The sequence below is a fragment of the Anabrus simplex genome, chromosome 13 (assembly GCF_040414725.1).
Source record: "Anabrus simplex isolate iqAnaSimp1 chromosome 13, ASM4041472v1, whole genome shotgun sequence".
NCBI lineage: Eukaryota > Metazoa > Arthropoda > Insecta > Orthoptera > Tettigoniidae > Anabrus > Anabrus simplex.
The window spans coordinates 33092231-33158384 of NC_090277.1; the positions used below are offsets into that span (position 1 = coordinate 33092231).

The following is a 66154-nucleotide window of genomic DNA, read 5'->3' on the forward strand; positions in this document are numbered from 1 at the left end:
TTGACGGATGGCGAAAGCTTCAGCCGTGAAGATAGAAGTCTCCGACGGGAGGGAGAATTGTTTACCTAGGACAAGATCTGGGGAGAAAAAGGCCGCCCCCACACCGGGGGGGGGGGGGTACAAATTTTGGACCCATCCGTATAGAAGACTGGTGCTAATGTGTGAACATCCTGTGCCAAAATGTGATGGACATATTTCCGAGCACTTTGTGTCCGGGCAAAACTACAGGCTTGACTACAAAACAGCAATAATAGTGTTTGTTGCTCATGTTTCAGTGCAAGGTCTGTGGAAGTAATCTGCATTCCAAAACCGTATATACCTTCACACAGTATTTAAAATGGATCCAGAAATAAAGATCAAAGAGGAACCAATCTGCTTTGGGGAAACATCAAATACTTCAGGTGTAAGTATCTTTCCAGATATCTTTATAGTGATTACAATTAAACCCTCAACAGTCGTCTGAGTTTGACTGGTTACATAACTCTACTTTTGTTTGTTGTTCAGGAAATATATGAGTATCTTGCTATCTATTCTTAAGGCACATATATATTTGCATACTAATCTCAAATTGACTAAATATTTTTTAAATGATTACATAAATGCAGAATTTACAAGTCTGCATTTTTATTTTGCATCATGTTCCAAAGCTGAATTCATTCATGACATTTTGAAGAAGTGGGTTTCTCTTTACCTCTCTTTGCTTTGTAGCTGTTGTCAGGAAAAATGACAGTCTGAGTAGCTCAGGTTGTGGAGGGCTTCCCTTCTGGATTCAAGTTGGCATATTGAATCCTTTATCACCCTGTTGGTATTAAAGGTGCTGAAATACATCAGCTTCTTGCGTGATCAATTTCTAGCATGTTAGTGTTTCAAAATCCATAAAGCTAGTTTGCACAACATAGAATAAAAATTTATAACAACGTATAAGTTACGAATTTCGTTATGGTCGGTATTGGCAATTGATCACTATCAAAGGGTAGAGAAAGGTCCACCTATTCAGTACCATTAGATTAATAATATTGAACTAACTACGCCACTGCTCCCTCTTGGCAACCAGTCTGGTGTTGGTGTTTGTGCTGAGTGCACATAAATTACGAGGAACATGGAGTATTCACTTTGCACTGAATTAAAACAATAGATCATTAAATCTGATGGAAAGGCCACCTATTCAAGTTGTAAAAGTCCCCCTCAAAGTTATCTATAAACTGTTTACTGGGCGAGTTGGGGATGCGGTTAGGGGCACACAGCTGTGAGTTTTCATCCTTGAGATAGTGGAATGGAACCCCACTGTCAGCAGCCCTGAAGATGATATTTTTGTGGTTTTCCATTTTCACACCAGGCAAATGCTTTGGCTGTACCCTAATTAAGCCCACAGCCACTTCCTTCCCACTCCTAGGCCTTTCCTATAGCATCGTCGCCATAAAACCTATCTGTGTCTGTACAGTGTAAAGCAAGTTCTAAAAAAAATTACAAAATATATAAAATGTTACACATATATTCTATTAAAGAAAGCATAATTTGTAGATCAAATGGGTCCACTATATGGACTATGAATATCAGCTCCTAGATCAAATGAAGAATACTTAGTTATTATAATAAGGGCGTTTTCATAGTCCCACATCAGTCACATGTTATTTTAGTTTCAATATTAAATATATTTCCAATTTGATCATGGCTGAAGATGACCTAAAATAGCAAGGTCAAAACAAGTACCAGTTAAGTAAGATATGATATTAACTTAATGGTATTGAATAGGTGGACCTTTCTTTGCCCTTTGATTATTAAAACAACTTGACAGTGAATTGTTTTCCAGAAATCATGACCTGCTGTATAGTAAATGTGATGTTGCTAAAAGTTAAATATTGTAATAATGTTGAGAAGCAAAACATTACTTGGATCTTTTTTTACTATTTAATTTAGTAGATGAAAAGTTCATTCCACCAACATTAAAAACAAACCCTCATGGAGCAGTCAAAACAGGCTAGAGACTGCCAGGAACTGAATTCAGGCCTCTTAAACTAAGGAATAGCAGTAAAAAAGGGCACACAACAGAGAACATTTAGAAGGATAAAGTAAGGTTTATTGACATAACTTGGTAAATAGAAGAAAAAAGAACACAAGAAACAAAGAGGGGAATACAAAGGGAGAAAGCATACTCACATTCATAATCTTTTAGGGTATTCTGAACACAGTCAATTCATTAGAACCATGAAATCCAATCTTATGAACTTCAGTATACATGTCACAGGAGCGTAGTGAAAAGTGACTAGAGTAATATTTAGTTCTTTCCTTTCTTGACAGAAATAACTAAGATTTCATGCCAAGAAATTCTTTCCTCAGAACAGAATGTTAATGATACATGAAGGAAACAACGTTTCACATCAAAAGAAAACTATCATAGCATCGGAATGGACAATACTAGAAATCTATTAATTCCTATTTAAAAAATAGCAACACTCTCCAGGGAGACTGTATCTCCCAGAAAAAAGTCAGAAAAGTGAACCTGATTGAAAAGAAATAAACAAAGAACACAAGGAAATTAAGGGAGTTGCCATAGTTACGAAGGTAAATATACACGTCTTAAATGAAACAAATAGAATTGAGAGAAAAATCCCAAAAATGTGCAAATAGATAGATACAGCCAAGAACGATTGTAAGATAAATGATCAAATAATAGAAATTAAGCAACATCTGTAAGACATGAAAAATAACATGGATCCAGCAATCATAGGACATCAACACACACACAGGTTGAGACTAAAATAAACAAGGTAGAATAAATGATATAGTGTCAAGGCACATTACTACGAGACTTGTAACAGCATGAAAAAGAAATCATAGGCTCGTGAGCTTGATCCAAATGCATAGATCAGAATCCTGGGTTGCAAAAGTAGAGGCAAGGCTCACCCAGTCATCAACATAACCAAATCTCAGCATACACACTATGTAACACATTAATATCATCTGAAAAGGTGAACATGAAATGCACAGCATCAGTGTTAAACCATATAGACAGAACATAAGCTCCAGCCAGACATAGAAACTGAAGAGAATGATAAAAGGTCCCTATCATGAACCTGCTACACAGGTGTAGCAGTGGGAGAGGTGATACTCCCACGTGGCGCATCCGAGGTGGCGGATAGGGGGGTCCTAACCAGCTTGCCGGCGGACTTGAGGGGAATCAAATACCTCTCGCATACCAAACACACACCCTCTGTTGGTGGGGGAGGCAGACGAATAATACACCCACGGTATCCCCTGCCTGTCATGAGAGGCAATTAAAAGGGGCGATCAAGGGTGATTGTATTAGAACTATGAAACTACTAGTGATTAGTACCACCACGTGGAGAACACCAAGGGTTGCACGTAGTACCACTATATTAGGTACAAAATAAGTTTGTGATTAGTAGCACACAGGAGCACCGTGCGGTCGGCTTTTGCAGTACCTGTGATTACTACCACCATATGAGCAGGACCATGGGATGATAGCTACCATGGTTCTGCCTTGCCTATGATTAGTACCCACTATATGAGGAACACCACGGGATAGGGGAAGGTCCTGTGGTTAGTACTCTTATGTGATGAACACCATAAGGTTGCGTTGCCTGTAAATGGCGCCGCAATGTGAGAAAACCCATAGGTCTGTATTATATGTCGAATTTCATAACCTGTGAGTAGTACCATAATGTGTGGAATACCGCGAGTCTCTGCTACTTTCGATTAGTACCGCAACATGACAAATACTATGGTTCTACTTTCCTAACGGTAAGTACCGTTATGAGGGGCCGATAACAATGATTTTGGACTCCCTTTAGACTGCAAGCATCCTTGATTCAGTATTATGCTCTAGCAGCAGTCCCTTGGTCAGTAATCCTATTGTTTTTCTGTCAGTTTCTATGAATGTAAGGTATTGCGGGTGGCATCCACTGAGTGTTTTAAATTCATATCCATCCATTCATTCTTCGTCCTCATGTTTTGAATTCTAGTCAGTGAAGAATTTTGGGTTTTTAAGTTGTCATTCCATTTCGTCTCATTTCGTACCATTAGGGGCCGATGACCTCAATGTTAGGCCCCTTAAACAATAAGCATCATCATCATCATCATCATCATCATCATCAAAAGGTCCCTAATGAAATACATGCAAACATATCATCCACATGGATCACATGGACCAGTGTTATCTCCTGTCCCTATGTAGGGATAAATACACAGCAAGCAGATGAGAAGAAGATGAAGGACATAAAAGTCTGCAACATATTAAAAAAATCAATGTACAGAACAAAAATCTCTAAGCATGTAAGACGAACATAATTATGGCAACCCAAGGCAGGAAAAAGAGATAAATACATGAAGTCCTGAGAAATAGAATCTGTAGATTCTATTTAATCATAAACATTGATTCAGAACAGAGAATAATATAGGGCAAATAAGGAATCTTTATAAAATACCAGTAGAAACCTATTAAAATCATCTCATAGTCCAATGCCTCCATCTTTTCAACCCATTTCATTCTTGCCTCTCTCTCTCAGAGTAAAAGAAGTAAAGAATAGTAAGAAAGAAATGCTTCGTCAATCTTTCATTACAATAGCTGCCATCTATCAAATAGAGGTAAATTACTGTCAAGTTCGGGATTACTAAAGCAGTCAGCTTAATCTATGGCATCAAAAAGTACACGATGTCAGAAGGTGCAACATAAGGGTAACTTGGTGTGGCAGAAATGATACCATGTGCTGATATACCAGTGGTATTTACAACGTTGTGCATTAAAATGCAGTCATGTTATTTTTGAATCATATGGAAATTGATCAAGCTTGGAATGCGAGGAGTTTTAATTTGATGTTTGTTCTTGAGGTAGGCAAAGAGACTATGATACAGTATGATATTCCCCTGCAAGGAGGGTATATTCTTTCATGATCTGGTAAGCCATTTGCTTTGTTTTCTTTGGGCTGTCACACAGTGGTGAAGTAATTATGTTTATTCTGTGGAGGGGTGATCTAATGCAGCCTTGGTTCCTAAAGAATTTCATGTGGATATAATTAGGCACAAAATTTACAGAATATCTATTGGAAATATTTGGAATGAGTTCTGTGAGTTGATATATCTTTCTGTCCAGATTTTGGTGTAACATTTCTTTAAGTAAAATTCTCCATAATTCGAGCAGGTCAAATCCACTGAAGATTTTTACTGGACAAATTAGACGCTGTACAAGCTCTTCTCTCAGTACTCTGGTCTTCCCTGTAATCTTTCACTCCAATATCATATCATATCATTAATAATTGCCCCAGAGAATGGCACCAGACTTTGGCAGCCAACACAGTTCCTATCCTCGCTGCTAGATTGTGACTTCATTCATTTCATTAATGACTTGGTTGAATGACTGGCAAATGGCAATGGATTTTTATAGGTTCAGTAATGTCCTGCATCCCCTTGTCATTGGTATTGAACTATAGGAAATTATGTATAGATAGTTGGTGCAGTTTAGGCTTTGAGGTCCGCTCTTTCATTCCCTCAAAGTCTCTTTTGCCCTTTCAGCTATTTAAGGTGGTTAGGTTATTTACATGAATGGTTCTACTTCTGATTGCAAGAGCAAGCAGATGCATTCTGTATCTGCTTGAGATGACAGTTAATGCTGCTGCGGATTCTACAGCGATAGCGGGAGCAGTCACTTGATGCTTTGTTTTGAATCTAACCCATGGCAATCAAAAGATGGAGGAATAGGCATTTGAAAGAAACAAACAATTATCAAATCAGCTCATACAGAGAGAGATTGAGAGGAATGCATGATAGGAGAGTTTATCGATCCCAGTTCCTCTACATCCATCTCTCCTCAGTCCCCGATGAGTTCTCCTCCCAGTGTAAGCATGAAGGTGGGCATTAACACTCATTGAGGGGCATCTCGACAGATCTTCAGTCTTAAAACAGGAAGCAGGATAAATAAGGAAGAAATGTAAGATAAAGATAAAATACAGTAGGTAAAAGGTTTTGGAACTAGGGGCATACACAAAAAATGCAAAAGTGTCATGGAAAAATGAACACATAATAGGATGAACATAATTACAGTTCAGTGTATGAAGAAAGAGGGGATGAGGACGAACACGAAAACACAAAACGACGACGACAATCTCCATATCATCATACATTGTCACAGACTTTCTCCTCACCAATCCCAGTTCTACAGCTTCCCACAAGCTGATTTCTGCTTCTCAGCTTCATGAACCCACGAACCTGCTACGCCAGCGTAGCAGGGGGAGAGGTGATACTCCCACGTGGCGCGTCCCAGGTGGCGGATAGGGGGGTCCTAACCGGCTTGCCGGCGGACTTGAGGGAAATAAAATACCTCTCGCGGACCAAACACACTACCCCCTGCGGGTGGGGGACGCACATGTAGAATACACCCGCGGTACCCCCTGCCTGTCGTAAGAGGCGACAAAAAGGGGCGACCTTGGCGCGGACATGGATTGTGGTTTGGTATAATGTGTTGGACCTCCTGTGGATGGGAGAGGCTGAATACATCCATAGGTAATCCCTGCCTGTCGTAGAAGGCGACTTAAAGTGTTATGTGGCCATGGTCCCCTCTTTATTTTTTCTTATTTTTCCGAGGGTCAGATGTAGACCATTCCAAATTTTGATGTGCGTGCTGCCCGGAGATGGGCCTCTTACGTGTGCGATTACGCCCAAAAGCCCGCAACTGTCCACCCAGGACCATTGCGTGGTGGGAGCGCCATGTACCTTGGCAGTGGTATCCGCTTGACAACACAGGTCCCTGCACAGCCGAATGCCAGAAGGACATATTATTATTAATTATTTTTAATTTTTTTCTCTATATTTAGTGCTCTGTAAACGTTATGGGGTACATGCTATTGCGGGTGACTGGAGGAAGGGAGCCCTAGTGCTCATTGCCTCAGTCATCCCGTATTAGGCATCGTCCAACCAAGGGCAGTACCTGCTACGACCAGGTGGGTATTGCCTTGGCTGCTTGGTTCGGCTACAGAGACCCCTGATCGGAGTGGGTGGCATTCGGGGAGGATGCTATCGGGAATGGCTTCCAAACGAAGTCGTCCTTCTCAAGGTGGTCCCCCACCTAAGTCTTTAACTTTTGCTTCCCTGAGAGGTTCAACTCCCTGGGAACATGCGCAGCGTGAAGGAATGGGATCCAGCTTCCCTAGGTTTCTGGTCGCTACCAGAACCGATGGGCATGATTTTAAGCTGGTGAAGTCGATCCTTTTTAGTCGACACATCGAAGGCGTTTACGGCGAACTTGAGGACCTTAAGAAAATGCGCAACGGTAGTTTGCTTATGAAGACTCGTACAGCACTGCAAGCTGATCAGCTGCTTAAGTGCGACCACTTTGGCGAAATCCCCGTCAAAGTGGAGGAGCATAAGTCCTTGAACCTGGTTCGCGGAGTCATCTTTCACCGCGACCTGATTTTGAACACTGATGACGAGTTGATGGAAGACATGAAGAACCGTGGCGTGACACACGTCCGGCGCATTACGCGCAAGGTCAACGGTGAAGACGTTGCCACTGGTGCCTTCATTGTCTCTTTCAAGTTGTCAGTGTTACCAGAGAAAGTCAAGGTAACAACTTATCGTTGCGATGTGAGGCCGTACATCCCGCCTCCTATGCGATGCTATCAATGCCAGCGATTCGGACATATGGTCTCTCGCTGTTCGAATCAGGCTGTATGTGGTACATGTGGACGAGTAGCTCACGGCGCGGAGGAGTGCACAACTCCGTACAAGTGCACTAACTGCTCCGGTTTTCATTCTCCTCGGGATCGGAACTGTCCGACATACCTGAGTGAGAAGAAGATCCAGGAGATCAAGACCCTGGATGGTCTTTCCTACCAGGAAGTGCGCCGTAAGTTTAATTCCACGAATACACCTGCCCGTACACTCGACTACAGCATGATAGCTCAGAGTCTTCCAGGTTCGTCATTTTCAACATCGTCACCTTTGCTGATCGCTGCGCCCAAGGCGACTGTTGCTGCTCCCAGCGACGTCGCAAAGAGTAAAAGCTCGAAGGGGGGGACCACCCCACCTTCGACCAACCAGAAGTCTGTGCAGGCTGGCAGTTCCCAGCCGGCACAGCAAGGGGGGAAGACTAAGTCTCCCCCCCCCCCCTAGGAGGTCGACGAAAGTTGTGCCCCTGCCGGCGGAGGCGGCATCGTCGACCAGGGCTGGGAAACCACCTCCCAGCCCGTCTAAACTCGAAAAAAAGAAGGGGAAGAAGAGCGCCCGTTCTGAGCGCTCTCGGACTTCCCCTGCGAAGGAGAAGTCATGCCCCCCACCCGAGGGGTATGAGTCTGCGCCGGGCGGTACTCCTGCTCCGAAACCTGCGCGCTCTCCTCGTAGGGGACCCCTTCGCCCCCGAAAAACGTCGAAGTTCTGGGCGGCATCCCCGCCGTCTGTTGACGACGAGATGGATGTCGCGCTGTCCACTACATCTACGGATGTAGATGTTGATAGTCTTTAGGTTTGTGAGCATTTTATTGCTCATAACCTAACACTACTTATATCGTCCACACAATGGCACTGTTACAGTGGAATTGTAATGGTTATGACAGGCATCTTGCTGAGTTACGTCAGCTCATTAGTGAGTACGCAGCGAGTATAGTCTGTATTCAGGAGACCAACTTCAGACCTGATCATCGTACGGTCTTGAGAAATTTTAAGCTATACTCTACAGAACGATACTATGCACACCGGGCTTCCGGTGGCGTTGGCATTTTTGTACGTTCTGATAGCTACAGCGAAGAGGTGCCAATAAGAACCCCGCTCGAGGCTGTAGCTGTTCGCGTTTCACTGCCTGTCATAGCAACAGTGTGTAATGTTTATTTTCCACCAGGCCAGCATCTTAATATAACTGATGTCGTTGATCTCATAGATCAGCTTCCACCTCCCTTCCTTTTATTGGGAGATTTTAACGCCCATCACCCCATGTGGGGCTCTGAGGCGCCTTGCCCCCGGGGAAGAGAGCTGGAAATATTAGCAACTGAGCTGGATTTATGTATTTTGAACACAGGGGAACCAACTCACTTTAGTGTTCGTTATGGCACGTATTCTCGGATCGACCTAAGTCTATGCAGCCGAACGTTGGTTCCACTGTTTCGGTGGAATACACACGATGATCTCTGTGACAGTGACCATTTTCCTATTATCCTTACTTTGTTGAAGCATAAATCCGTCGAGGCTTCCCCTCGATGGATTCTTAAACGTGCTGATTGGGCAAAGTTCTCATCCCTAGCTGTCTTTAATGACGATATCAGGTGGACCGTCGGCGAGGAAATAACTTACGTCACCCAAGTTATTCTTGCTGCTGCTGAGGAGTCCATTCCGTTTTTCTTGGGGGCTCCTCGCCTAAAACTCGTTCCTTGGTGGAACGATGAAATAGCAGCAGCCATCAAAGAACGCCGTCGCGCTCATAAACGTTACCGTCGACAGCCTACTGTGGCCAACTTGGTAACATTTAAGAAACTCCGCGCTAAGGCGCGAGTTCTTATTCGACAAAGTAAGAAGGCTTCATGGGAGAGATATGTGTCGTCCATGACGTCACATACACCATCATCTCAAGTGTGGACGAAACTTCGACGAATTTCGGGTATTCAAGGATCATCTGCTGTACCGGGAATTTCCATTGCAGGCAGTGTCGCCACTGATCCCCTCGCGATTGCTAATCATCTCGCTCGTCATTTCGCGGATGTCTCTGGCTCCGGGAATTACCATCCTGATTTCCTCCCTCTGAAGCGGGAGGCAGAACGTCATCACCTTAGTTTTGCCACCCAAGCTTCAGAGGACTATAACGTGCCCTTTACGGAGTGGGAACTCCGCAGCGCCTTAGCGCTTTGCAAGGACACGTCTCCTGGACCGGACAACATCCATAACCAGATGTTGAAACACGTTAGTGATGATAGTTTACTATATCTCCTTCGTGTGTTCAACCGAATCTGGACAGAGGGTGATTTTCCGTCTCAGTGGCGAGAGGGCATAGTCATTCCTGTCCTCAAGCCTGACAAAGATCCTAAGTATGCAGGAAGTTACAGACCGATTTGTCTTACAAATTGCCTGTGTAAGCTATTTGAGAGGATGGTAAATCGCAGACTCGTGTGGTGTCTGGAGAAACAAGGACTCTTGTCCGAGTACCAATGTGGATTTCAAGCCGCTCGATCCACCACAGACCACTTGGTACGCCTGGAGAGCTCTATCCAGGATGCGTTTCTCCGCAACCAGCACTTGGTAGCTGTCTTCTTTGACTTGGAGAAGGCTTACGACACCACCTGGCGATATGGCACCCTTTCCGTCCTGCATCAGTGGAGATTCCGAGGTAACTTGCCGGTATTTATTGCGAATTTTTTGTCCCTCCGTCTATTCCGTGTCCGAGTAGGGAGGACATATTCGCAATACCACGTTCAAGAAAATGGAGTACCACAGGGATCGGTTCTTAGTGTCACTCTGTTCGCGATTGCCATAAACGGTATTGTCGCTGCTGCCGGTCCAGCCGTAATACCGTCCCTATATGTGGATGATTTTGCTCTGCACTATAGCTCGTGCAGTATGGCAGTCGCAGAGCGACAGTTACAGCAAGCTGTTAGGAGGGTGGAGAAGTGGACCTTAGAACATGGCTTTCGGTTTTCTGCCGCAAAGACCTCCGTTGTCCACTTTTGTCGTCAACGTACCTTTCACCCCCATCCTGAGCTTTATTTAGACAATGTCGTTCTTCCAGTAGTTGACACTTACCGATTTCTTGGGCTCCTTTTTGACAGTAAATTATCGTGGGAGCCACACGTGCGGCAGTTAAAAGTGCAATGCACTAGGAAGCTTAATATCCTTAAGTTTCTTAGCAGCACTTCTTGGGGGGCTGACTGCACGGTGCTCCTGCGATTCTATTGGGCACACATTTTATCCCGGTTAGACTACGGCAGTGCAGCATATGGCTCCGCAAGACCAAGCGTTCTTGCGAAGCTGAACAGTATCCACCACAGCGGGGTTAGGTTGGCGACGGGAGCTTTTCGTACAAGCCCCATCGCTAGCCTGCTCGCTGAGTCTGGTGTGCCGCCTTTACACCTGAGGCGCCAGCAACTTCTCCTTACATATGCTGCCAATTTGCGACAGATGCCACTTCATCCAAGCTATCCTTGCGTGTTCAACAATGGCAACCGTTTGCTGTACGCTGCTCGTCCTCGAGCGACGCGGCCGGTTGGGATACGCTTGGATAGCATTTCCGAATTGTTTGACGTACCTTTGGTTCCTTGCCTTGTCAGACAACCAAGTGGGGTACCTCCGTGGGTCGTACGACGACCTGAAGTAATCCTGGATCTGCATACTGGCCCAAAGGAAAACACGGACCCTTCGATTTATCGGAGGCTCTTCCTGTCCGTTATTGGCCGCTATCCAGGTTCAGTCGTCGTCTACACGGATGGTTCAAGGACAGATACGAAGGTGGGCTGTGCGTTCGTTGTTAACAATGATAGGTTCCTTTTTGCTCTTCCGGCAACCTGTAGTGTGTACACAGCAGAGCGCTATGCTATCTATGAGGCTCTGCGGTACGCACTGTACAATGAGGGCCAACACTTTCTTCTGTGTACCGACTCCTTGAGTTCGCTCCAGTCTATAGATACCTGTTTCCCTCGGCACCCTCTGGTGCAGCGGATCCAGGACCTGCTGGCCGGGTGTTGGGATGCTGGCACCAGAATCACGTTTCTGTGGCTCCCAAGCCACATGGGCATAGAGGGAAACGAGTTAGTAGATCAGGCTGCCAAGGAGGCAGTTACACTGCCCCCGTTGCCTTTCAAGGTTCCAGTAAGTGATATTCGCTCCCAGCTGCGACATCTTGTTATGTCCCATTGGGAGATGGAGTGGCAGGCCATTCCACTTCCCAATAAGCTGAGAGCGATAAAAGGAACAACGAAGGTATGGAGGACTTCCCTTCGGGCTTCGCGGAGGGAAGCCGTGGTATTATGTCGTCTTCGGATCAGCCGCGGTATCTTGACTCTCTCGCATCTTTTGAAAGGAGAACTCCCTCCGGTGTGTACCTGCTGAGACCATCTTACCGTGGTGCACATCCTTACGGAGTGTGTGGACCTGGTCGATCTGCGCCGTAGTCTTAACCTTCCGAGTACTATCTCCCTTATCTTGCGTGATGACGAGCAGTCAGCAGACCTCGTCGTCCGCTTTATGAGGCATAGTGGACTGTTTTCTCATGTGTGATGCTGTCCTTTGTCCTAGTGTGTTTTGTGTCACTTTCGCTTTTATCCTATTGACTTAATTTTAGTTTGTGTTGCGTATTTTAATGTGTTATTTTAACGTCTCTCGTAAATTATGTACTGCCAGGCAATGCCTTATTCTTTTGTTTCCTGTAGATTCTCTTATTTTATTAGAAAATGAGGCATTGCGTATTAGATCCACTGATTGTTTTAATCTCACCCTCATTCTTCTCCATAATTTTTTTAAATTCTAGTCAGTGGATATGTTTTTAACATTTTAACATCATCTCTCATGTCGTTTATCTTGTTCCATTAGGGGCCGATGACCTTCGATGTTAGGCCCCTTTAAACAACAAGCATCATCATCATCATCATCATCATCAGCTTCATGAAGTGTGCAGGCACCAGCACGCATTGAGGGGCCACCTTCACAGTTCTTCACTCTTGATGTGGGAAATGTAGGATAAAAAGAAAGGCAGAAAAACACAAGAAAAGGGAATAAATGTAAGGTAAAGATAAAATATAGTTGGTTAAAAATAAGGAGCACTAGGAAGCATTTGAGAAGTAATCACTTGTTGAACAGGGTCATCCGGAAGTTGTGTATTTATTTCATTATATTGTCATCAACATCAGCTGGTGCAGAATTGTATAATGCCTTTATTATATCCTCTACCTCATGTTTTGTTAAATTATTTCCACCTGTGTAGCTCAAGTTCAGTTTCCTGATATTAATTTTCTTGTGATCTATTGTTGTTCGTCCTGGGCTGATTGACTCAGTTTTGATTCTGGCTCGGTCCGTTCGTATTTGAAAGTGTCGGCCTCATGTCAGTAGATTTACTACATTTTTTATGTAGGTGTACTGACCTGTTTTCCCAAGATATCTGTTTCTGGCAACCACCCACTAGTGGTACTAAAGGAAGAAAACAGGCATGGTTGATTTTATCTATTTCACGGTAAGAAGTTATAATTGATTTATCATGTTCCTCTTTCATTTATTAGTTTGTCATCCCATATGCGGAAGAATTATTTTGCACCACACCAGCACTACAGGCTATGTTACACTGTAATGCTCCTGTGTGTGAACAGCATATTTAGATGCATTATGAGGCTGGACAAGCAAAACAGAGCCCATCACAACATAAAAAATTCATCACCACATGATAAACAAGAAGACTCATAAGTACAAGGAACATCATGTAATAACTCCAAAAATACCCAACTGAAGTGATTGTGATAACAGGCCCATCCCCTGGAGAACTATAAAGAGGGTATGAACCAGAAAGCAAAATGTATTGTAATAAATTCTGTACCTTTGCCTGAATGGATGGTATGAGAACACCCATTACCATTAACAATAGATTTTATAAATTAAGATAAATTGTATAGCACATTTGAAATGGTAAGACACGACATAATTCATGATAAGTTGACAAGTAGGATGAAAATAATGAAATTCCTGTAAATAAAGTAATGATTATGGATCCCTTAATAAAATATAGTATAAGGCAGTTGTTTTTAAACATAATTCACAATTCATGGTTAAAATCCAAAGAATATTAAGATTGAGAATCCTTATTAAGATCCCGGTTCATTGAAACCAAGAATAAGTCACAAATAAATAAAAATTGTTATTTAGAAGAAAAGTATTTATAATTGAATAATATTACCGAGGGAAGGTCACAAAACCTAAATCCTCAAAAAAAATATTTTCCCACAATTAAGGAAATAAAGACCAATAAAATGCCATTTTGATGGGAACAATATATTAGCAGCATTTTCTTATAATTATCTGTTTCAGGTGTAAACATGATATGTGCATATCTTTTAGCTTTTGAAGTCTTGTATGTCCTTTTTCTTTGTTTTTGTGTTCTTATAGATGAAAACTACAGGATATATTTGGATCCACCCTCAGAATCCTCTTATGCATGCATAGCCTTAGGTTCAATATCATTTTGTCATCGATGAATTGACTGGGGGTTTATTGGAAGACTTAAACTGTGATTTAACTCTCCAACAAAATATACATGGCCAACCTTATTTGAAAGTTACCAACCTTACTGGAAATCTATATCTGAAATTTTCTTCTCATGTACTGTACACTATTTTGATAATAGGATTAATAGGGGAGATATCTTTAACAGAATGTCTAATGGTCTTTATTCCTTGAACTCGTAGCCTGTGGGGAACATTCTTTCTGCTTGAAAGGAACTTCCCATTTATATTGAATACAGGGAATATTCGATGGCCGAACACCTAGAGGATGTGCACCATTACGATGGGTGGACCAGATCAAGAGCTTGACAAGGATGAGCTTACAGCCAGCAAATCATCATACCCAAAGCAGAGATTCCTAGAGGAAGATCACCAAAAGGATTGTTGCATGATGCTACTACACCTTTATGAAGGGTTGGACTAAAAGAGAGATATTGAATCAGTTTTTATTTTCACACGAAACAGTAGACCTGTTGTCATAAAATCAAGGAATACACACTCATGGTGTGTAAACTCATTAATAGTACTTCAAAGGAGAAAACAAAATAGAATATTTGCAACATATTGTTCTTCACATCCTTCCCTGTTTGGAAGGAGTGGCACAAATCAAAATTAAGCACCATAGGCATCAAAATATCTATCTGGTAATTTCAGTCACTCACCGAAAATAATCTCCAAAACTAAAGTTTAACATTGAAGGAATTCACAAATTTAAGTTACTGGGCAATTGCACTTGTTGACCACTCTGGGTTACCACTACTCCCTTTGAGGAGTCTAATGAGTCAGGCTGTTCATGAGAGTGAAAGCTACTAGGGCAGTCGTCAGCATTCTCCTTCGCAGTTTCAGAAGTCACGTATGTGGTCTAGTCATCCCACCTGACAATGTTTTCATCCTCACAATTTTTCCAACTCTTTCCTATGGCATATTTCCAGCACCTGTGCTAATGGCCAGTTGATCCAATTCTTCCCATCAGCTCCAACCAGCACAACATCCCCTTATGCATTGTTTGTAGACATCTTGTTCTGCCTCTGGATCAACTACCTTAGGTACCCTTCTCTAAATCTTGCTGCAACTGTAGTAGAAATAAAAATCTCCTGGATAAGTTCACAGTATCCAGTTGATCTAGATCTAGTATTCCCATGCAGACATCGTCTTGCAAAATACATGAAGCTGAAAGGCTTTTCAGGCAGGTAGGTAAGTAGACAGGAATTAACCACGGCTGTACACTCACACAGTAGTGTTGTCATGTCCTCATGACACATCTCAAAATTGTCTTTATTACCCAAGTCACGCATTGCCACCAACCACCCCACTAGCCTGCTGTGGGAGGGGTAATCTTCCACTGTATTCGCTGCATTATGAACTTTCTTTCATTTTTGTATTTAGTTCGAAACAAATTATCTGAATAACATATGAGTAGCAACACAGTAAAGGTTTCCACCTATTCAATACAAATATATTCACAGTATTTTAAAATTACATGGTACTAGTTTTGACCCATCTAGGGGTCATCATCAGCCATATCATAGCAAAGATCACTCTTGATGAAATCCTACGAACATGTAAATTTTTAACAGTAAGATTATTATGGAATAACATCTCAGTTCATTTAACATTACTAGAATTTACTTTGGAAAATAACTATTTTGTTTTTGACAACAAAATTTACAAACAGTCTAAAGGCCTAGCAATGGGTTCGCCGGCTTCAGGTATTTTAGCTACCATATTCATGGATTACATGGAATATAATAACATAGTGGATAAAATAGATGGATTGATTACATGGTTGACGTAAATTATTTAGATTTGGCAGTTACTAGAAATTCTGGTCATTTTTATTTTCAAATTTTCAGAAAAGCTACTCAAACAGATACTATTATCAGAAATGACTCCAATCATCCAGGTCAACATAAAAAGGCAACATTTTACAGTTTAATTAATAGAGCTATGAACATTAGCAATGGATATTCCAACAGATTTATTAATAGAATGATAAATAAAGTGAAAAATGAACCTAAAACAACTTTAAATAAAGAGCGAAAAGAGAAAAAGAAATTCGTAGTTCTAACTTTTCAAAATAAGCACTCTTATCAACTGGCTAAAATTTTCAGGAAAAAGAACATCAATGTAACATACGAAACTAATAAGATAATTTCCAATTCAGATAAAATAGAGAATAAATGTATATTTAAATAATCAGGAATTTACAAATTAACATGCCAAACATGTAAACAACGATACATAGGACAGTCCGGAAGAAGTTTGGCTATAAGGTACAAAGAACACGTTAATGCGGACAAACATAAAAGATATTCGGCAATGGGAGAACATATGGTTGAAATGAATCATAAATTTACAGACATTTCCAATGACATGAAATTATTACATTCGACCAAAAAGGGAAAACTGATGAATGTTTTGGAAAATTTAGAAATTTACCTTACACAAAAATGTAATTCTGAATCAAGTTTAAATGAGAAAAATACAGAAGATAACACACTGTTTAGGCTAGCATATAATCATTTAAGGAACAAAAAGAAGAAGAAAAGAAGAAAATCTTGAAGATCCTAAATTTGTATAGTGTTCTCATTCAGTTCAACCAAAATTGAATTTATTGTTCATTTTTATAATATTTCATAAGTTCTCTTTACTCTTTGATATGATGTACTGGGACACGGTACTCCTTCAAATGGTAAAACAAAAGATTGTGTCATATTGTGTTATTCTTTGATCTAACCACTGATAAAGGGAATGGTTGAGATTTCCCGAAACATGTATGGTTTAATTAATGTTTCTTTCATTTAATGAGTGTATTGATCAAGGCGGATTTAAATAAACTATTATAAATAGTTATATTATACATATCCCATATTCTCCGATGTCCAATTTTCTTCGCATTGGGGATCTTCTGCCTGATCTATCTACGGCTAATAATGTTTGTACGACTTGGTATGAAGCTAATAAGAAATTGGCTGTGTCATATGAGAAGGTCAAGAATATGTATAACAAAGGTAGGAAACCTACTAAATTGAAAGTTGGAGATCAAGTCTTTGTCAAGTGTTACCCCATCCGTAAGGCCATCAGTAAGTCTTCAGCCAAGCTTGCTCGTAGCTGTCAAGGCCCCTGTAATGTGTCGCAGTTTCTGACTCCAGTATCTGCGTTGGTAAATGATCCCATTACCAAACGGATTAGGAGATTCCATTTATCCTAATTTAAACCTCGTTAATATGGGTCGTCGCCGGGCTGAGTGGCTTAGACGGTTAAGGCGCTGGCCTTCTAACCCCAGCTTGGCAGGTTCGATCCTGGCTCAGTCCGGTGGTATTTGAAGGTGCTCAAATACGACAGCCTCGTGTTGGTAGATTTACTGGCACGTAAAAGAACTGCGGAACTAAATTCCGGCACCTCGGCGTCTCTGAAGACCGTAAAAGTAATTAGTGGGACGTAAAGCAAATAATATTAAATTAATATGGGTCGTCTGGTATGTTCAAAGTAGTCTTTTCTTAATGGAGGATGGTTTTGGTCATTAAAGTCTAAAATTGTAGGGTGGGTTTAATCCTTATGTTAATGTTGCAAGTTGGTGTCGGACTTGTGCATGTCCTTAGACCTGGGTATGCGGACTACCATGCTGGATATCTAATAAGCCTTGTGTTGCTAAGTGTTGCTATTCTATCCTTCCTTATGTACTGGGTTCATTTAATAAACATTATCATTTGTGATACCATAAGTTATGTGAATTTTCTATGTAATTATTTGTCCTGGTGAAAATGTATCAGTTCCTTTACTTTTAATATGTATTCTCAAGTATTGTGCTTCGGTAGTGTGTAAGCTAATTTACTTTTGGATTATCTTCCTTGTGTATTATTTAATTGTTATTCACTCTGTTTAATAGGTTTCTGGATTAAGTTTGAAAAATCTACTCGTTACTCCGAGTTTCTGTAAGTTTATCGAACCTTTAGGTCTCATCTATTAGTGATTTCTTGTAATTTATGCCTCATGACCGATGGACTAGCCTGGTTGCTACCATGCAGTTGTGTACCGTGCTAGTTGCGGAATGGCGTATGCTCATTGCATGAATAGGTTTCCATTTTTGATCCATTTTAATAGATAATGTTTGTTTGGTGGTGATCTGTACTATTTCCTCTGTATCATTCCTTAGTGAGCTGTTTTCGTTCTAAGTTATGTGCCTCAATTAACCTGGATATTTGGTCTTATGTACTACTATAAGCAATTGCTGGTGGATCATTTTCGTAAAATTTGATTGTCTACTCATGAAACAAATTGGTCTATTTGAGTTTTGGTTCGCATGTAGTATTAAGTGTATAGAACCTTATCTACCTTGGTGTTGGGTGGTGTAGTATAGTAAATGATCTTTTACCCAAAAAGTTTTGCTTCTTTCAACATTGTGGTTGGTATTCTGAATCTGTGTTTGGGTTTGGCTATTGCTGGTCTGTGGAATCAATTTGGGAGTTAAATGAGAATGCATTGTGGCTTCATGGCATGTGTTGAGAATGGTATCATTCTTTTATTCCTTTGGGTTGAACACATGTATCTTGGTTTCCATTTTGGTGGTTATCGTTTGAGTTGTATTTATTGTATAGTTACGATCCGTAGGGAGGGCAATACTTTTGCCTTTGTGATTTCCTCTGTGTCCCGGTAGACTTGGCTGTTAATTATTTAGATGTGTCTGGAAGTCATATGGAATGATATCATTTGGTAAGGAAAACTTCTGGTGTTCCTAAGTGTTCAGTTCATGTCCTCATATTTTCCCGCATAACTGCCTACATATGGCCCTTTTTCCTCAGTGGAACGTTGGTGTCTGTTATTGTTGATTTGTCATCTTACTGCTCTGTGAATTTCCCATATAAGTATGGGATTGCCTTGGCAATTCCCAGTCGGTACTGAAGTCGTCCTGCTATTTGATTGTGATCTTTTATTAGTGTTCCTGCCATCGTCATTCTACTGTTGTGTGTTTTATATCAATCTATCTCGTTATCTAATGTTCACATTTCATTTACCTGTTCTCCTGGATGACAGGAGGTATCTGTCTTCTGGTGTGAGAGAGTGGATCTGCTGATGTCAGTTATCTTTAGTCCGGGTTGCTCTGAGGGCCTGATGGTCAACCGGTAGTGTATGGGTAAGATGTTGCTCCTGTGATTCCTGCTGTTCGTCTAACCTGAGGTATGTATTAACCTTTTCATTTGGTTAGATGTCCCTTGTGAACTGTATCTTGTGTGTTTTGATGAAGTTGGTTTGTTATTTGGCTTCAGATCATTGTCCCTCCTGAGTTTCTCCCCTAAACCTTTCCTGTCCTGTTATTTCCATGGTGGTTAAGTTGGTCATGTAAAGTATAAAATTCCTTCCATCTATGTGTGATTTGTGGCTTGGTGTCGATTGACACACCTGTTGTTGATGACAGACTGATCGTGAACCCACTATCTTGAAAATATAAGAGGCCTCCAACTGTTGTTCTCACAGTCACCCTTGCACAAATAACTAGTTAAACTTAAATAATGGATTTTGATTATTCTCTTAAACCTTGCTATTCTGTGATTAGGTTATCAATTGCTGCAATTGTTCACTGTCTTCATTCTTCTTCTGTCAAGTTATGTAGTGATTGTGCATGTATAGTGTTAATCCATACTGGTTTGAAATTGTTTTTATAAAGGATTGGAAACTTGGGTTGCGTGTATGTGAAATTTTGAAGGTTGATGGAAATCTGATGTGTTAGTCTTGCATCTCCTATATTCATTATTGGTATTTCAAGGTGTTTTCTTGTTTAATCAACTGTGCCAGGATATTTCTTCTGAATTGAGTACTTGCTTAGTCTATATCCTGTCATCTTGACTTACTGTACTTCCAGTAAGTTGAATTCTGTAAGGGTTTGAATCTCTGAGATAATTTTGGTTTGATGAATTATGCATGTATTTGAATGGTACCACTTAGGTGACAGTAATTTCTTGTTTAGGTGTTGACATAGGGTTTTGGGTGTGTGTTAATCTTCTGGGATTTCTACTGTAACTAGAAAACTGATCTGAGGGGATGTCTAACTTTAATTCCCTAGTTGTCTGTTTCCTTAGTGTATTCTAAGCAAAACCTGTCTGCTGACATGTGGTTATGTTTTCTTCTCTATGGCTACATGGCTAAATGGTTAGCGTGCTGGCCTTTGATCACAAGGGTCCCGGGTTCGATTCCCGGCAGGGTCCGGAATTTTAACCATCATTGGTTAATTTTGCTGGCACGGGGGCTGGGCGTAAGTGTCGTCTTCATCATCATTTCATCCTCATAGCGACGCGCAGGTCGCCTACGGGAGTCAAATCAAGACCTGCACCTTGCGAGCCGAACTTCTCCTCGGACATTCCAGGCACTAAGAGCTATACGCCATTTCATTTTTTCATGGAGGTTGGATGGATCCTTATTTATGCCTTGCCGTGAAACTATCTGAACTGATGGATCTGGGTTGAAGTTCAATGATTTTATGGGGTCTATAGCCCGAGGAGTTTCTTCAAGCTCTTTTGGCCTTTGTAGTTCAGAAACACCTTCATATACCTTTTTAATTTAAGTGATATTCTTCGAGCTTGATCGTCGTAAATAAGGGCGTGTGCCTTGGAATTCCTACTACATCTCCAAGACTGTAAGCTTTGATTAGCCTAAAATAAGTTCTGGAGCATCTCTGTTATACTGCGATTAAATTTTTGACAATGTATTATCAAGCACTTAAAATGTGTCAGGCAAGTGATATATCACAATCTTAAAACTGTGCATTGTACGTTCTAGGAACTTGGGTTCGTGAATTATTATTATTATTATTATTATTATTGGGTGTAAGAAAATCTTTGTAAATCAGTTCCAATTGGTAAAAATGATTGTCTGGCAAATTATTATTCAAAATTGTTATCATAAATCATTATTTTTATTATTATTAATTGCTAAATCCTCGAACTCTTCTTTGAGGGCTGTATTTGGGTAATTGGAAGGTTACTAAGCAAGGCAGTTTTCATAAGATGTACAGTATGTGTTTGAAGTTTCAGTTACATTTTAAATTTTATCCTGTTTATTAATTAATTTGATCTTTTCTTTTAATTTATGGGGACTCACTTTTCTGATTTTAATTTGTCCCTAACCCTTCCTATGGTGGGCGCATTTTGTTGTGTTTGCCGTGGTATTGATTATTAATTTTGGTGTTTGGTAATTTTTTGGTAGTGGTTGATGATCTTGCCAATTTAATTACATGTAGATTATTTGAGTAAGATTGTGTTATTACCATCCTATCCCAGTATTGCTTTCTGGGTAGTTTTCTACTATCCTATGTTTTAATTCTTTTTGCATAATTTATTTATTTGTTTGACTTCATTCTATGTGGGAGTTTGTGTTAAGTTTTCTTGTGAGAGCTCCTCGCATAACACTCTATCTAGGCTTTTAAAATTTGAATTAAAGGAATTTCTTAAGGATAGGAAATTATTTAGCAAGAAAATTTCAAACAAATTGTATCAAAAACTGGTGTTAAGACTAATTCATTATAATCTATGGCACTGAGATTGTAAGCTGTGTGTTTCTTAAATTTTGCCAAATTAGATTAATTGGTTGAGCAAGTGAATTAATAGTAATTGATACCAATCTCATTAATTTGGATGGATCCATCATTTTTCTTTAAGGGGTTAGTTTGCTCAATATTTTATTTATTTTTCTTGAAGGTGTTTTGCATTTACTTGTCCTAATAATATTTTTTGTTTAGATTAAATCTTGCCTAATTTTCTTAAAAGAAACTTGGTGTTGTCTTTCTTGTCGATTACTTAAAATTCTATACACTGACACGTTATTTTCTTTCTTTCATGGTTTGTAGTCACCTGAATAGATTAGGGTAAGTTCTCTGTTTTTCTTGTGTAGTTGTGCCTTTTTTCTCTAGTTGATGTTTGCTTCCACTTGTTTCCTTTTTTTTTGTTTTTGTTTTGTTTGTAAGGTTGGTTTCTCTTACTGGCAGTATGGGCAATTGGGAGATGTTGTCTGACTGTTGCAATAATGAATATCTGAAACTCAGACTGACTCATTTACTAGGAAATTATGAATTGTTTATCCCACTCATATATAACTAAATTTCCAGATATGTCTGTAAAATGTGCCTAATGTATTAACTTTTCCACAGGATAGTTATAAAATTACATCAGAGGAGATGCATTTTAAAGAAGAACCCAAATCAGAGTTGGCAGAACCAAGAGAATCACAGGTGAACACATTATTGATGGAATCTAATATTTTTATGCATTTTTCTTATAATATTAATTGTAGGAAACTGCTGAATAGATTTCATTGAGCAACTCCTCATTTTAAAGCAGACATTTTGAAGGTCCTCAGAAAGATTCATAGTGAGATTTCCAATATTTTGAAATGATTGTCATATTTTCTTCATGTAGTTAAAAATTGTATGCCTGTTTACATATAGCAGTCATTATTGTTGGAATTCCCTCCATTGCATGGCAGCCAATAGCTGGTTTCATCACTGTTACTGCTGTCTTATCCTAACCAGATATAGGCTATGAGCATGGCTATCTTCCCTTTGTTGTGTGTCAAAGAGCTCCAACCCATTTCTTCAAATAGTGATGCAAGACGGCCATCTTCTGCTCAGTCCTTTTTTACCTAAATGTCTTCCTCAAATTATTACTTGTAACAGACTGTTTTCTTTTGGTGCCCTCATAATGTTATACATAGAATTTAGGCTCTTCTGTTTAATTGTCTTGATGAGCTGAGGTTGGCAGCTCATTGTGTGGGGTACTTCCCTGTTCTTGTTATGCTCCAACCAAAAGTTCAGTGGGTTTGAACACCACTGTCGGCAGCCCTGAAGATGGTTTCTGTGATTTCCCATTTTCATACCAGTAATATGCTGGGACTGTACCTTAATTAAGACCATGGCTGCTTCCTTTCCACTCCTAGTCTTTTCCTATCCTGTCTTTGCCAGAAGACCTATCTCTGTTGGTGCAAAATAAAAACAACCAACAAGATTTATACTGTTTGCTGTTATATCCACATTTTGAAAGTTTGGATTCTTTTTTACTCTGTGTAATGAAATATATAGGGCTTTGCAGTATTTAGTAGGGTGGGGAGGACACAACACCTTGTTATTCTCTTTTTGAACTTTATTCTGAGGTCATTTCAGGATAGGAGTGCCACATGCTAATGAAGATGGGCTCTGCTTTCTCTATCCAGCATTTGATTTTTGCAGAATGGTCCTGTTACTATCTAAATATACCATTTTTTTTTGCCCTGTCTGCCTGTATATTGTACACCAGAATGATTTGTGGTGGTGTAGGTTTCTTTTTTTCTCTTTTTGTTGTGCTGAGGACTAAGTCGCAGTCCTTGCATTACAGCTTGTGCAATTGTGGAGAATACTCATTTATGTGCAGGATAGGAATAGCATGGCACGAAAGTGCGCTTTAGTGGAAGGCGACAAAGACTAAGTATGAGCATAAATAGGAGAGAATAAGGGAGGATATTTTACAGTCCAGGCTTTATGAAACGTACAAACTTATCATAAATTGTAGCATTCCTAATAAGAAGACTTTCACAGATCTGTCAATAATTACACAACTGCACATTACACATAACACAGTATGATCACTTGCAGATGACTATGGAGCATTCACTATTTCCAGACATAGGAAATGTCTTATATAATGTCCTTCCCACAGTTTCATCATATTCTGTATCCATGTCTATTCCACTTCCACTGGCAGAATCGGTCACTTTATGATCACCTTCTCCTGTGGTTTCAGTATTGCTTCCATCACTGTCACTATTTCTGACCATTTCACTTCGTTCATTTATGTTTACCATGGTCCAATAAACCTTGACTTGAAATGTACTGGTCTTTAATTTCATTTATGTGCTCACAAATTATTCTTCCAGTACTCATTTGTAAATGAAGCAATTTGTTCATCCATAAATTTTAGTAATGCTTCCATTCTGAACATCGCATTATGTTCAGAAATGCCATTCTTGACACTTGCCCATGTCAGCTTAATGGGATTCAATTCTCTGTGATATGGAGAAAGGTGTAATACAATATGACCATGTTTTGCTTAAATACAGTCTATTTTATAAGTGCACTGGTATGGCTTTTTCATTTTGATTAATGTATTTAACCAGTTTCTGAGCATGTCCTTTTGAAAAGTAATTCCAGTCTCTGTTAACCAGGGCAAAATTTTATACTTTTTATTGTTTGAATTATCAGTCCAAAGTCTGGTTTGAGGCAGCTCATCATGCGACCCTCTCCTGTGGTATCCCTTTCAGTTCTTGATAACTTCTACATCCTACATCTGCTTGTCATATTCATATATTGGCCTACCTCTACTGTTCTTACCAACAACATTTCCTTCAAAAGCCAACTGAACCAGCCCTGGGTGTCTTAAGATATATCCTGTCATTCTCTCTCATCTTGTCAAATTTGCCCAAATTGATCTTACTCGTCAGTTCAAATGACACACATGGGTTGAGATGAAAATGACAACCTCATTAATGAAAAGAAAGAAGCATAGGGTGGGGGGGGGGGTAAAAAATACTGTGAAAAGCAGTTTTGCAAAATAAATAACATCAAAGTACAGGAACTTACTCTAAAGTATAACATAGAACCTGAAATTCTATGTAGTGAAACCAAAGGTGCCCTCAAACATCAGAAAAACAAGAAGTCCATTGATATTGATAATATTTTAGGAGAAATTCTGAAAGTGAAGGGAAGCAAAGTAATATGAGTCTTTTATTCAATATGTAATAAAGTTTGAATAACAAATTGAATAACCTAATGACTGGACAATATTCATATTTATCCTTCTTTACAGAGCAAGTGTAGCTCGTGCCAAAGTCCCATTTTAATTCCATGGCTGTGACGATATGGAGAACGTAACTCCAACATTCAGTTTATATTATTCTTTCTCTGTTCAATCTCTAAGCACCTGCATTATATGAACATTCATCACATGTACCAATTATTAACACAATTTACAATAGTTATTTAAAGTTACTCCTTCTAATTTTGTATACTGCATGTATCACAAATTATGAAATTATGAAATGATTACAATAAATAATTCCCTCTCCCTGATCTATGGTTTTCGAGATTAAGGGAGACGGGTATCTTGAATCTTGAATCTTGATATGGAAGCTGCAAGGGTATGAGTGGTGCTGAGTAATGACATTCCTAGCACAACTAGAATATGACAAAGTCCCAACACGACACCTTGAGAAAATAACGAAGTTCTAACACTTGGATTTCGAAGACTTTTCAGCTATAAGTTCGGCACACACAATGCTCCTCCCGTCACCTGTGTCGCAGAAATGGTGGAGCAACAGATACTGAATTCGTAGGTCGTGTGGAAGTGTCTAGAACCCGGGTATTATCTACCCTTATATCTCCTAAAGTATTCGGTGGATTTCTTGACAGATTGCGTCCATAGTAATGGTTTTTATGATGGCAGTGTCAAAATAGCGAGAGTTTAGCGCAAAATAGACTTTTGCGGGTAAGCTAGGACATTAACATATATGGTCACATATAGTGTGCTCAAGGAGGTCACGTCACTCGCTGCGTACGTCATTTGGGTTTGGCTTGCTGCATACCTTCCACCTCACGCAAAATTCAATAAACATACTTCGGACTTCTGTCGTAGCGGCGTTCCCGGTACAATATATATGTGTACTTGTGCACGCCCATATGAAACATATATTCTGAAAACTAGAAGAAGTAAAACCAGAGGCGGTGTCTGACACTAAATATTTTCGGAGGGCCAAAAATTGTCAAAATGTGCTTATACAGATAGTGATATTGGAGTTAATTTCCAGACAAGAAAAAGCCAAATGAATTTTGAGAAAGTATCGAAGACAGATTGCATACCAGTATTCCCGTCCTGGGATGAGTCAAAGAAATCAATAAATAATTTCACCCCAGGAGAGTTTACAATGTCGGCGGAGTGGAAAAGGGAATTGACTATTTCAAACAGGTTTATAGTTTTGACAAATGTCACAACTTCTGACATATTCAAGGACATCCATCTTTAAATTAGGGCAATAATAATTTTGAGCAATTTTTGAAAAGTTTTAAGGACCAATGGGAGTAACGGAGTCACTCTTCCATTTGACAGGTGAGGGACTCCTTGGAAACACCTTGGTGAACGAAATGGAATTCTATGGGATGCTACCAATATTAATGGGACTTAAGGAAGAAAGAAAGTAGAACTGGCTGAATCAGCAAAGAGGATGCATCTGGATGTGCTAGGAGTAAGTGATATTTGGGTAAGGGGAGATAACGAAGAAGAGATAGGAGATTATAAAGTGTACTTGACGGGTGTTAGAAAGGGAAGGGCAGAGTTTGGGGTAGGGCTGCTTATCAGGAAAACATTGCGCGGTCCGGCTCCATGGCTAAATGGTTAACGTGTTGGCCTGTGGTCACAGGGGTCCCGGGTTCGATTTCTGGCAGGGTCAGGAATTTTAACCTTAATTGGTTAATTTCACTAGCCCAGGGGCTGGGTGTATGTGTCATCATCATCATTTCATCATCATCACGATGTGCAGGTCACCTACAGGTGTCAAATCAAAAGACCTGTTTCTGGCGAGCCAAACTTGTACTCGGACACTCCCGGCACTAAAAGCCTTACGCCATTTCATACCATTGCATGCAACATACTTTCTGTTAAGCACGTAAATAAGCGAATCATGTGGGTAGATTTGTCTGATGGAGGAATTAGGATGAGAATTTGTCTCAGTGTATTCACCATGTGAGGGTCCAGATGAGGATGAAGTTGAGAAGTTTTATGAAACATTGAGTGACATCGTGGTCAGGGTCAACAACAAGGATAGAATAGTGCTAATGGGTAATTTCAATGCGAGAGTTGGAAATAGAACTGAATGATACGAAAGGGTGATTGGTAGATGTGGAGAAGATATGGATGCTAATGGGAATGGGAAGCGTTTGGTGGACTTTTGTGGTAGAATGTGTTTAGCTGTTATGAATACATTCTTCAAGCATAAGGTTATTAACCGCTACACATGGGAGGCTAAAGGTACCATATCCATAATAGACTATACTGTATCTTAACTAACTTCCAATTCAGGAAATCTGTTAGGAATGTATGAGTTTTCTGGGGATTTTTCGATTATACAGACCACTATCTCATCTGTAGTGAACTAAATATCTCTATGCCTATGGTAGAGAAAGTAAAATCTGTCTGAAAACTAATAAGGGTAGAAAATCTCCAGGACGAGGAAATTAGACAGAAGTACATGGATATGATTAGTGAGAAGTTTCGAACAGTAGACATTAGGCAGGTTCAAGATATCGAAAGAGAATGGGTGGCATTCAGGGATGCGGTAGTAGAAACAGCAAGTAAATGCCTAGGAACCACTGTGTGTAAAGATTGGAAAAGGCAAACATCTTGGTGGAATGATGAAGTGAGAGCAGCTTGTAAACGTAAAAAGAAGGCTTATCAGAAATGGCCCCACACAACGGCCAAGGCAGACAGGGATTTGTACATAGATGAAAAAAAACAGAGTGAAACAAATAGTTGTTGAATCCAAAAAGAAGTCTTGGGCAGATTTTGGTAATAACCTGGAATGGCTGGGTCAAGGGGAGAAAAAGGAAATGAGCAGTGTTTTGAGTAATTCGGGTGAACTCATAATAGATCCCAGGGAATCACTGAAGAGTTGGAGGGAATATTTTGAATATCTTCTCAACGTAAAAGGAAATCTTTCTGGTGGTGTTGCAAACAGTGAAGCTCATGGGGAGGAGGAAAGTGATGTTGGTGAAATGCGCTTGAGGAAGTGGAAAGGCTAGTAAATAAACTCCATTGTCATAAGGCAGCAGGAATAGATGAAATTAGACCTGAAATGGTGAAGTATAGTAGGAAGGCAGGGATGAAATGGCTTCATGGAGTAGTAAAATTACCATGGAGTGTTGGTAAGGTACCTTCAGATTGGACAAAAGCAGTAATTGCACCTATGTATAAGCAGGGAACAGGAATGATTGCACAACTATCGAGGTATCTCATTGATTAGTATACCAGGCAAAGAATTTACTTACATCTTGGAAGGGAGGGTGCGATCAATCGTTGAGAGGAAGTTGGATGAAAAGCAGTGTGGTTTAAGACCACAGAGAGGCTGTCAGGATCAGATTTTCAGTATGTGCTAGGTAATTGAAAAATGCTACGAGGGGAATAGGCAGTTGAGTTTATGTTTAATAGATCTAGAGAAAGCATATGTTTGGGTACCAAGGAAAATATGTTTGCCATACTGGGGAACTATGGAATTAAAGGTAGATTATTAAAATCAATCAAAGGCATTTATGTTGACAATTGAGCTTCAGTGAGAATTGATGGTAGAATGAGTTCTTGGCTCAGGGTACATACAGGTGTTGACAAGGCTGTAACAGAATTGAATGTCAGATTGGTGATACAACGCTAGAACAGGTCAATAATTTCAAGTATTTAGGTTGCGTGTTTTTCCAGGATGGTAATATAGTAAGTGAGATTGAATCAAGGTGTAGTAAGGCTAATGCAGTGAGCTTGCAGTTGCGATCAACAGTATTCTGTAAGAATGAAGTCAGCTCCCAGACGAAACTATCTTTACATCGGTCTGTTTTCAGACCAAATTTGCTTTGCAGGAGTGAAAGCTGGGTGGACTCAGGATATCTTATTCATCAGTTAGAAGTAACAGACATGAAAGGAGAAAGAATGATTGCTGGTACAAAAGGTGGGTACAATGGCAGGAGTGTACTCGGAATGAGGAGATAAGGGCTAATTTATGAATGAACTTGATTGATGAAGCTGTACACATAAAGCGGCTTTGGTGATGCGGCCATGTGAGGAGGATAGGTTACCTAGGAGAATAATGGACTCTGTTATGGAAGGTAAGAGGAGTAGAGGTAGGCCAAGACTGCAATGGTTAGACTCAGTTTCTAATGATTTAAAGATAAGAGGTGTAGAACTAAATGAGGCCACAGCACTAGTTGCAAATAGAGGATTGTGACGACGTTTAGTAACTTGACAGAGGCTTACAGACTAAACGCTGAAAGGCATAACTGTCTATAATGATAATGTGTGTATGTGTGTATGTTAAATATGCCAAGGAGGGCACATAAGCATGAGTCATGATAGTAATTTAAAATCATAGGCCTCAAATCATGGGGAACGAAGACTTTTTTAGACTTGTTTCAGGGACACGTACGACGGAAGAGTCCACCCTTTATTTTGGACACCAGGCTGGGGTCATTATTAGAAATTCCATCCATTATCCTAACATATTCATCGGCTTTTGTTCTGAAATTCAACCGTATCAGTAAAGCTCCAGGGGTAATTTTGAGGAACATTGGCCGAAAAATTGCAATCAGGACTACATTCATTGCTATCGTCCGGTATGTCCACACCATCAAATATGCATGACAGACAGTCAGCCACAATGTTGTCCTTTCCTCTCACGTCAACCATGGTGAATTTATAGCCAGACAAGCGACAAATCAATCGAGTCATTCTTCCCAACTTTTTTATATTAGCACTCATCCACGATAACACCTGATTATCAGTATGGATCAAGAAATGACGATTTTCAAGGTAGGAATGGAACTTTTCGATGTGGAGAACAACAGCTAAAGACTCCTTCTTGTACATAGAATACCTAAGTTCCGCCCCGTGAAGCATCTCTCTGAAATATGCGATACGGTCTAAGTTTGCGTGTACAATAGAAGTCAAAGTCGGCTATGATACCAAAGTCTATAAGTACTCATAAATAACTGTTCTTCCAGAAAGCACATGAGCTATAGAGATGGCCAGGACATGACACACTTGCCCTTCTTAATTCAGTCCTCTAGGATCAGACGTAAAGTCAGGATTGCTTCACGTGTTCTTAGATTTCTTCCGAAGCCAAATTGACATCCTCCAACTCGGTTTAAAATTGTCTTTCCATACTAAACTAATGGTGCAATAGGTTTCACCCTTGTCAGTACCGGCTTTCGTGGGAATTGGTATAACATCATTCTGCCAAAAATCAGATGGCACTTCTGCATCATGTATCTTGCACACTATACAGAATAATCTTTCCGTGGTGGTTTCTCTTAAGGCATTCAGTAATTCTGAGGGTATGTATCAATTCCTAGTGCCTTGTTCGTGCAAAGGTCGCTGAAAACTTTGTCACATTCTTACGTCAAAATTGGGACTCCCCTTTTATCAACATCGGCAGCCTCTTGTTCCAGAACCCTACCCCTATCATCTACTTCTTTATGTTGATACTGAACGGGAATGCTGTGCCGACATTCTCCGCTCGAAGTATTTCTGAGACAGCGCAAGCTAACACCTGTCTAGGTGATTAGAAACTACCACTGTATGTACAGGCAACGGATATGGTGGCGAGTCATGCGGTTGCTCGCTGCTCTCAGCGTACCAAGGAGAAATGACGTCACATTAGAACCTTCTATACATTCTATGTCACTACCTCTTGAATGAAACATGATATGAAATTTCTGACTACACCCTAATGTATCCCAGTATTAAATATGGTGGTGTTCCAAGTTTCAAGAGGATAGGCAGCAAGATAGCTGAGTAATTAGAAGTTAGACTTATATGAATTTAGAAGCCCATGATCCGACCTTCACGTATAAAAGAGGGGCACGAGGTCGGTAGTAAATCAGTACCTTCACGTCATCCCAGCCGTCTCATACGTGGATCAGCTGTGGGACATTGATTCTACGTCATCACACTGCCTGGCGTAACGCTCATGTTCTACGCAAGAAGTACGAATGCTCAGTAAATTTTCTAAGTCTGAGGTGCGAACATCGAACTTTAAATTTCGAGTGTGAGAAGAGGTGTTTAAAATATTACAAGTCATTGATAGTGATTGACTAACATTTAACTGACACGAGTGTGATAGGATTTATCTCGTAAACTTAACACTCATTCTACGACCAAATATTTGTGAAGTGACTCGTGGGAACTAATTTCTTCTTCTTCTTCTGAAAGGCTATGCTTCAAAAAAACCCTTAGTCATTCTCTTAATGACTGTGCATTCAAACTATTTTGTTTCAATAACGCTCCGAATGTGCATTTACAAAACTATGCTTTTTTCCTAAAAGACTGTGCCTTATCATATATGAATTGATAATGCCTCATTGCTGGAACTTCGCCTCTTGTGTTAGACTATGCCTTAACGTATCTTCATGACTATGCTCACTAAAAAACTTTGTTTATTTCCATAGTAACTGTGCTCTTTCAGACTGTGTTTCCTTATAGGAACTTAATTTCTTTTCATACTTCTAAAGACTGTGCCAAGTAAGAGGACTGTGTTAATTTTGAATGAGTATTCACAATGAAAGAACTGTGTTTTAATTTCATGACATTGTGCTTTGAAAGACTGTGTGCTTTAGGAAACTTCGAAAGATCGTGTAATGAGAAAGGACTTTGCTTTCTTTCATTCGATCTTGTCTTAGCGATCGTTCCCATTTCTCGAACAGTGCTGTAGTATGTTAATGTTACTGTACTTCATTACAACGCTTGTCATACTTTCAGGTCTCAGTGACATTCTTTGATTTTCATTAGACTTTGCTTAAAAAAGTGTTAAATTCATTGCATTAACCTTAGTGATGGAGAAGGTTATGAACTGTGTTTTCACACTACTCCATTAATTGCTATTTTTCCGACAATTGAATCGGACAATTATTATTTCACTTTTGAACTATGGTGTGTTAATTTACGTTTTGTCATGGGTTGTAATACAGATTTAATCTCTTCGATAAAAGCATCACTTGAAACTTATTTATGTGTGCTAAATTTTACAAACAGTGGAACTCGTAACTTGTATGAACAGCGGTACGCAATTATCTCCAGTGCAGTGCTGTAAGGAAGTGTCGTTCAGATTTTATTGACAATCTGTTCAGTTAATTAAAAGATAAAAATGTCATTGTTCCATATTGAAAGTATTAACGTTAAAACTTAAATAATTGAAAAAGAGGTTCAACCTATTCAATACATAAAAGAAAGAAATGTAGTGATTATATTCTTATTTAATAGTAACTATAAATGAGACCGGTTTTGACCCTAGTCCAGGTCATCGTCAGCCGTAAAATCATGTAAAACAATGCATATGAAAAAGAAAAAGATGAAGTGAACTCTGGATCGGTATAAGATGAAACATAAATTAACAATTTCTACCCCCTTTGTTAATTTATGTTTCATTATATACCGATCCAGAGTTCACTTAATCTTTTTCTTTTAATTGTTAATTTATGTTTCATCTTATACCGATCCAGAGTTCACTTAATCTTTTTTCTTTTTCATATGCATTGTTTTACATCTTTTTACGGCTGACGATGACCTGGACTAGGGTCGAAACCGGTCCCATTTATAGTTACTATTAAATAAGAATGTAATCACTACATTTCTTTCTTTTATGTATTGAATAGGTTGAACCTCTTTTTCAATTATTTAATTTTTAACGTTAATCTGTTCAGTGTTACACACTTCATTAATCCCATCTTGGGACTTAAGTGGAATCCAATAATTATCTATACATTCCACGATGCACTTCACATGTCATGAGACTCCTTGGTTCGAGCCTCTTTAGCAGAACTTCCAGGGCCGTTGACCACCAAGGGATAAAGCGGTTCCAGGGTGCAGTGAGGTGTTAAATGGTCAGGGAAAGGAGCTCGTCATCACTGGACATCCTTGATGCCAACGCCGGCATCCTAATTTTCAACCTTGGCTCTGTAAATTCAGCTGTTCACTTATGACAGTGTGATATGATTTGCTTGTTTCTTTTGAATAAACAAAAAGTTCAAACCTATAAGAACTTATTTTTCCACCCTTTCTCTGATATTTCCTAAGCATGGACCGTGCATGCCCTGGTGTCAAATCCATGCTCGCTACTAAATTAAGTATGGGCGCCATCGATTCTGTTACAACACTATTGTTGGTTATGTTCCTGCCATATTTCTCCTTTTTCTTCTTGCCCTAAAAAGTCATTTTTCTTTTGAGCTATTGTTGAGGGGATTTGCTTCAATACAATGGGAAGGATGCACATATGAAATGAGCCCGATCCTCAGACTGCAGTTTCATAGGATTATCAGCAAGCTGATGACTATGTTCCTCCATATCTAATCCATCAGCACGGTCGTGACACCAATCTCTTCTCCTTCTTACCTAGTTTTCCATTCTTTGAAGGCTTCCTTGGTTTTCCTGTATGCAGTTCCTACCCTTCCTAGGACCCTAAAGCCTTGAACATCCTTGTACTTCCAGCTGTCCCTCATAAGATGGTTTTCTGTGGTTTCCCACTTTTAAACCAGACAGATACCTTAATTAATGCCAAGGCTGCTTCCTTCCCACGCCTAGCCCTTCCTTATGCCATCTAAGACCTATCTCTACTGGTGTGCCATGAAGCAAGTTGTAAATAGGAAGTTATAAGATGTATACGAGGGTTGGAACTTTAATAGTAGCAACTATTTAATTACAACTAAAACAAAAGAGATGAATGTTATACCAGGATTTACTGTCCTTCAGAATAGTCACCATTATTGTGTACATCCTCTTACCAGTGATGCAGAAGTCATAGGATATCTATTGCAGCACCTGTTTTGTTAATAATTTTAATGGAGTGATTTACTGCCTGCAAATCTCTGAAACAATTCTGGAGTAGAAGCCCCGAAGTGGTCCTTTCATCTTGTGAATTACGTCAAAGTCATAAGGGCTTAAACTTGTTTATTATAGTGTACGGTAGAACGATTCCCAGCCCCATCGACCAAACAAGTCAGACACGGTTTGCACTGTATGCGGCCGAGCATTGTCAAGGAAAATGATGGGTAATACGCATTGACGATATGCTGTGTAGCAACATAGTGCGTTAGGGTAAAACCATCACAGTCGTACATGAGAATAACAATAACTTTCACATGGTTGGGGTTCTCCTGAAATCTCAATCATTGTGGTTTTCTGTAATGATGCCATTGGCCCGATTGGTATTTCAGTTGTGGCTCATACAGTTTAGCCCATGCCTCATCCACCGTAATGGTATGGCATAAGAAATCCCGCTCTTCAAACTTATATTACACCGAATGGTTACGAACAGCATTGTATTGTATTAATTTCTGTATTTCTGTTGAATCATGCGGAGCCCATTATGATGAAATTTTTCTCATACCCAGGTGTTCCTTCAAATATGAAGCACAGTCGTATTCGCTGATCTGGTGAGTCATGCCAGCTTACATATAATATGTCCTTTACCAATGTCCATTAACATGCACTTCTCCTTCACTGACACTAGGTTGACGTGGCTGATGCACGTCTGCCACATTTTGATGTTCTTCGTTGAAGGCTTATACCCACTGCGCCACTGTCCTGCAAGGCAATGCAGGTTCCCTGCAGGCTCCTTGAAGAACTTGGTGACATTGTCATGCTGAACGACCGCTGGCACATTGTATGTTGATCCAGTTCCATTGTTCCTGTTTCAATAACATCCTGACAACACTACCTTAGATAGCCAACTAACCCAAGGCTGTGTTCCTTATGCCAGTTCGCATGCGCATGATGTGAGAAGGGAGCGTCCATATGCTCTGCGGTATGGTACTTATATAACTAACGTGTGTGGTCAGTGACATTATTAGATTCCATTGCATGGCGTCTCTGCAGCGGTGTTGTCACTATTAAAGTTCCAACAGTCTTATCTCTCATTCTTCAGTTTGCCTTCATTTTCTAACGCTAATTAAACATCATTTTTGTTTTCATCCACCTGTGACCTACTTAATCTTCACATGTGCGCATATTTTATGGATATATCTAGAGAATCGCCTGTTTCAAGCATGTGTTTTCTCTTGAAGTTTTTATAGATTGTTGGTAGAAGCTTTGTTGTTGTAAACAAATGGGGTTGCCTTTCCAGTATAAAATTTTACATTAAAGTCAGTATAATTCTACATGAGCTACGTGGCGTATCCATAGATGCAACCGATCCTGAAGAGACTCATCTGAGGAGAGTGGATCCTTGAGAGATTCCACGGTAATGTCACCCATGTCCCTTGATCCTTGATTTCATTTTGTGGCATTTGCTTGGGATTTTATTCTCTTTTGCTGGTTGTTAGCTTCAAAATATACAATATTAATGTGCTCCTTCAACTTTCATTAGTAAGGTTTAGATTGATGAATTCATTTGACCATTGCTCTATTGTTGAAGTACTCGATGACATTTAAATAACTTGAATCTTTTCACCTTTGTTAGAGCAGTTCAGAGTTTACTTCTGAGTAAGCAAAAGTGTAAGGTTTCTCTCTTTAAAAAAGCCAAGATATAACATTAATCTACATTGCATACCAAGTCAAGTGTAGACTATGTCAGTTGAATGTTAGTTTTATAAATATTAGGCTGTTCTGTTCATGTCTAGGAAACATGATGGATAGTTTTAAACTCTCTGAACAGAGTCCTTTAAGGACCTAACCAAAACTCATGACACTACAGTTCTGAAGAGCATTGCCCTGCCAAGTAACTTCTGCTCAGCCTGATGGCCTGCAATTTGTAAGTGGATGTGTGCAGAATACAACAAATTTTCTTATCCATATTCTTGGTATTTTAGACAAATCTGAATGTAAATTTTGTAAGTCTATATTCATAAAGCCTTCAGATTGTCTAGAGTCAATGTGAAATACAATTACTGACTATTTGTTCACCATACTTTCACATGTTAGGCAGGAGATTGACCTTTCTCAGGTTAAGATGTAATGTACATCTGTTTGATAATAAGAGTCATCTGTGAGAACCAAGAACAAACAAGTTACCAGTCATTTAAGAACGCATAATAGGAAGAACACGAAAGGAGGATATTTTTCTTCTTCTTTTGCTCCTGCTTCCAGTGCTGTCCACTTTATCCTATTATGAGTTCCTTTTCTTGTTCCTTTTCTTCATATAATTATGACTTGACTCTTGTTTGTTTCCTTTTTACATTTTCAGAATAAATTTTTATTGTGCTACTATGAAATTTATTTTGTCACCTATAGCATGTCTATTTATAAACATTTACCCTAGTTATCTGATTACTCTACACTTCTTACTTTGCTATGCATATTTGTTCCTTACAGCCTTCTACCGATATTAAGGATGAAATATGCGTGGATGAAGACACAGTTGATCAGCTGGTCGCCTGTTTCAAAGAAGAAGACATGTAAGTACAGTTTAGCATAATTAGATTTTACACCCCTAACACTCAACAATACGGAATTTGCTATTTATATGTTCATTAACTCTCTCTGCAGACAATAGATGGAGTGAGGACTTCTTTATCCCAATATCTTAGGTTCAAAGCAAGCACAGGTCCAACCAGATCATTTGCGAATTCTGTCACCTGTGCTTCACACATGGGTCGAACTTGTTTGTTCGATCATGGCTCTCAAGAAACTCAGCCCATAGTATCTAGTGATGAGCAGGCCGCCTAGTTTGCACCACTCGGTATCTGAGGCAGTACAATGCATATTAATATTACCATCCCAGTTCTGTTCTCCGTATTTTAATTGGTGTTCCTGGGGTGTCTGGTCGACCATGACTTTGCTGTTGGCCCTTCTTGCAATATGACCAGTCCAGTGAATCAAACTGCCTTATGTTATGCACTCTATTCCATCTCCTTTCATATGTTCAACTCATGAGTCAAATGTTACCCAATTAAAACAGTCAAGTTTTAGGGAGGAAGGGGGTCTGAGATTGCTCTTGGTAAACTGTCAGAGTGTAGTAAATAAACAAATAAAATTCAGTATATTGATGGAATCTTGTGAGATTGATGTGGTGATAGGAGTAGAATCATGGTTGAGAGAAGGGGTGGGTAATAGAGAAGTACTTCCAGAAGGGTATACAGTCTATCATAGAGACCGAGGAGATAAAAGGGTGGGGGGTCGTTTATTCTGGTGAAGGAAACTTATTGTTCACATGAATGGTTTACCGATGAAAGGGATGAAATTTTAGGGATAAAATTAGTTTGTGATAATATGAAGAAGGTGGGAATTATAGGAACATATAGGCCTGGAAGAGAGGAAAGAGACATGGAAATATTTGAGAAAATAATAGGTTATACTCATAAAAACAATAATAATGATATGGTAATAATTGGGGGAGATCAAAACTTGCCTGAAGTTGAATGGAATGGAGCTGCAAGTGAAGCCCATGAACAGAAACTGGCAAATAAGTTAATTTGGGAGGGAGGATATACACAGGTAGTACAAGAACCGACTCATCTCAACAACTTGCTATATGTATTCTTGGTTAAACCATGGGAAATTGTTGATAAAACTGAGGTAATTGAATGAATAGGTGACCATAAGGCTGTAATAATGCATGTAGGACTTGTACCAAAAATTCTTAATAAGAGGGTCACACAAGACAAGAAATCATACAGAAAAACTAAAGTTGATTAATTTGGGGCTTACCTTAAATCACAATTCATTTTAACATTAAATTTACTCATAGAGACGTAACATTTTAGGGTTATCTTGGGGACTCGGATTCGAACTTGAAAGAAGATGGTGGTTACACATTGTACTAATGGGACTAGGGAGGTGTATGGCTCAATACATACGTATTTTTTACCATAGGGTCATAACATTGGAAGGCATGCACAGGGGTTTGGTGCTGGACTTGGAACAAGATGGTGGCTACACATTTTACTTATGGGACTAGGGAGATGGTGTAAGGTTTAATAATGATAGCGGCATAATAGCAGGCAACCTGAAGGACCCGTATCTGAACTTGTAGTTCTGTACAAGATCCTGACAATATATTGTTTCTATGGTGCTAGAGAGGTGGTGTAAAGCCTAACACCTTTGAATTGCTTATATGGATACAATGATGGTCAATCTCAGGGTCTCAGAGCTGAGTGACCATGGAGTCACTCACTTGTTGATTTTAAGTTTTTTGAGCTTATAAATTTGAACTTTAGAGACTTCTAATTGAATACCATAATGTTTATATCACTTGGTCATTAAAGCTTTGGGTTCAGAACTTAAAAAAAATGAGTTGGAAGGTAGTTATCAATCTGTGTAGACTAACTTAGGCTGTGTAGCTCAAGGAGCTGAGTGCTTGCCTTTCAGGTCTTGAAAACTACACTGTCATCAGCCTAAGGGGCTTATCTAAGGATCACCAGCAGTGGTGATGTTGAAACATAGCTGCATTTCACATCTTTGTAGACTAACTTTGGCTGAGTAGCTCAGGTTGGTAGAGCACTAGGTTTTTGAGTCTTGAAGAACTGCATGGCCATCAGCCTGAAAGGCTGATCTAAAAGTGATTGTCAAATGTGACATTATAAACTTAGTAGCATATCAAGTTTTTTCATCATCATTCATTTCATATTCTTGTCAGTGAATACATTCAGAAGTTTTAGTTATTGTTTCATTTTGTTGCACCTTGTACCAAAGGGACCTATTACCTAGCTGGTAGGCACCGTTAAACAAGAAATATTATCAGCATAATCGTTGATCTAGTCGCTGTCCATGTTTAGTCCAATTATGTGAGGAAAATCATTGGTCTGTGTTACCAGTGAATGGTGCCATAATGTTGACACACCATGCATGTACATTACCTCTGATTTGTACCACCTTGCAAGGAACACCAAGAGTGCATTACCTGTGATTAATACCACTATATGAGGAAGGCCATGGTTCTGTTTTATCAGTGATTAGTACTGTTATAAGGAGCAGTGTTGCGGATTTTGGAAACCTTTCGACAACAAGTATCATTTAAGATTAAGAATTTCATTTTACATCTGTAATGAACTGAGAATAAGAGAAAATGAAAATTAAAAACTCCACATTTTCAATACAGAATAACATTGAACTAATTAAGTTACAAGTATCATAGCTATAAATAAGACATTGTGAATTAGATCCACTGATGGTTTTGGATTCATGATCTTTTTGTCTTCATCATTCCTTTTAGATCTTACGTCATTACCAACTAGAGCACTTTTTTGAATAGTATGTTTTGCAAACCTAATAATCAAAGCAATTCTGATTGTAGAAAATTTAAAAAGCATTCATTGATTATCAGCACAAGTTTGTGAGGGAAAATAACCATTGTTATCTATGTTTCACTGATTCTCATGTTTCTAAACAGTGTAAGCAACACTAGTGCCCCAGGATAATTGACCCCAAAACTTATTGGTTTGCAATGAACAAACAATTTCCAATTATGATACAAATGTTAGGAGGAGCTCTGCAAATGTTTCATCCACTCAAATAGTTCACTAAGCACATCTTGTATAGCGGTGAAAAACAGTTCAGGATAGATTGTACAAGTTAAATCTTTATTGGGACTTGGGGATTCATTTGATTTTAGTGTATTGTAGTCTTGTCATGAAGCTTGGCATTTGTACTAAAACGTGTCAGCTACCTATATTTGGTTTAGTCATTGCTGATATATCACCTGGAAGATCCACATGTAACCTGTTTTGTTTGCTAATGTGTCAGATGATACATTGAATTTGCACTGTGCAGTTGTAATGACGACAACAAGACAACTTCCAGCACAGCAAATTGATTATTACAATTGGTATATTGCTCATAATGTTATTTTGTGTGTTTGTGTGTTTAGTAAACCTTCTACTATTGATATCCTGCTAGGAGCTGATGACTCCTATGAAATTGTGTCTTCTAGTATTTTGCATTAGAAAGGTTATCCCACCTTGTTAGATGACAAATTTTGTTCAGTGTTGTCAGGCACCATCCTTGAGTTTTTGCATTTAGATTAATGCCAAGGTTTGGGGTGCAAGCCTTGTAAAACCTTATTCTCTTGAAAAAATATTGCAAAGGTCTTGGAAGCTTGCAGAAACCATCAGCCATTTCTTACTCCTAAACGAAGGGCTGGTAAATGCTGACCAAATGGATGATTCTGGCAGGTTTGTTGGCAAATTTGCTACTCATTCTGAAGTGTCACCTGTAGCTGAGTCTAAGCATAATGCTGTAAAAATGCTCAAACACATTGAAAATAAGTTTGCTGCGTTTCCAGACTTGAAACACCAGTATATAATTTTCATGTGTGAATACATTGAATTTGGACACATGGAAATTTCATCTCTCGAGACTTTTCATTAAGTTTTACATACCCCATCATTGTGTGCTCCATGACTCTAGCACGACAACCAAGCAAGGAGTTAGTTTGATGGAAGTTGTGAATCCTGAAATGGGAAAGCATTAATTCCTTGTTAACGGCCGACCCTAAAATTCATCCTGACTTCATGTCTGTTGTTTTGAGGTTCAGTACTTATCTTGTTTTCTCATTCAGCTGATATTGCTATTATGTGCAGAAATGTGTTAATACATCCCGACCAGAGGAGTCTTCCGAAAATTGTGTGGTGTGAATATTTTGATGTAGAGATCAAGGACTACCACCTTACAACTGGTACAAGTTCTGTCCCCTTTCTTTCTACAAGGTTTCTAGTTCAACTTGCTGATGAGTGCAGACAATCTCACCCCTTTGCACCCTCTTCATTTTACGTTGTTAATCAGTTGACAGGTACTAGCTCAGTTGAAGAAACTAAAGAGCTTCAATCAGAACTTTCTTCTATGCTTTATAGTACACATGTTTATCTCAGGAAGTGGACATGAAATTGTCCAGAAGCCCTTTTAAATGTCCCTGTAGGTGATAAAGAAAACTTGTCAAATTGTAACATACTAACGTTGAAACTCTTAAAACATTAGGTAATGTTTGGCATTCTAAAGGTCATGAGTTTCAGTTGCAAATAAACCTGAAGAAAACATTTAAGGGAATAACTAACAGATGCATTCTTATAATCATTGCTATCATAATCTATCCTCTTGAATTGTTTCGATGTGCTGTTGTTAAGTGCAAACCTATAAAACCGCTTTTGGAAGTGAAAATTATTATGTATTGTGCGTTGGAGACTTGATCTGAAATGATTGAGATTTGGAGTGCTATGTATTACCTTGTATTATGAAAATAAATATTTTTGGTACATATATAGTGTTTGCTTCAGTTTACTGTATTCGATTTAGTTATCCTATTGGAAAACGTAGTAACTTTTGTTTTTTCTGTTTCCTAGACTTGAGACTTTCGCATTAAGGACTGCAACTCACTGTGATGAAAAGCCAATCTCCCCCACTAAACAATGGGCACTCTGTTGTAATGAATGTGGTAGTAAGTTTTCCCAAAAGTCTGCTTTCGGTAAGCACCTGCACTCTCATACTGGAAGGCATTACTACTTCCTTAAGGATTGTGGTAATATATCTGTGCAAGAACAAACCCATCAACAACACATCGCCTCGTATACTGGAGAGCGTCCACTCCCTTGCGTTTATTGCAATAAGACGTTCATTCATAATTCAAAACTTGAGCAACATATGCTTACACATACTCGTGTCAGACCATACAAATGTATTCAGTGTGACAAGAGGTTTAGGTTTAAAACGAATATTAAGCAACACATGCTTACCCATACTGGTGAGTATCCTTATGCTTGTATTCAGTGCAATAAGAGGTTTAGATATAAAACTAATCTAAAGCAGCACATGGTTACTCATACTGATGAGGGTCCATATTGTTGTCATCGATGCGATAATAGGTTCATGAAGAGGGCAACACTTCAGAGACATATGCTTACTCATGATGGCCATCTCCCATTTTCATGTGATCGATGTGGTAAACAGTTTTGTAACAAAGTTAATCTCGGACAACACCTTCACACGCATGAACACGTACCGCTGTATTGTTGTAATGAATGCAATAAGGCATTTTATCACAAGTCGACTCTAGAGGATCACATCGTTACGCATACCGGTGAACAGCAACTATCCTGTGGTCACTGCAACGAGGAGTTTAAACAGAAGTCTATGCTTCAGCTACATATGCTCAAACATAAAGGAGGGCAACTCCTTTCTTGTGTTCATTGTAGTAGGATGTTTTCACAAAAATCTTACCTTCAGCGACATATGCGTATCCATGCTAATGACCGTCCATTTTCATGTATGCAGTGCAGTATGAAGTTTTCGCGGAAAATTGATCTTCAAAGTCACATGCTTACACATACTGGAGAGCGTCCATATTCCTGTAATGAATGTGGTAGTGAGTTTTCTACTAGATATAATCTTCGACGTCACCGGCGTACCCACACTGCTGACCGTCCACATTATTGTCATCAGTGCGGTACGAAGTTTTCTGTGAAGCATCATCTTCAAAGACACCTGCTCACTCATACTGGGGAATCTCCATTCTCATGTGCTCGATGTGGTAAGAACTTTACTCGGAAGGCATCAATTCTACAACATATGCTTTCACATTCTTAGATTAGCCACATTATGCTATCAATACGGCAATGAGTTTTCTATCATTCTAATCTTCGACAACAAATGTTGCTCCATACTGGTATGATGTTATGGAATTTGATATGCGTGTTCCTATGTACTCAGGGTATATGAATGTGATTTTTTATAGTGATCACTTATTTAGTTCCTATGCTAGGGATTTGTGAACCTTCTGAAACATGAGCCCTTAAATTGTACCCTGTATAGAAAGCCATAACATTGTAAGTTACCAAATTTGGCACATTATATCTAAAGAGTAATTTGAACTTATATGTTGCAGAAAGGTCTGATATCCTATTGCCTTTTATTTTTTAGAGCAATTAAAATTTGACTGACTAAATTTTGAATAAAATATTTTCTTTAAAAAAATGTTTCTACATGAAGTTTTCTATAATAATGGTTTATAGATACATACCTAGTTTTATAATTGTACCTTGCAACATGTAGGAAAGGTACATTGAACTTACAAAAATGTAACTTATGGAAAATTTAATCAAAACTTGAGATGGTTTGTATTGTTTTACTGTACATCTATTGAATAAGTGCAGATCATATCCATATTTCTAAGTTTCCTCTTCCTTTTCCAGCTGTTTCCTCTATGAGATTCTCCATCAATGTACCTTAGTTCCCAATTTCATCATTAAGGGGTAAGCTGTAGCAATTTGTCTGCCATCTATGACCTTTAGTATTGTCACCTTGAAAGTTCCTGGCTGCCTTCCTAGCCGCTTCATAGTCTTTTCCCACTTTTAAACATTAAACAAGCATCGTATGCAGCTATTTCCACCACATTTGAAGAGGGAAATGCAGTTATGGCGCACCTCTTCCATATAAGAGATCTGAAACTTTTGTTATGATTCTGGCTTCTTTAATGCAAACACTTCTGTAATAAATGATATTGGCCAGAACCTGAAAGGTATAGTTTACAACATTTCTGGCAGTTTCAGGTAGCTTATGCTTGTGGGAGTAAGTAGTGCCAGCTTGCTCAACTTCTTTGAATTTACACCATAAAATATTAGGTAGGCTATGAATACGATATTGGTCCGCTGACAGTTTGTGAAAATAAATGGCCCAAACAGCTCTTTGCATGTCCTCCACAATTCCAGAGTTCCCTCTTATAGCCCTCCCAAAGTATACCTGCAAGGTATGTATTTCCATATCACCAAGCCTATTAGTACCTCACAGAGACTTGCTGTCTTAAAGTTTTTAACCTGTGAGTCCCTTCTTCAAATTTAATTCTCTCCCCCCATTCTTTTCTGAATATGCCTAACACATTCTAACTTTTCAGACATACAATATGGGTGATAAGTTTCACATTCTAAGACAGCTTTGAACGAACTGGAGTCACCACCTTCAAGGTATTCTACATACATGACCCCATATTTTTCAACAATTCTTTGAAAAGTATGTTTCATCCCATCTGGCTCCATCCAACCACTCGAACCTTAGTAACTTGCACTGTACACATTTTTATGTTCACTTTGCCGTTTCCTCTCCTCTTCAATGCTGTCACCTTTTTCTAAGGGCACAAAATCCCCATAACTTGCTCATCACTTGCAGATCAAGTATTTTGACAGTGTCAATCCTGATGACTGAGAATCACCATAAAGTAATGCGCGTCCACACTTCATCTATGAACCATCGCAAGAAACAAACAAGTCAACAACTGAAATATCAGATTCAGTTGTTTCCAGATCACTGTTTAGATTCACAGCTTCCTACACTGATGATGCGAGATTATCATCAAGTTCTTCCTCAAGGGCACACAGGAGTTCTCTGTTTTTGTCAGTGTACCTTGAAGTTAGGGTGGCTTGTTCATAATTCCAAAAAACTAGTTAATACCTTCCCTTCCGAAACCTAAACACCTCATTCCATAGCACAATCTCAGGTTTCCTTCATAAGACCAGTTATTCATTTCAGACGTTCTATAAGCAATATCCGACTGACAGCTGTAACAGTAAAAATGTGACCTACAGACTACATCAAACCTCTCTCCGTCATAATATAACATCGAATCTCGCGCACCACAGTTGGCACATACACAGGCTGAACGAATAACTTCTGACAGAATCCTCAAATATATGAACCCAAGCCTACTTAAGGATTTATCTTCTGTCTTGTATTCATCAAACGAAATGCCTCCATCTTTTTCGAAGTACTACTGATACCAGTACCGTTTTTCTGTACCTTGCCCTAGTACATTCTATTTAGTTTTCGTAAACCGCGCAGCACAGTCCTTTTTCACTTCATAAAATTTCCTCGTTCAGCTCGAGCTATACTGTTACTTTGGATAACACAGAACTCACAAAATCAGCACTTGGTAAATCAGTTATCCAACCACGTATATAAATACATTAACATAGGAACCGGAAGAATACGGCAGACATACTTTTCCACAGCTTGCTTGCTGACCGGTTTCCGTGGAAGAATGGAAATCTCGTGGGAATTCTCCGGTGGGGCAATGTAATGGAAATAAAACTCTTCCTATACAGAAGCGGGCGTGTCAGTATACAGCAGTTACAGATACCAATTTTCTTCACATTTACAGATGGCTTTGAAATATAATATTTTGGAAATAAAATCCTGGCATGTCAAGTTATATTATAGGCAACTAAAGTTTGTATTCATTTTTACGTACGTCCCTCATAAGTGACCATAACAAGTTTTATCACAGTCGCACCACCAGTAAAACATGCTGGAGAGCGTCTGTATTCCTGTATCAGTGCGGTAGTATGTTTCCTACCAAATCTAATATTCGACAACACCTGCTTACACATACTGGTGCGCGTTCACATTACTTTGTACAACTCGGTGATAAGTTTTGCTTCCAAGTCTAATCTTACACAAAAAATGCTTACCCGTACTGGTTAGCGTCTATAGTCATGCTAGGAATGTGGTGATAATTTTTCTCATAATTATTCTCTTCGACAGCATATTTTAAAACATACTGCAAATCACCCATTGTTTTGATAACGATACGTAAAATCATTCGTCAAAATACTGAGTTGAATATGCATTTGCTTATGTATACCGTACATCATACGTACCGTAGGTTGCGTGAATAAGGCCGCGCTTATTACACGCTTCCTTAAACGTACAGGAAAGTGTCCACATCATAGTGTTCAATGCCGTATAATATATCTACCGAATCTAATCTTCGAGAACACATTTTTTGCGCATGATAAGTAGCGCCATCTTTTTGTAATGTATGCGGTAAGAGGTCTTGTGAAAAAGATCAAATTCGATATATAATGTATTAGACGGACACACATACACACCGTAAAGTGACCATACTAATGTGTTGTAGTGTGGTAGTGCGTTTTCTGCACACACATTTTTCGGAAACACCTGTACATCTATACTGGTTTTTTGCCATATCGTATATCTAATGTGGTAAAAGCTCTCGTGAAGTGAGCACGCCCAATGAGACACTGCTTAAGGATATTTTAGAGCCTCCTCAAGCTTGTGGTGAACCTTCACTTGATATCTCATTTCAAACAAATCTGTTCACTCATAGTGTTGAGCACCTACAAACTGTAAAGGATGTTTTAATAAGATTTTCAGGAAATCGAGTCTTCGAATGCACCTGGTCAAATATATCGGAAAATGTTCACACTATTGTTACGAATGAGGTAAAAACTTTAGTGAAAAGGCTACTCTTGGAAACATCCGGTGAGTCATTCCAAGCTACGGTCACACTATTGATATCAAAATGATGGTAAATTATTTCTAGCGTGCAGAAAACTACATAATACAAATTTGTGCTGTGGATTGGGGACATTCTTCTAAGGAAGTAGGTGGAAAATTCTTATATATACCTCTCTCTCACACTGTTCCAACGCATTTTGTAAAATTTTTCTCACACACCTCTCACCCTTGCAACAAATATGGTACGTGGTTCATTATAAAGGCATACAATTGCGGTATTAAGTTTTCTTAGAAGTCTTATCTTAAGAACACACTCGCTAGCACTGCGGTACGATTAAGCAATTTTAGTAACCGAATTTTTAAAAAATTCCACAAGTCTCATATACGGACAGACCTGGTAGCTCACTCTAGTTAACATCTACACTGATGTTATGTATGTTTGGTTGTTTGTTTTTTTGTTAGTACACTCCGATGGAACACATGGTTAGCCTCTATCGGTAACGCCCATGTTGTCATATATATGCTTAATGGTTATTTTCAGGAATTCTTAATCTTAAAAATGATTTTATAGAACGGCTACACCTTTGTATTCGACGTGCAGATATGTTCATGTGTGAAGGCTCATTTTGTTTGACGACTGTTAACCGTAGAATGGTCGGACTTGCCCCCAAGACCCAGCAGTATGACATTTTGAAATTACACAAAGGCCTCAGCATTCAGAGGGCTGGCCGTCTGTGTACCATCCTGTAATGGTGATAAGAACGCGATCCTGTTCTTACCCAATAAGTATTTTTCTAGTACCTGCGCAAAATGCCAGTGGGTCTGTCAGGCCCGTCCCGAACGTTGACGTACCTAATTCTGTCTAAAATAATGACAACATTATTTCCTGTGGCTTAAGTTTCTTGCTTATTGTTTAAAGGGCCTAACATCTTAGGTCATCAGCCCCAAGGATTAAGTTTCAAAGCTCTTACCACCTTCATATCTTCGATAAACGTAGCATTAATATTCTTCAATGATGAATTTGACGATTCAAACGCAGACCGAGATTTTCTGACAACCAGTAATCTTGAACCCAACAGTTAATTTATTGAAGTAGAACAAGAGGAAGACATCGGAGACGCAAATGCAGGTAATTTCAGCGTTACGGTGGTTACAAAAATCCAAATGCCGGTAGTTATCCTCGTTATTAGGTGATAAAGCCAGAACAAACTAAGGAATGTGACCCATTTGGAACTTCTCTAAGTATTATTTACATGTTACGTTTTGCTTGTCACATTGAGAATAATTGTGTCAATTTTAGGAAAATATTATTAACAGATAGATATATTAAGTATATATCGTATGAAACAAATTTTCAATTCCGTATGTGTGTTGAACCCCAAAATATTCTGCTTTTCTGTGGACATTAACATATTTTTATGGAGGCGACCATTCTAAAAATATATTCAGGGTATTGATATTATGCTATTTTGTTGTAAAATATATTTAGTGCAATATTAATCACTAAAATAGTGTACATACTTGTTTTTATTGGGTATACTGGACCTAAACCAACCGTTCATGTTACGATTTTCACCCTATTTTTCTGTGGTAAATACGCTCTGGGCTATGGCCAGTGGAACAATCGTCGGTGTTGCCAGTCAAATTTCTCATGTAAACAGTGCCATCTTTCTAACAGGTCCTTCCTTAAACAACAGCTGGGCTGAGTGGCTCAGTAACATTATTCTTATTATTAAATATCTATCTGATCTCTCTCTGGAGGTTGTGCCTGCAAGTTTGCTTGCCCAGTAAGTTCCTCTTAATGCCTTTCTATCTTCTTACTGTGGAATACAGCTGGATAGTTTTTCCATTTGTTGAAATATCTTTAAATGCGTAATTATGTGAAGACAACAGTGGAAGTAGAACTTTGTTTCCTGGTACTTGAATTGAACAATGGTTTTGCCGCTCACTACCTTCAATTCCACCCTTCGAGCTCGATGACACTCCAAAATAATGTTATGCAAATGTATTTGCTCTACAATAGTGCTACATGCTGTGGCCCATAAATTGTGAAGTCTGAAATCTATTAAATGTGTAGTTATCTGTATTGTTTGTAATTGTGACGGATAATATAATGAGGGGGCGGCACAGGGGCACAAGCCGGCAATTCTTGTTTAAATTTTTAATTTTAGGGAAGGACATAAGGAACTCTTTGAGAAAGTTGCCATTTTAACACCTAGGGATTATTTGTTTAAGAAATGCAGACTTCTACCACACCACATGTTACGTGATAGAGCTTCAGCTATGATGGTATACAAAATTAAGCATAAATTGCTTCATACAAACACTATCTGTATTATAAATTCTGACATACACTCATATAACACTCGAGAAGCAAATAGAGTCCATACCGAATTTGTAAAAACTAGTAAGTATGGCTGTAACTCCTTATGGCACTACTCTGCGAAGGTGTACAATGCTCTTCCAAAACATATACAACAGGCAACAACAATTTCAAAATTTAAACAAAAAATAAATAATCAATGGACAAAAGAAAATGAGCAGTAAATCTTTCAACCAAGTAATGTACAGTGGTATTATATATTGTGTTTATATTTGTGAGACTAACGTATTTAGAAATAAGCTATTATTGTATTGTCAATATTTTTTAACTCTGCCAATATTTGCGCCATAAGAGCCTCGGCTCAGGTGCCCTTTCTTGAGTAAATAAATAAATAAAAAATCATAAAAAAGGAGTAAAAACCTTCGTACTACAGTAAAATAATTTGAAATATTAGAGGATTGCAATTCATGTGCAGAAAATCAACACAAAAGCGACGGCAACTTGAGGTAAATGAGCAATTGAAAATATAGACATGGATATTGTTATTTACTTACAACTAGTCGTACACAATTCATGTATACTACCAGTTACCTTGGACGGACATTTTAAATGTAATTTCATGCCACATAAAATTTACATAATTTGCTCTCTGCAACTGATGGTAAGTCAGAATATCAGCAAGTAAATTGTAATTCTTCTGAAGGAGCTCAAAGTTAATCTCCCGTTTGTACTCGTTTACAAAGAAGTAATTCAGATTGTGTGATGCAATGGCTGTTGACTCTTTTTTACCTTCCTACATGTTTCATTATTTATTATTTCCCAAGCAGTTACATTAATTTTAGAACCTCGAATAATTTCGTCGTCGGCAATTATTTTTACAATTTTCTTCCATACAATATTTTGTTAGATTTCTACCGCCGTTTTTCTTCAGAAATGCCCTGCTTAGCTGTGCAATAAAAATTTCGTTTATGATTACTTGCAAGATGAGGAATGTAGCTTTTAATGGTAAGCTTTCTTATTGTAGTTCCATTGGTTTTGTAATACCTTCGATTCTCTTGGCAGCATTCCTTTGGGGAGAAGCTTAAATTAAGTTTCAATATTGCAGTCTGAAAATATTAATGTTTTTCTGAGTTTCCTTCTTCCGCTGAGATTATATTTTAAAGCGGTTATATTTTTCTGACTGATAATCATGGAATGTTTGATTCGGTTAGTGTTACCTTGCTTATAATTTTTCCACCATAGTTTAAGACAGAGACGTCTATGATCGGACAATGAATAGTCTAGAACAACACATGAAGTACATTTTTGTCTACATATTTTCTGAACTAAAGTCATTTCATATCGGCTTAACATTAAGTAAATTCGTCTCAACAAACGTGATCAGTAATATTTACACTGCATTAAGGAATACCGTACTTCTTTTGGCAATTCATCGAGCATAAGAGGTCATGAATTAATTACATCTCAGGTAATTCATCATCATATTCTAAAGGCTAAGCCTTGTCGCTGCAGCCACAGATGCCTATCGTGAGCCAGACTTTTCAACTCAGCGTAGGTCTTTCACTTCATCCTCAGAAGCAGGTTCTTGAAATAAGACGCTCTGGATTGTTATCCTCCTTTCTCCAGCAATTATTCCTTTAATGATGTTACAAAGGAACTCGTCATGCCGCAGAATGTGAGCAATACATTTTCCGTTTTTCAGTTTCAGTTATCAGATCCCGTTCTTCTCCTATCTCTTTAAGGACTTCGGTATTGATCTTCACTTCAGTCCAACTTGTCCTCTGCATTCTTCTCCAAACCCACATTTCAATTGCCTCTAGTTTTTCTTTTTCGCATTCCTAATGTCCAGCCTCCGCAACATACAGTAGCACGCTCTATACAAGGGTTTTTACAAAGGCCTTCCGAGTTTGAATATCTATATATTTGTTGGCTAGCAGATGCTTTTTACCTTGGAATGCTCCCTTTGCCATTGCTGTCCTATTCGTGATTTCTGATACGCTCCGATTGTCACTTGCGACTCGGGTTCCTAGGTAGCAAAACTGTTTCACATGCTCAATTTGATCAAGGCCAATTTTGAAGTGTGTTATAGTTGATTTTTTTTTTCCATATTGACATGGGTTTCTTTCCTCGTATTAATTTTGAGGTTCCATTTGCCTAACGTTTCTGATAATATATTCATCATTCTCTGCGTACTTTTGCCTGTTTCTGATAGTATCGAATTATCATCAGCAAATCTTATGGAGTACTTCTATTACTTAAATTTTGATCATATATTTTCACCCAAATATTTCCGTTCTGCTGGAAAGTTATCTCGACCGGGTGCATTCTTTTCCTGGATACTACTTAGTGCTGCATTAAACTCTAAAGATATGATCGTTGGACCCTCTCTGCATTCGTCTTCTTCATGTTCTTTTCCAATGTAGCTGGTTGTATTATTTACGTATTTTCCTTGATACAGGTCTTCAATGTATTATTTCCAACGTTCACAGATTTCCTCGGTGTTGAACAGGTTTCCCATTTTATCTAATGGAGCTTCTGGTTTTTGGTTGGTGTTCTAGAGTTCTGATATTGAAATATGCCTTTTACACCTGTCCCCTGATCATGTCCTTTTCTATAATCTCGCTTGTCTACTTCACCCAGTTCTCCTTTGCTTGGCGACACTTTCTCGTGATCTGATTTATAATTTCTTTGTACCTGTCTTTATTCCCTTTCGCCAATAAGGTTTATGATTTCATCAGTCACCCATGACTTCCACGGCTGTAACTTTCCTTCCCAGCACTTCTTCAGCAGCCTCAGTTATACCATTCCTTATTTGCACCCGTTTGCGCTGTCATGAAGAGCGAATGCTAACTTATGAGTTTTAATTTTGTATGCCTTATGTGTGCCAGTGTTCTTTAAAATTTGTGTATTCCATTTGTGCAGGATCAAATTCATATTCTTCTTTAGCTTAATGTCACACTTCAAGATTGTGGTCGCTGTCCACATCAGGTCCTGGATAGCTGTGGCTGGATTTAATCTGGTTTCGATATCGCTGTCTAATGTATAATCAATCTGATATCGTGCATTATCTCCAGGTGATTTCCATGTGTATCTTCTTCGGACAGGTACTTAAAAGAATATGTTTCTTATAACCATGTCATGCTGTTCACAAAATTCTAAAACTCTCTGACCACTTTAGATCATGTTCCCTAGTCCGAATTTACCAGCATATTTCAAGCTGTTATGTGAACCAACAGAAGCATTTAAATCGCCCATTATGACCACATTATCTTTATTTCCTACGAGCTCCAGCAAACTTTCAATTTGCTCGTAGACTACCTCTTTACCGGAACTGTTTGATGTTGGGCAGCATACCTGAATGATCACTAGATCAACTGGAGTGGTTTTCACTTTGATCATCATCAATCTCTCCCTTACATGAGATGTGTTGATCACGTGACTGGACCATTTTCTTTGCAAGATAATAGTAACTTCATTCATTCCCGGCTTTTCCCTTCCACTATAAATTCTGAATTCGTCTGAACAGAAGTCCCCGCTTACAGAGCACCTTGAATAACAGTGCTGTTTCTTCCATTGCGATTTTGATTTCTTCTAGTTTTACAATTCTTAGCAACGTTTTCACATTCCAAGTCCGTAAATTGAACTTATTACGCTCTTTCCTGCAAGGATTTCGTTGGATGACGACCTGAGAGGCCTTGCAGCCATCCCCTCTCCTGCTGCATCTTGGGTTCCGACGCCCATGATCAGTATTTACAGTTTCGCTCAAGTTTCTATCCATGAATGCTAATCTTGGGATTTTGCTTGTGGAGTGGTTTCCCATTACCTTCTGCATATCAGGTTAAAATCCGCCCCTAACCTGGAGAAGAGACGCTGCCCACAAACCGCTCAATATGGGTCAGACGCTTGCAGTTATGAATTCCAGTGACATTTCCTCCACTGAGGGTTCATCGCCCTACTAAGAGAACTCCTCCGCCCGAAGCCCTTGGTCCCATAATTTGGCTGAGTTATATCTCGCCGCCCAGAACTCGGCGTTGGGAGGCTGGCTTTTCGGCCTACTAAATTATCGTAGCAGGATATACCTGGCCAGACAGGCCCCAGGTAATTAGGAGGCCACAATGAATTGTTAATAATTGATATTTACATATTTATGTATATCACCGTGTGCGGTTACTACTCTCCTAAACACAATAATAATGATTAATACTTACATGGTCTCTATCTTGTGATGAGCATCGGCCACGTAGAGTCGCCATTGGTGATTAGTACTCCATCGTGATAATACTGACTTTTACGGAAGTTCATGTGTCCCTTAGCGATGTTGACCACAACACTAGTGAGGCTTTTTCCTTGATGGGTCTGAAAAATGCGTCACTGCTACATAAAAAATTGGGCTCTTTAGAAATTGCTCACATAAGTGGGGGAGACCAAGCTTAACATGGGAAAAAAGGACAATATTAATTCCATTGTTATACACGCTACAAACGTTGTTGACAAATGCTGCACATATCCCAGCATTGGCATGCTTCCTAGCAATTAGAAGCAATTTCAATAATGTTCTATTTATAATAATTTTAATTAAATGTTTAAAATTTCCTGCCTTTTTAACAATATATCACGGTTTCCTTCATAACTATCTTATTGTTTAAGGGATAATTATGATTTTTTTAGGGTTTCCTCCCATAGTGTTGTACTACAATCTGTACCTCATTCAGATCAATAGGATTTTATATAACATATTTATTCACAAACATATTAATATTTTCAGGTGCTCGGAATAAAAACTACAAAAAATCTAAATCACAGTCTATGTTAGTGATTGAGGTTCATTTTGTAGGTGGAGATTTGATACACACTTGAAAAGTGATAAAATTCGTATAAACTTGGAATTTATAAGGGAAACAGTGATATACTGTTAAAAAGGAGGGAAATTTTGAATATTTTATTTTAAAATATTATAATTATTAGAATTTTGACATTATTGATGTTGCTTCTGGTTGCCAGGAAGCATGCCAATACTGGGATATGTGCAGCAATTGTCAACAACAATTGCAGTATATTTAACAATCGAATGAACATTAAACTTCTTTTTTCCTTTGTTTAGCTGGGTCTTCTCCTTTAACACTTCTCCGAACTAGCGGACTGCACGAACGTTAAAGTACACGTTTACTGCGTGCGACACTCAAACTCAAGGGCTCCGACTTTGAAAGAATACCAGTAAGTGTCTGGTGTGCTTACTTGCCTGACTGGAATTAGTCCGTCCACTCCTAGGCAGATATTAGATAACACCTAATGGTCTTAAATCGTCCTATCATAAGTACATATTCCTTAGCACAAATTGTATAAGCCGGTCTATTTCAACACCCAGGATAACTGTTGCATTTATTATTGAATCTATTTACAGATGCACTGTTCCTACCTCTTTACGTTTCTCCATATTAATTACAGGTTTTCATTCTCTAACCGCTCTGAATGAAGATTAAAATGTACAACTCAGAATGACATTTGTTTGCAGCTCCGACTTCTCGACAGGCGACACGCACTTCTAGCAACAGCTCTGGACTCAAGACAATGGAGCAACGCACCCTCATGTTTTGAAGTCACGGCCCCCTCCACCAACGCGGGGTACATCCCTAGCTAACAAACATTTCTTTCTGAGGGTAACCGATTTTCTGTTAATGGTTCGCTGTAATTTCCTAACTTCTACCAGAATGATGAATTAATGCATGATCGGGCATGGCTGTATAATTCGATGACGCAGAACGAAAGAGTTACCATTCAAAATCCATGATTTTCAAGAGAAGAGTTTAGAGTTTTAGAAGTTTAAATAATGCCTCTCAAAAATAGACGTGTTACATAATTTTTGTCGAAATTGGTGTGTACACGGTTTTTACATGGTTGTTATAATCTGAAAAGAGTCACAACTCTTAATGCAAGCCTTTCAAATTAAGCAAAGCGAAGAATTTGAGAACTATGGAAACCGCTTGAAGTACTTGCCAAAAGCTAAAGATGGCAGCACGGTGCTCTGTTAATTAAAGATGGCGGATGACAGCTGCCACGTGAGCATTGCCGCCACCACATTTCAAAGGTAGTAGCTAAAGATGGCAGCACGATGCCCTGTTGATTAAAGATGGCCGGTATCAAAAAGAACGTAGCTTTGAAGAACACGTGGAATTTCAAATTGCCCTCTACCGCATGCATAACAGCAGCTGCCATCTTGAGCAGTAGCCTTATAGCTAGCTTTCTTCATAATAGCCGCCGCCATCTTCCACGAGCACCCCTAGGCCGTCTCATAAGGAGCTGTGTATAGCCGCCATCTTGTCGCTGCCTTCTTACGCAAGCATCCCTAGGGAGTCTCATAAACCCAGCAGCTATAAGCACCCTTCAGCCGTCTCAAAAGGGGCTATGTACAGCCGCCATCTTGTAGAATTAGATAGCTGTCAATGCCAAAGCGCCTAAGAAGGAACCGAACCGTTGATCTCATCATTAGACTACTTTTCCTTATGCTATCATGTTCCTGTTACTGCAAACCTCAGTATTAGGCAGAAAATTTTTGGTCCGTTTTGCTCTACGACGCAGCGTTTTCGAGATATTTAACATTTTTATTTAAGCCCCAAATTTAATGAATCGAACCAGCACGGCATGTTATAATCTCTGCCATAGCATGACCTAATCATGTTACGAAAACTTGCTTCAATACAAGCTAAAACTGACCAAATGCCAAAGGGCTTAAGTAGGAACCGAGCCGTGGATCTCATCATTAGACTACTTTTTTCTTATGCTATCATGTTCCTTACACTGCAAACCTGGGTATTGGGCAGAAAATTTTTATCCGTTTTGCTCTACGACGCACCGTTTTCGAGATATTTAACATTTTGCATTTAAGCCCCTAATTTAATGAATCGAACCAGCACTGCACGTTAGCCTCTAAACTAGCTTTCTTGATAAGAGCAGCAGCCATCTTGCGCAAGCACCCGTAAGGTGTCTCATAAGGAGTCGTGTATAGCCGCCATCTTGCGCAAGATCCTTAGGGCGTCTCAAGCCATCTTGTGCAAGCACCCTTAAGCCGTTTCTTAAGAGCAGCCGCCATCTTGCGCAAGCACTCTTAAGGTGTCTCATAAGGAGCCATGTATAGCTGCCATCTTGTAACCGTCATCTTGCGCAAGCATCCCAAGGGGGTCTCGTAAGAGCCTATGTACAGCAACCATCTTGCGCAAGCACCCTCATGGCGTCTCTTAAGGAGTCATGTATAGCCGCCATCTTGTGCATTTGGCGTCGAGAAGGGCATCCGGTCGTAAAACTGAGGTTAGGTCTTTCTATAAGGTTAGGCTTGCTGTCTTGCGTATCAAAAGTTCTTGCGCAAGCACCTTTAAGGCATCTCATAAGGAGTCATTTATAGCCGCCATCTTATTCAATTGACGTGGGGAAGGGCATCCGGCCGTAAAACTGAGGTTAGGCCCTTCCATGAGGTTAGGCTTGTTGTCTTGTGCGTTTAAAGTTAGGTTAAGCCCCTCTAAGATAGCGGATGTGAGCTTACGCGGTGTCTCATAAGGAGCCATGTATAGCCGGCTTCTTGTGCAATTGGGAAAGGCATCCAGCCGTAAAACTGAGTTTAGGCCCTTCCATGAGTTTAGGCTTGCTGTCTTGTGCGTCAAAAGATAGGTTAAGCACCTCCAACATTGCAGATGTAAGGTTAAGCTCACTCTCTTAGGCGTCAGGAAGGGCATTCGGACGTATAACTGAGGCTAGGCCCTTGCATGAGGTTAGGCTAGCTCTCTTACGCATAAAAAGTTAGGTTAAACCCCTCCAAGATGGCGGATGTGATGTTAGGGTCGCGTTCTTAGCCAGCGTGAGGAGGAGGCCTCTGCAGAGGGCCGGTGGCGGTGATGGCGCTGGAGCCCTCTGCGGTGGGCCTGAGGCGGAGGTGGCGGCAGAACCATCCACTATATCTACTAACTGTTAACTGTGACCTGGGTGTTCCATGACGAGTGTAGTGAACTCCAGAAGATTTGCATGCAGGAGAAATATCTCGATAAAATACACTTATATTGTTCATACGGTCCGCGAATTCATAGCGGTGTCACTGTTATCTTCTCTATCGTAGCGAGAAATTACGATTTATAATTACATACGCTACGTAGATACATTATCACAGAAAAACTCTTGTGTTAACAACAAGACAAGATTCATACGTCAATTAAATTTATGAATGTGAAAGATCCATTACTGTAATTGGAGAGTTTGTCACATCTTTGACCACATTGCATAGAAAAAAGTCATCTCCGATGTTGTATTTTTTGCACTACTTTCTCTATTATGTTAGTGGAATACCAGATGTTTCCATTCGCGATATAGGTTATGGCAAATTTCCATAATCAATCTTTGTCATACGGATTTTCTGAACTCATGGGTTGTACCTTTGTAAAGGCAACTGAATCTTCAGAAGTTAATGAATAAATGACTTGCGTGATTTTACTGTAATGTTCTGCGTAATACAAGTTAGCTTTAACTGAAGTAAGTACAGGCTGAGCAGGATGAGGAGTACGTTGTTAAATTTTTCTACATTTTAATACTTTCTTTTCATTTCTCATGCCATCATTAATTATGGCCATCACATTTCCACAACTAACATATATGTTTCCATGTATTATTGAAAGAACAGGGCGTGCCAAGCCTTATTGTTTGAGAGAGAAGCGCGCAAGTGAGACAGACATAGTCATTTAATAACGCAAGCTTGTTCAATTTATTGGGGGAAATATCTTTGTCAATTGTGAGGGGGAAAATATGAGATGCTTCAACGTTGAATTTTGAGTGAGAACGGAGTGGTGGCTGTTAAATGCAAAGAGTGAGTAGAGTTAAGGTGATTTGAATTATAAGCGAATGTAAGTGTGATGGTATTTTAAAATTGGTTGGGAGATGTGATGGCGATGTGTGTGTTTGTTAATTGTATGGGAAAAGAGAGTATGAATGCAATATTGAGTGATGGTTGCTAAGTGTGATTATGTTCAAGAGACGGATAATGGGATTAAGAATGGTTTATTATGCTTGAACGAGAAGAATTTGTTTTGGAGGTGAAGTTAGATAATGATTACTGGTAACAAGGAAGTAGTTCATGTAGAAAATGCAACGTGAGAAGAATGTGGCACACTAACGCGACAGGTATAGTAATGTTAAGGCTGGGTCAGCAAACCTGAGAAGGCCATGAGAGTTATGAAGGCCTTTCACCTTCATGTGCCGTTCCGCCGATGTTTGGTTTATTTTACCCAGTCGCCATATTGCCATTGCTAGGGGATCTCCGGAAGGGAGTCGGCCGTGGGCCATTTGATTCGAATTATTATATTGTTTTGTTGTGTGTTTGCTTATTTGTTATTTGTCTAGTAAGTGAATTTCGAAGAGCTTGCTTAGGCATAGATATTCTACAGGTCTAAGGGAGGAAAACTCTGTACAGACACTTTGAAATAAATAAATAAATAAATAAATAAATAAATAAATAAATAAATAAATAAATAAATAAATAAATAAATAAATAAATAAATAAATAAATAAATAAATAAATAAATAAATAAATATTACGTTCCTTCGAGTAGTGGGTAGTCTGTATAATGTAAAATAACACTATTTTGGGCTTTAATGAATAAATAAGCCACGCCTTAGTATATACCGTAGTAACTTACATCGCATTGTATTTTTAAAAAATATTTTTAACGTGTAGGTAATGCCAGTATCTCGAACATACGTCTCGTACGGTGCGTTCAGTTTTGAAAGATATCACTGTAAGTGAGAAGAGAATGGAACTGAGGCAAAGTAACAGTAGTGGCGGTGTCTTTCTTAGGGAACGATAATATTTGTCTTTTTTCTCTCGAAATTTGAAGTAAAAACCTGGGTGCGAATAACGCTAAGGAAACTGCATTTCAACTGTAAATTCTCATCAAAAAGGAAGACTCTTAGGTAAGTAAGTAGGTAGGTGAGTAGCTTTCAGTGCGCAATTCGCTGGTAAATGTTTTCAGGTTGTAGATACGCCACGAACTCTCGAGCTGCCGTCCTGGGATATAGTGTCGGTGAGGGGAGAGAGATGTAAGGGGGAAGCACGCTGATGGACGGTTTCGGAGGGCCGAAGGGTGCGGAAAGAGGCTTTAAGCTCGGCTGAGACCATAGGAGTAAAGACATCTTCACAAACCCCCATGCGCCAGCCATGGCTGCATGTAATAACTTTAAGTAATAATTCATGAGCATGTTTTCTCCATTATTGAAGGAGAAAATAATGAATAATAATTATAATGAAATATAACATTTAAGACAAGGAATATTGATTCAAATTGCAAAGGTGAGCTGGATCCCGCGTTTCGTGAGGGTTGGCAGCAGTGAGAGAGTTCGTTTCTGGGCGGAAGACTTGAATGAGTGCGATGATACTCGTCCGTAGCGTCGCCTGCGAAATACTATGGTATTACGAAAGCGACGGTCCGTAGATCTAGTCTAGTTGTAATCTTTCCTTACGTTCCTGCTTCGTGGTGTTTATTCTCTACGCTATAAAGCTTTGAAGGTAGTATGTGTTAATTTACGGATGCGATTGTGATATAGAACCACTTGTAATAGTAATGATATCCTCGTGATTTCTTTATCTGTGCTTGGGATAATAATAATAATAATACTAATAATAATACTGTGCTCTGGAGTTGAAACTGATGAGTTGTGCTCATAGTGCTTAAGTCTTATATGAATTACCTTTTTCAATTTTCAAACTAGTTCTCACCGTGCTTCCATCTTAGGATGGTTAATTATTCCTTCCTGCATTTTAAATAAGTTCTGTGCATGCTATTTTAAAGAGCGAACGTCTTTCATATGACAGTTAATTAGAACTATAAAGCTAGAACCTCGAAAGCCAGATTTTAATATTAGACAAGTTCAGAAACCTTGCAAAGGTAAAGCTGGCTATACCAGAAAATTCAATCGCACAGTGTACACGCATGCAGGCTGGTTGTGTGGATGTGAGATAAGAAATGCGTTTTTTTTTTCTACACGGGTTTTGCTATGAATTATCATGATCTCACAAGGCCATTAACTGATGTTACGGACCTCCAAAACACTTGCATGCGTAAAAAGAGCATAAATGTAGTGAAAGGCATACATGTATAAACAATGGTATTGAGTTCGCGATGGACATCAGGTACCAGTTAGATAGTGCGAATGGGTTGAAAATTAAACAGTTCAGTGAGGAGGTATCCAAAAAATATTATAGGTGATGTTTGCTTGTATGTAGTGGCTAATCTCAGGAACTACTGGACCGATTCTAATTTTTTTCACTAATAGATAGATGCACTATTGCTGAGTGCTATAGACTATATTTTATTTTCAAAGCAATTCGAGGAGGGGGGGGGGGAGCAACGTGGGGAGATATACAAACTATGCTAATATAGGCGAAATATCGAACTTGCCGTACAAGGACGAGGCAAGCTCATTTTAATCCCCTTGACGCAAAGAACAAAACTTGGTAAGCCGTACGGGCCTGAAAACCATGTTTTAAGGCCCTAAAGCCAACCATTATTGAGATATTGGCACCACACTACCCTTGCTCTAGGAGTCGTATAAAGAAATGAACTGCCGTTACCATGGCAACATCAGCTCCAGTATGCTTACAGCAGCGAGATTATCTACAGTATGCCACAGAAACCTAACATGTTACAGACATAAAATTTGGTGTTTGAAATCTCCTTTAAAATAAAGGAACACAAATTTTTGTTTTGAGAAAATCCACTTAGGGGGTGAGAGTTGAAACAAGTGAGGAAAGAGTTGAATTCTTTATATGAGGATGCATATATCTCAGAAACGGAAGATGTTACAGACGTTAAAATTGGTAGCCCGTACTTGAAATCTCTTTTAAAAATAAATGAACGCACTTTTTCTTGAAAATCCACTTGAAGGGGTGAAAAATTCTTAAAAAGCGGGTGATATTTTAAAATGAGCATCTTCTTCTCTTCTGCCGGTTTTCCCGCACCTGTGGGGTCGCGGGTGCAAACTGTGTCACACATGTGGATTTGACGCTGAATTACGACTGGATGCTCTTCCCGACGCCAACCCTATGTGTAGGGATATAATTACTATTGCGTATTCTTGTAGTGGTTGGTAATGTGGTGTGTTGAGTGAATATGAAGGAGAGAGTGTTGGGACAAACAAAAACAACCTGTCCTCCAGTCAGAAGAAATATTCACAAGCGATTAAAATATCCGACCCAGCCCGGAATGGAAACCGGAACTCTGTGAACCGAAGGTCTCGACGGTGAACTCTCGGCCAAGGAGTGGTGAAGATTTTATGTATGTATGTATGTATGTTCAGTCTTCAGCCCTGAGGCTGCTTGGATCCTCAACAGATCCGCCTTCAGCTGTTATAAATCTCCTAAGAATCACTGAAGAGGCGTACTAGGGAAATGAGGAGTGAGGTAGTTTGCCGTTGCTTTCCTCACCGAGTTAGAAGTTGCTTTTACATATCAGTCTGCCAAGCCCACTGAATTGCATGCACCAACCGACCCTATGAGCAACATTTCCACACCGTTCATAGCGGGGACTGGCTGCAGAAGGAATGGCATCGGCCATGCCTCAGTCACTTTCATATTGCCAAAGCCAAGTTTAAGACAGAGACAGATCAATGAAAGTAACAAAATTACTCTAGCCCATACCAGAAAACATAGTGCACTGTAAACACTAGGTCCTGCCAGCCAAGGCAATAAAGTTTTTAAAATAAGTATATCTACAGTATATCTTATAAACTTAACATGTTACAGGCGTGAAAATTGGTGTTTATAATCTCCTTTAGAAGTAAAGAAACCCCTTTCTTGACTGTTTCTCTCATGTAGAGTTCTATGTTGCATGTTCCAGACTTAGCTCCGCCAGTAGCTTGGTCATCTTAGCTCCAGAACGCAATGCCAAGAACGCGATTTAAAAAGAGGTTGTGGCGTAAAAGTAATGCAATTTTTTGGCGAATTTTTATACTTCAGGGATTTTCAGATTATGTCTTAGTGCAGTACCGAGGAACAATTAATTGTTATCAAGTTACGAAATCCTCGCGAGCGAAGCCGTGTGTAATAGCTGGTACTCAGTAAACTGATTGACTGCATTAAGTTATTGTGGAAAATTTGAGTTTACACTGCGAGTAGTATACGTGGACAGTTCAGCCGCCACCGCCACCAACGGCTCTCTGCAGAGGCTTCCTCCGCCAACTCCCCCTCACGCTCTAGGGGAGAGGCCCTCCTCCTCCTCAGGCCCTCGGGAGAGGCCCTCCTCCTCCTCCTCAGGCCCTCCTGAGAGGCCCTCCTCCTCCTCCGGCCCTCGGGAGAGCCCTCCTCCTCCTCTACAGGCCTTCCGCAGAGGCCTCCTCCTCCCGCAGGAAATTTCAATTTTGCGCGAGATTTTAATTTGTAAACAAAGCCACGTGCTTTTTAACAGCTGTCCTCGACAACGACGCATCGCTAACCTCACTACTGCCATCTTGACCGGCCTAAACCTCATTTCTGCCAACTAAACCTTACTAGCGCAAGATTTGAATCGGTAAACTAAGCCACGTGCTTTTTTGACAGCTGTCATCCCCCATCTTGCATCGCTAGTGCTACCCTCTTTACGGCACTGCTGATAATTTAAAATCCACGTGCTTTTTTGACAGCTGTCATCCGCCATCTTGCATCTTAAACCTTAGTTCTGCACTCTTTACCTACTTACCTTTAAAATGTGGTGGCGGCAATTTCCACGTGCTTTACAAACCCACGTGCTTCCTGACAAGCAGCCATCTTTAATCAACAGAGCATCGTGCTGCCCTCTTTAGTTACTTACCTTTGAAATGTGGTGGCGGACAATTTGAAAAATTCTGTTTGACAACAACTATCTTTAATCAACAGAGCACCGTGCTGCCCTCTTTAGCTACTTACCTTTGAAATGTGGGTGGCGGGTAATTTGAAAAATGCTACGTGTTTTTTGACAGCTGTCATCCGCCATCTTGCATCGCTTTCCTCAGTGCTGCTATCTTTACGGTACTAAACCTTATCGTGGTGGTAGTGGTGGTGGGAAATATAAAATCTACATGCTTTCCGACAGCTGTCATCTGCCATTTTGCATTGCTTACCTCAGTGCTGGTATCTTTACGGTACTGAACGTTATCGTGGTGGTGGTGGGAAATTTAAAATCTACATGCTTTTTTGACAGCTGTCATCTTTAATCATGAGAGCACCGTGCTGCTATCTTGCGGGTAATTTGAAAAAATTCCGTCAGCTGTCATCCGCCATATTTAATCAACAAAGCATCGTCCTGCTATCTTTAGCTACATACCTTTAATATGTGGTGGCGGCAATTTGAAATTCTATCCAGCTGCCATCTTTAATCAACTGAGTACCATGCTGCTGTCTTTAGCTACATACTTTCGAATTGTGGTGGCGGGTAATTTCAAAAAAATCCGTTAGCTACCATCAACTTTGTTCCATACGCGAACCTAACCTCTCATCTACCATCTTGAAAGAGACTATCCTTAGTTTACGACAAGATGGCCTTTCCGACCCTAAGTAGCACGAGATGGCGGCGACTGTTATGGATACCTCCACCACCTCCACCTCCTTTCTCTCCTCCCCTACCTCCTCCTCATCGTCTGTCAAGGCATAGCTTTATCGAAGGCAAGAGTTTGCAGCGATAACATTATTGTGCATGATTAGACTTGCGGATTACAAAAGAAACATAACAACATGTGATTAGAATATTGATTGATGTGTTCAAAACACTAAAAAAACCGATCAAGACTAGAATCGAACACTGTACAACATGTGTTTAGAACATGTTCAGGGATACCTTTGTTCTAAGAAGATCAGATCACAAAAGAAGTGATTAAGAATATAATAGAATACTGTATTCGATACAACATATGATCGGAACATGGATTGATGTGTTTAGAACATGATACGACGTGTCTGGGGTATACCTTTGTTCTAAGAGAAAAAAATAAGACTAGCATTCTGGAGAGCTTGTGTAAGATAGCGATTGTTATAACCTCCTTTTCCTCTTCCTGCTCTGTCAAGGCATAGCTTTATCGAACATACAACGCGATCTTATACATATCACGTAGCTAACTCGCTCAGTAAACGATATATAACTTCAAAGATTTTGCCTAGTGCGAAAATCAAGAACACACTATGCACATATCGCGTAGCTAACTCGCTTAATAAACGATATAGCAACACTTGAAATGATTGGCCTTGTCTTGTGCGAAAATAAAAATTAAAAACCATACTGCGTAGCTAACTCGCTCAGTAAACGATATAGCAACACTTCAAGCAACACTTCAAATGATTTACCTTGTCTTGTGCAAAAAACGAAAAACCATACTGCGTAGTTAACTCGCTCAATAAACGATATAGCAACACTTTAAATGATTTGTCTAGTGCTAAAATAAAAAACCGTACTGCGTAGCTAACTCGCTCACCGCACTGCTAAGACGCTTAGTAATTGCAAATACACTAGAACACTAATATACGTTATGTAAAAATAAAAACCTACTGGGTAGCCAACTCGCTCGGTCATTCGCTTAGTAATTGCAAATACATCACAAACACGACTAGAACACTGATATTCGCATACACGTTCCTCGAAACACACACGGAAAAGAATGTTGCGAGATACTACACCTCACATACTTATATGTTTAAAAAATGGGAGGATGAAAAATCATAAATTATTTGCACGCATGTTGTCTCCTCCAAGTTGCAAGAGCAAATGGAAGCGGTACTGTGAGTTTCTGCTTGCTTAGAACGTGAACGGACGTGGCATGTTATCTCAGTCAAAAATACGCATGACCTTGTTCCTGCATACGCGAAGTCAGACGCAATGATAGATAACGTCAGGAAGGGCATCCGGCCAGATCCTTATAAATGTTGCCAGGAAGACTGACGATCGCGCAGGAAAGGACTAGGAGCAGCTAGCTCCCCCCCCTAGCATTCGCTATTTTTAGGCCTGCTGACAGTGGGAGTTCGAACCCGCTATCTCTATATTTTATTCACCGACATGATAGTAGTGAGAATGATTGCGGGTACAAGATGTTGATGTTCTAATCACATGTTGAAGTGATCAACATCAAGTGCAGTGTTCGATTCTAGTCTTGTTATATTTCAATTTGATTTTCTTAGAACAAAGGTATCCCCTGACATGTTCTAAACACATGTTGTATCGAGTATCATGTTCGATTCTAGTCTTGATCGCTTATTTAGTGTTTTGAACACAACAATCAATGTTCTAATCACATGTTGAAGTGAACAACATCAAGTGCAGTGTTCGATTCTAGTCTTGTTATGTTTCCTTTGTAATCCGCAAGTCTAAACATGCACAATAATGTTATCGCTGCACACTCTTGCCTTCGATAATTTATGCCTTGACAGAGGATGAGGAGGAGAGGAGGAGAGAAAGGAGGTGGAGGTTGTGGCCAACTAGTCGTAAATTAAGGATAGCCTCCTTCAAGATGGTGGATGAGAGGTTAGGTTTGCGTATGCACTAAAGTTGATGATAGCTCACGGATTATTTTCTTTTGAAATTACCCGCCACCACAATTAAAAGGTATGTAGCTAAAGATAGGATCATGGTACTCAGTTGATTAAAGATGGCAGCTGGATAGAATTTCAAATTGCCGCCACTACATGTTAAAGGTATGTAGCTAAAGACAGCAGCACGATGTTTGTTGATGAAAGATGGCGAATGACAGCTGACGGATTTTTTTTTCAATTTACCCACAAGATAGCAGCACGGTACTCTCATGATTAAAGATGACAGCTGTCAAAAAGCATGTAGATTTTAAATTTCCCACCACCATCACGATAAGGTTTTGTGCCGTAAAGATAGCAGCATTGAGGTAAGCGATGCAGGATGGCGGATGACAGCTGTCAAAAAAACACGTAGCATTTTTCAAATTATCCGCCACCCACATTTCAAAGGTAAGTAGCTAAAGAGGACAGCACTGAGGTTTGCGATGCAGGATAGCGGATGACAGCTGACGGATTTTTTCAAATTACCCGCAATACCGTAAAGATAGCAGCACTGAGGTAAGCTATGCAAGATGGCGGATAACAATTACCGCTACCAAATTTCAAAGGTAAGTAGCTAAAGAGGGCAGCACGGTGCTCTGTTGATTAAAGATGGTTGGTGTCAAATAGAATTTTTCAAATTGTCCACCACCACATTTCAAAGGTAGGTAGTGAGCAACACCCACACTCGATCTCACATAAATACATAGACAACGAGGAGGATAGAAGAGGAAACTACACGTGAACCGCGACCAAGAAGGGCGTATAACTCTGCCCAGAACTGGAAATGTTATTCACCTAAATCAGTACCAGCTTAAACTAACACTACTAAGAGTCGAAATGCAAATAAGTGATAAACGAATGTTTATTGAAAAGCAACGTTAATTAAATAATTAATTGAGAAAGAAAATGTAAGATTATTATAGGGTAATACATACGTATATGGGTTAGCCCGAAAGACAACCAATCATGATATCCTGAACTCATCAATACATACATGCACAGTTGCATAATTACGCAAGCGATCTTAGCATTTTTACTCATGAAGATTTCGCATCCAACAATTGCGAAGAGAAACCACGTGGCTTTGTTTACCGAAAAAATCTCGCACTAGTTAGGTTTAGTTGGCAGCACTGAGGTTTAGGCCCGTCAAGATGGTAGCACGGAG

At 39.4% G+C, this 66154-nt stretch overlaps 1 protein-coding gene across 2 annotated transcripts; it reads left to right on the forward strand.

The window, feature by feature from the left end:
- The first annotated feature begins 276 nt into the window (after positions 1-276).
- Positions 277-42809, forward strand: LOC136884893 (gastrula zinc finger protein XlCGF58.1). 2 transcript variants are annotated; one of them, XM_067157194.2, is made up of 4 exons: positions 277-403; positions 22333-22413; positions 36266-36348; positions 41227-42809. In XM_067157194.2, the coding sequence occupies exons 1-4, from the start codon at positions 338-340 to the stop codon at positions 42464-42466; spliced, it is 1470 nt and encodes a 489-aa protein (XP_067013295.2). In that variant the 5' UTR covers positions 277-337; the 3' UTR covers positions 42467-42809. The 2 variants fall into 2 exon arrangements, with proteins under 2 accessions (XP_067013295.2, XP_067013296.2); XM_067157195.2 differs by lacking the exon at positions 277-403 and adding an exon at positions 19254-19370.
- The last annotated feature ends 23345 nt before the right edge of the window (positions 42810-66154 follow it).

Excerpts from the sequence above, each read along its gene's own strand:
- LOC136884893 (XM_067157194.2), top strand. The coding sequence starts at position 338 with ATGGATCCAGAAATAAAGATCAAAGAGGAACCAATCTGCTTTGGGGAA. Across the intron at positions 404-22,332 it reads AAACATCAAATACTTCAGGT|GATAGTTATAAAATTACATC; the intron begins GTAAGTATCTTT and ends ACTTTTCCACAG. Across the intron at positions 22,414-36,265 it reads CAGAACCAAGAGAATCACAG|CCTTCTACCGATATTAAGGA; the intron begins GTGAACACATTA and ends TGTTCCTTACAG.